Raw genomic sequence first — 60,948 nt, 5'->3', positions numbered from 1 at the left:
AATATCCAATAGAGAACATCAGCATCCATAGCGAACATCAATGTCCAATAGAGAATATCAGCGTCCACAGTGAATATCAATGTCCAATAGTGAACATCAATCTCCAATAGCAAACATCAATGTCCAATAGTGAACATCAATGTCCAATAGCAAACATCAATGTCCAATAGCGAACATCAATATCCAATAGAGAACATCAGCATTCATAGCGAACATCAATGTCCAATAGAGAACATCAGCGTCCACAGTGAATATCAATGTCCAATAGTGAACATCAATCTCCAATAGCGAACATTAATGTCCAATAGTGAACATCAATGTCCATAGCGAACATCAATGTCCAATAGAGAACATCCACCTCCAATAGCAAACAGTAATGTCCAATAGCGAACATCAATGTCCAATAGCGAACATTAATGTCCAATAGAGAACTTCAATGTCCAATAGCAAACATCAATGTGCAATAGCAAACATCAACGTCCAATAGTGAACATCAATGTCCAATCGTGAACATCAATTTCCACAGTGAACATCAATGTCCAATAGTGAAAATCAATGTCCAATAGTGAACATCAATGTCCATAGCAGCATCAATGTCCAATAGTGAGCATCAATGTCCCATAGAAGAACATCAATGCCCATAACAACATCAATGTCCAATAGAGAAGATCAATATCCATATCAACATCAATGTCCAATCGAGAACATCAATGTCGATTACCAACATCAATGTCCAATAGTGAACATCAATGTCGAATAGCAACATCAATATCCAATACAGGACATCAATGTCCAATAGCAAACATCAACGTCCAATTGCAAACATCAATGTCAAACAGCGAACACCAAGGTCTAAGAGAGAACATCAATGTCCATAGCAATATCAATCTCCAGTAGAGAACATCAATGTCCAATCGCAAACATCAATGTCCAATAGCGATCATCCAAGTCCAATAGCGAACATCAATGTCCAATAGAGAACATCAATCTCCATAGCAAACATCAATGTCCAATAGCGAATATCAATGTCCAATAGCGAATATCAATGTCCAATAGAGAACATCAATGTCCAATAGCAATATCAATCTCCATTAGAGAACATCAATGTCCGATAGCGAACATCAATGTCCAATAGTTAACATCAATGTCCAATAGCGAACATCAATGTCCAATAGCAAACATGAATGTCCAATAGTGAACATCAATGTCCAATAGCGAACATCAATGTCCAATACTGAACATCAATGTCCATAGCAACATCAATGTCCAATAGAGAACATCAATGTCCAATAGCAAACATCAATGTCCAATAGCAAACATCAATGTCCAATAGCGAACATCAATGTCCATAGCAACATCAATGTCCATTAAACATCAATGTCCAATAGAGAACATCAATATCCATAGCAACATCAATGTCCAATAGAGAACATCAATGTCCAATCGTGAACATCAATATCCGTAGCAACATCAATGTCCAATAGCAAACATCAACGTCCAATCGTGAATATCAATGTCCATAGCAACATCAATCTCCAATCGTGAACATCAATGTCCATATCAACATCAATGTCCAATCGAGAACATCAAGGTCAAATAGCAACATCTATGTCCAATAGAGAACATCAATGTCCAATAGCAACATCAATGTCCAATAGAGAACATCAATGTCCAATAGGGAACATCAATGTCCAATAGTGAACATCAATGTCCATAGCAACATCAATAACCAATAGAGAACATCAATGTCCAATAGGGAATATCAATGTCCAATAGCAAACATCAATGTCCAATCGCAAACATCAAAGTCCTTGGCAAACATTAACGTCAATAGCGAAAATCAATGTCCATAGTAAGATCAATGTCCAAAAGTTAACAACTATGTCCGTAGTGAACATCAATGTCAATATCGATCATCAATGTCCTATAAAGAACATCAATGTCCAATAGCGAACATCAATTTCCAATAGCGAGCATCAATATCCAATCCCGAACATCAATGTCCATAGCGAACATCAAGGTTCAATAGAGAACATCAAACTCCAATAGCAAACATCAATGTCCAATAGTGAACATCAATCTCCAATAGCGAACATCAATGTCCAATAGCAAACATCAATGTCCAATAGCGAACATCAATATCCAATAGAGAACATCAGCATCCATAGCGAACATCAATGTCCAATAGAGAATATCAGCGTCCACAGTGAATATCAATGTCCAATAGTGAACATCAATCTCCAATAGCAAACATCAATGTCCAATAGTGAACATCAATGTCCAATAGCAAACATCAATGTCCAATAGCGAACATCAATATCCAATAGAGAACATCAGCATTCATAGCGAACATCAATGTCCAATAGAGAACATCAATGTCCAATCGTGAACATCAATATCCGTAGCAACATCAATGTCCAATAGCAAACATCAACGTCCAATCGTGAATATCAATGTCCATAGCAACATCAATCTCCAATCGTGAACATCAATGTCCATATCAACATCAATGTCCAATCGAGAACATCAAGGTCAAATAGCAACATCTATGTCCAATAGAGAACATCAATGTCCAATAGCAACATCAATGTCCAATAGAGAACATCAATGTCCAATAGGGAACATCAATGTCCAATAGTGAACATCAATGTCCATAGCAACATCAATAACCAATAGAGAACATCAATGTCCAATAGGGAATATCAATGTCCAATAGCAAACATCAATGTCCAATCGCAAACATCAAAGTCCTTGGCAAACATTAACGTCAATAGCGAAAATCAATGTCCATAGCAAGATCAATGTCCAAAAGTTAACAACTATGTCCGTAGTGAACATCAATGTCAATATCGATCATCAATGTCCTATAAAGAACATCAATGTCCAATAGCGAACATCAATTTCCAATAGCGAGCATCAATATCCAATCCCGAACATCAATGTCCATAGCGAACATCAAGGTTCAATAGAGAACATCAAACTCCAATAGCAAACATCAATGTCCAATAGTGAACATCAATCTCCAATAGCGAACATCAATGTCCAATAGCAAACATCAATGTCCAATAGCGAACATCAATATCCAATAGAGAACATCAGCATCCATAGCGAACATCAATGTCCAATAGAGAATATCAGCGTCCACAGTGAATATCAATGTCCAATAGTGAACATCAATCTCCAATAGCAAACATCAATGTCCAATAGTGAACATCAATTTCCAATAGCGAGCATCAATATCCAATCCCGAACATCAATGTCCATAGCGAACATCAAGGTTCAATAGAGAACATCAAACTCCAATAGCAAACATCAATGTCCAATAGTGAACATCAATCTCCAATAGCGAACATCAATGTCCAATAGCAAACATCAATGTCCAATAGCGAACATCAATATCCAATAGAGAACATCAGCATCCATAGCGAACATCAATGTCCAATAGAGAATATCAGCGTCCACAGTGAATATCAATGTCCAATAGTGAACATCAATCTCCAATAGCAAACATCAATGTCCAATAGTGAACATCAATCTCCAATAGCGAACATCAATGTCCAATAGCAAACATCAATGTCCAATAGCGAACATCAATATCCAATAGAGAACATCAGCATCCATAGCGAACATCAATGTCCAATAGAGAATATCAGCGTCCACAGTGAATATCAATGTCCAATAGTGAACATCAATCTCCAATAGCGAACATCAATGTCCAATAGAGAACATCAACCTCCAATAGCAAACAGTAATGTCCAATAGCGAACATCAATGTCCAATAGCGAACATTAATGTCCAATAGTGAAAATCAATGTCCATAGCGAACATCAAGGTTCAATGGAGAACATCAACCTCCAATAGCAAACATCAATGTCCAATAGTGAACATCAATCTCCAATAGCGAACATCAATGTTCAATAGCGAACATCAATATTCAATAGAGAACATCAGCGTCCATAGCGAACATCAATGTCCAATAGCGAACATCAATGTCCAATAGCGAACATCAATGTCTAATAGTGAACGTCAATGTCAATAACGAACATCAATGTCCAATAGCAAACATCAGTGTCCAATAGCGGACATCAGTGTCCAACAAAGAACATCCGAGGAGCAGGAGAATCAACGTTTCGGGCATAAGCCCTTCTTCAGGCTTATGCCCGAAACATCGACTCTCCTGCTCCTCAGATGCTGCTTGGCCTGCTGTTTTTCCAGCACCACATTTTTCAACATTGGTCTCCAGCATCTGCAGTCCTCACTTTCTCCTAGTCCAACAGAGAACATCAATGTCCAATAGCAAACATCAACATCCAATAGTGAACATCAATGTCCAATAGTGAACATCAATGTCCAATAGAGTTTAGCCCACTCAAGGCAAACTTGACTAATCTAAACCAAACCAAACTAAATAATACCAAACTCTAAACAATATCATGAAATGACATCAAGGCAAATAACTGAGCTCACTACGTCAAACAACCTCACATCAAACACAAAGTCAAATCAAATGACTTTAAAACCACCAAACCCACATTCAAACACACCTCAACAATCCACCAGCTCTAACTGTAGATCAAACAAATGAATCAGAATCACATGGTGCCAAAGGATCAAGCGTGGAACGTACCCTGGAACGTGTAATTAGCTGGTGGTTTGTGTGATGAGAAATGAGAGTATAGCAAGAATCACAAAGACCATCAATAAACAAAATGACAGGAACACCACATCACAGAACTCACTACAGGTGAATTCATCTCCAGTTGAATTTTAAGTTTGTGGAGAAACAGAAGTTGATTCTCACCAGGGCAAGGGTGTCCACCACTTAGGGTTACGCTACAGTACAGAACTCCCTGCAACAAATGCAGGTTTGTCCACATGGCTGCTCTGGTCCCAGACCTTCCTCAGGAGCTGCCAGTACTGGATAACCTGGCCCCTAGGTTAGTAAACACTGACGTCTAAATAAACTAATGTTCCATTAAATGGTGGGAGCAAGCCTTCAGCTCCACTCTGCACAATGTGAATATGTGCCATTACCCTGACACTGTGTGCATTCTGCAATCCCTGCAGAAATTGCTCACACCTTATATCAATCACATGCTGCTTATTCCTTATGCTCTTGTATTCCTTTACAATTTGTTTGTCTTTCCCAAAGCAACAAAAAGACCTAATGTTGTACTACCCTTCCTAACCTTGTCTGATGCATTGGAAAGGATCATACGATCATTCATGCATCCTGAAGTGGATACACCAATAGACTGGTTTATCTCAGTAATAATTCCTCAAAATCAGTTGGGAAACAGAGGTTCCCAATTGTTTCTGCACTCCTATCAGCTATCACTGACCCTTTGTGTCACATTCATTTCCCCCTCACCTATCAAATATTTAACCTACACAGTTAGATCATCCCTTAATAATCTAGACTTCAGGGATTATAGGTCTAGTTGTGTTGATTGAGGACCAGAAATGATTGAGGTCCCACATGGTCAGACTCATGGTCCAGGCTGGTACGTGTATCTTGAGTGAGGTAAGGGAGGGTTATGATAGTAACTGTCTTTCGAACTGAGTCTGTGCATTCAGGAACTTGGAAAAAATGTGAGTAATAAGGTCCCAAAGTAAAGGAAATTAAAGTATCTAACAGGATCTAGAACACAAACACAAACTGGGCACCTGTGCATGATATGAGCTGTTCCTCAGCACATCCTCCAGTACACACAGAAATGAATGAGTTACTGTCAAAGAAATTTCAAACCAACAGTTCAAGGGTAGACGCTTGGTACAAAGGAGACGACAACAGTCCCAAAGTTGTACTAGAAATTTTAATGCATTTCTTTATTTATTTTCTGTTTCACAGCAGTGTATTGCCAGAACTTATAGTTTAAGTTGTACATTGGACTGGGTGAATACAATAGTGATATAGCCATTGGTCACACAATCATTATTTCTGTGCATTGAACAGAAGTTACATGTTAAACACTAACATGCAGTAAACAAGGCAGATCATAGATCTACTGACAGTGAATCTCAGACAGGGCTGAAAGGAACAAAAGCACTTGAACAACCTGGGTGCAGGAGAAAATGTGGAAATGCAAGTTTGAAGGAGAAGGGGAATGTCAGGAACAAGTAATTGGATAGAAAACGTTTTCTTCGCCTGTGATTCCCGCGCCGATAGCGATGGTCTGTGGGGCCGGAATACCAAATGGATTTTCTTAGCCTTGGGTACTTCAGTGTATCTGTTCCACATTTTCTTGCTGAATTGAATGACAAACCAAGCCTTACAGAAAAGCTCTGTGAATGACAGGGGATAGATCAATCGATTGACATATAGATGGAAACATGGCAATGACCTGCATGCCAACTGGGACCAACCAGTGGACATCCCACTACACGATGCAAACTGCACCAAGACAGCTAATGCACAGCCTGCAGAGAGCTTTAATCATCCACGGATTTAATACAGCCTGCACCTGATTTGCTTCAGGGAATGGAAGAAACATCTAGTTAGAATGTCGTGTTATTAGCACGAGGTGAAAACAGGGATTAGGTACCTAAGAAGGTGTAAACATGGGCTTCATTTGTCTGTTGTTTTAAAGTTAGTGCCACATTGGTACAGTCTGTCTTACACAGCTGTAAATGTTAGATTGCAGTGGTGGCCAGTACGGACTCTCACAATGTACTTAATGCTGGTTGTATCTGAGCAGCCAAGTTTGAAATGGAAGTATACATGAGAAATATTTACGAGGATAATTCCAAAACAGGCTAACTTCCAAAGGATCCATCTCCATCTCACAATAACCTCAGAATCATTCACAGTCAGAACTTCACGACGAGAGTCAATGACAGAATCCCCCATTCACAAAACATCAGAACATACAGCCATACAGTTCCTCACTCACAGGAACCCAACCACACAGTCCCTCACTCGCAGGAACCCAACCACACAGTCCCTCACTCACAGGAACCCAACCGCACAGTCCCTCACTCGCAGGAACCCAACCGCACAGTCCCTCACTCGCAGGAACCCAACTGCACAGGCCCTCACTCACAGGAACACAACCGCACAGACCCTCACTCACAGGAACACAACCGCACAGACCCTCACTCACAGGAATACAACCGCACAGCCCCTCACTCACAGGAATCCAACCGCACAGTGCCTCACTCACAGGAACACAACTGCACAGTCCTTCATTCACAGGAACACAACTGCACAGTCCCTCACTCACAAGAACCTAACCGCACAGTCGCTCACTCACAAGAACCCAACTGCACAGTCACGCACTCACAGGAAACTAACCGCACAGTCCCTCACTCACATGAACCCAACCGCACAGTCCCTCACTCATAGGAACCCAACATCACAACCCCGCATGCACAGGCACCCAGATGCACAGTCCCTCACTCACAGGAACTCAACTACACAGTTCCCCACTCACAGGAACCCAACCGCACAGTCCCTCACTCACAGGAACCCAACCGCACTGTCCCTCAGTCACAAAAAGCCAACCGCACAGCCCCGCACTCACAGGAACTCAACCGCACAGTCCCTCACAGGAATACAACATCACAACCCCTCACGCATAGGCACCCAGATACACAGTCCCTCACTCACAGGAACTCAACTACACAGTTCCCCACTCACAGGAACCCAACCGCACAGTCCCTCACTCACAGGAACCCAACCGCACAGTCCCTCAGTCACAAAAAGCCAACCGCACAGCCCCGCACTCACAGGAACCCAACTGCACAGTCCCTCACATCTCAATAACCCAATCGCACAGTCCCTCACATCTCAGTAACCCAACCACACAGTCCCTCACACAAAGAAAACAACTGCACAGTCCATCACTCACAGGAAGCTGAAAATGTGTTGCTGGTTAAAGCGCAGCAGGTCAGGCAGCATCCAAGGAGCAGGAAATTCGACGTTTCGGGCACATGCCCTTCATCAGGAAGCCATTCCTGATGAAGGGCTTGTGCCTGAAACGTCAAATTTCCTGTTCCTTGGATGCTGCCTGACCTGCTGCGCTTTAACCAGCAACACATTTTCAGCTCTGATCCCCAGCATCTGCAGACCTCACTTTTTACTCACTCACAGGAACCCAACCACACAGTCCCTCACTCACAGAAAGCCAACCGCAGTCGCTCACTCACAGGAAACCAACCGCACAGTCCCTCACTCACAGGAACCCAACTACACAGTTGCTCACTCACAAGAATACAACCACACAGCCCCTCACTCACAGGAACCCAACTGCACAGTCCCTCACTCACAGGAATACAACATCACAATCCCCCACTCACAGCACCCAGATGCACAGTCCCCCACTCACAGGAACCCAACCACACAGTCCCCCACTTACAGGAACCCAACCGCACAGTTTCCCACTCACAGGAACCCAACAGCACAGTCCCTCACTCACAGTAACCCAACCGCACAGTCCCTCACTCACAGGAACCCAACCGCACAGTCCCTCACACACAAGAACACAACTGCACAGCCCATCACTCATAGGAATACAACCGCACAACCCCTCCCTCACAGGAACCCAACCAGACAGTCCCTTCACTCACAGGAACCCAACTGCACAGCCCCTCACTCATAGGAATACAACCACACAACCCTTCACTCACAGGAACCCAACCACACAGTCCCTCACTCACAGGAACACAACCGCACAGCCCCTTCACTCACAGGAACACAACCACACAACTCCTCACTCACAGGAACACAACTGCACTGTCCCTCACACACAAGAACACAACCGCACAGCCCCTCACTCACAGGAACACAACTACACAGTCCCTCACTCACAGGAACCCAACCGCACAGTGCCTCAATCACAGGAACCCAACCACACAGCCCCTCACTCACAGGAACCCAACCGCACAGCCCCGCACTCACAGGAACCCAACTGCACAGTCCCTCACATCTCAGTAACCCAACCGCATAGTCCCTCACACACAAGAAAACAACTGCACAGTCCCTCACTCACAGGAACCCAACCGCACAGCCCCTCACACACAGAAACCCAACCGCACAGTCCCTCACTCACAGAAAGCCAACCACACAGTCCCTCACTCACAGGAACACAACCGCACAGTCCCTCACTCACAGGAACACAACCGCACAGTCCCTCACTCACAAGAACTCAACTGCATAGTCGCTCACTCACAGGAAACAACTGCACAGTCCCTCACTCACAGGAACCCAACTACACAGTCGCTCACTCACAAGAATACAACCACACAGCCATCTCACTCACAGGAATCCAACCGCATAATCGTTCACACACAAGAACACAACCGCACAGCCCCTCACTCACAGGAACCCAACCGCACAGTCCCTCACTCACAGGAATACATCACAATCCCTCACTCACAGGTACCCAGATGCACAGTTTCCCACTCACAGAAACCCAACCGTACAGTCCCTCACTCACAGGAACCAAACCGCACAGTCCCTCACTCACAGGAACACAACCACACAGTCCCTTCACTCACAGGAACCCAACCGCACAGCCCCTCACTCATAGGAACATAACCACATAGCCCCTCACTCACAGGAACACAACCGCACAGCCCCTTCACTCACAGGAACACAACCACACAACTCCTCACTCACAGGAACACAACTGCACAGTCCCTCACTCACAGGAACACAACCATACAGTCCCTCACTCACAAGAACACAATGGCACAGTCCCTCACTCACAGTAACCCAACTATACATCTTCATTCTACCTCAGACACTTAACTACATAACACATCTCTAGCTGGACTGTACCACAATAGTCCTTCTCGATCAGATTCACTAATACCTCAGATTAGTGCTAACTCAGAGTCCACCACAGGCAGAACAACTCACCCATCCAGCCCTCCAACATAACTGATTGATATGCAAAATTCATCCATGGGTTAACATAGTGTCAACAACGATGTCCACACCCATTACCAAAGAAACCAAACATAGGAGGAGTAGGCCATTCAGCCCTTCAAGCCAGTTCCACCAATCAATATAATCATGGCTAATTATCCAACTCCCTTTGATCTCTTTGGTCTGAACAACTATATCTACAACTTTCTCAAATATTTTCAATACTTTGGTGTCAGTGATTTCCTATCACAGAAAGTTTCACTGGCTAACCCAGCTTTGGCTGTGGAAATTCCTCTCTCTCTTTATCCTAAGAGGCCTTCCTGCATCTTTAAACTGTAAACCCCTGCTTCTTGCTCTGGGGTTCTCTGACCATTATGAAACTGCCCACACTTACTGACCATCACTGAGATACCCACACTTACTGACCATCACTGAGGTGCACACACTTACTGACCATCGCCTAGGTACCCATATTTACTGACCATCACAGAGGTACCCACACTTACTGACCATCACTGAGGTGCCCACACTTACCGTCACTGAGGTACCCACACTTACTGACCATCACAGAGGTATCCACACTTACTGACCATCACTGAGATACCCACACTTACTGACCATCACTGAGGTACCCATACTTACTGACCGTCACAGAGGTGCCCACACTTACTGACCGTCACTGAGGTACCCATACTTACTGACCATCACTGAGATACCCACACTTACTGACCGTCACAGAGGTGCCCACACTTACCATTACTGAGGTATCCACACTTACTGACCGTCACAGAGGTACCCACACTTACTGACCGTCACTGAGGTGCCCACACTTACTGACCATCACAGAGGTACCCATACTTACTGAACATCACTGAGGTATCCACACTTACTGACCATCACTGAGGTATCCACACTTACTGACCATCACTGAGATACCCATACTTATTGACCATGACTGAGGTGCCCACACTTACTGACCATCACTGAGGTACCCACATTTACTGACCATCACAGAGGTGCCCACACTTACTGACCGTCACTGAAGTGTCCACACTTACTGACCATCACTGAGGTACCCACACTTACTGACCGTCACTGAGGTACCCACACTTACTGACCATCACAGAGGTGCTCACACTTACTGACCGTCACAGAGGTACCCACACTTACTGACCATCACTGAGGTACCCACACTTACTGACCATCACTGAGGTACTCACACTTACTGACCGTCACTGAGGTACCCACACTTACTGACCGTCACTGAGATACCCACACTTACTGACCGTCATTGAGGTACCCATACTTACTGACCATCACTGAGGTACTCACACTTACTGACTGTCACTGAGGTACCTACACTTACTGACCATCACTGAGATACCCACACTTACTGACCATCACTGAGGTACCCACACTTACTGACCATCACAGAGGTGCCCACACTCACCGTCACTGAGATACCCACACTTACTGACCATCACTGAGGTACCCACACTTACTGACCATCACAGAGGTGCCCACACTCACCGTCACTGAGGTACCCACACTTACTGACCATCACTGAGGTACCCACAGTTACTGACCATCATAGAGGTGCCCACACTCACCGTCACTGAGGTACCCATACTTGCTGACCATCACTGAGGTGCCCACACTTACTGACCATCACAGAGGTGCTCACACTGACTGACCGTCACAGAGGTGCCCACACTTACTGGCCGTCACTGAGGTACCCACACTTACTGACCATCACAGAGGTTCTCACACTTACTGACCGTCACTGAGGTACCCACACTTACTGACCGTCACTGAGGTACCCACACTTACTTACCATGACTGAGGTACCCACACTTGCTGACCGTCACAGAGGTGCCAACTCCTACTGACCATCAGAGAGGTTCCATGCTTACTGACCATCACTGAGATACCCACACTTACTGACCATCACTGAGGTGACAACACCTACTGACCATCACTGAGATAGCCACACGTACTGACCATCACTGAGGTGCCCACACTTACTGACCATCAGAGTGGTGCCATGCTTACCATCACTGAGGTACCCACACTTACTGACCATAACTGGGGTGCCCACACTTCCTGACTATCACTGAGGTACCCATACTTACTGACCGTCACTGAGGTACCCACACTTACTGACCATCACTGAGGTACCCACACTTACTGACCATCACAGAGGTGCCCACACTCACCGTCACTGAGGTACCCACACTTACTGACCATCACTGAGGTACCCACACTTACTGACCATCACAGAGGTGCCCACACTCACCGTCACTGAGGTACCCATACTTACTGACCATCACAGAGGTGCTCACACTGACTGACCGTCACAGAGGTGCCCACACTTGTTGACCGTCACTGAGGTACCCACACTTACTCACCATCACAGAGGTTCTCACCCTTACTGACCGTCACTGAGGTACCCACACTTACTGACCGTCACTGAGGTACCCACACTTACTTACCATGACTGAGGTACCCACACTTACTGACCGTCACAGAGGTGCTAACTCCTACTGACCATCAGAGAGGTTCCATGCTTACTGACCATCACTGAGATACCCACACTTACTGACCATCACTGAGGTGACAACACCTACTGACCGTCACTGAGGTGCCCACACTTACTGACCGTCACTGAGGTACCCACACTTACTTACCATGACTGAGGTACCCACACTTACTGACCATCACTGAGGTGTCCACACTTACTGACCATCACTGAGGTACCCATATTTACTGACCATCACAGAGGTACCCACACTTACTGACCGTCACTGAGGTGCCCACACTTCCTGACTATCACTGAGGTACCCACACTTACTGACCATCTTGGAAGTGACCCTGATAAAGCCCATTATTTGCAGAGTGCATTCACAGAAAATTCCCACATCAGCTGTAAAATAATTAAAAGTTGTAATTTGAAATGTTTTGCCCTTGGGCTGAACATATGAGACAGGGAAAATATTATATGGTAAATATTAAGACATTTGTTTGACTTGCTCTTTGGAGACAAACTGAATTTGATAGACAATTATACAATATTCAAATGGAAATGCTTTTCAGATTTTATGAATAAAGTATTTTTAAATGTTGTTTTATTGCATTCACTGTGTAATATAGGCAGTTCATAAATTTTCATTGCAGCAAATCTGTGTTGAACAGATACAGTGAAGCTGGGCTGAATGGATCCCTTTACAGCTCCTGGGATCTCCCTATCCTGATCTCATACATTATTCGGTATTTCCTTCATTTTGCTAATGAACAAGTCTGGCTCACAAAGCAATGAACACAATTCGAATATCATTTGTTTAAAAACAGTATGGTCAGGTGGGGTGTGTACATGTACACAATCTTAAAAAGTATCATTAACGTAACTTGTAAACACACAGTGGTTGTTAGGTGTTTTAAAATTGCTTTTGCCTTATTACTTATTTTGACACTGTTGTGGGAACTCGATGAGGTGGGGGAGATTTCAGCAGCTTCATACACAAAGGCCTGTTTTGGTCCCCACGGTTACTGGTGATGGAGCAGCTGAGAGGGGGCTCAGGGTTTGGTTCTCTGAGGATCACCGGGAGGCAGTTTGTCTGGTGTATCTTGGAGTATGCTCTTGGAGCAAAACTTCCGGCTCAGGTGGAGGTCTCCAGCCGCTGGGAGTGGGATCCAATACAAAGAAATCCATAAAACCTTCAGACAGACAGACGGCCACACCAATCACGAAACAGCGAGGAAAAGATTTTCAACACAAACGGTGGGGGAATGGTCTTGATGATGCGGGGCTCGCCCTTCGCTTTCGGGTTGGAGAGCCCAGCTGGTATCGGTGCGGATCACTGAGAGGCGAACACAAGCAGGGCTGGGGGAGGGTGGGGGTGTCATTCTGGGGCTGGGAGCAGCGTCCCTGGGAGAGCTGGGGGCGGTGCCATGCACTGTTAGCAGATGCATCGTTTAAACTGGCGAAGGAAGAACAGATCTTGGAGCTGGGCGAGTGGTAACAAACCATCGGAACCACAAGCTCTCCCCATCCCCCCCACCCCGGCTGGCGGAGCAGGGAAAAAAAGGGGGCGGTTTGTATTTCCACACGAGCCGCATGCAGATCTCTTGCAAGGCCGTTTGGGGTTAGGGTTGGCTCAGGCCGTGATGATATTTGCAGAGAGACATTTGTGCTACTTTCATTGGTGTAGAAAACCATTATGGAACCACAGTAACACTGAGCTGACAAGTTAACGAGCATTTAAAGAGACAGCATCCCCCCCCCCCCACCATTTAAAGTAAATCAAGAGCCTCAATATGTGATGGTGAAGCAACTTCATCCTATTGTGTGCATCCAGGAATTAAAACGCCCCATTTCACATTGGTCATCGTTTATGGAATTATTTGCTATATTTATAATTATGTAAAGTAAGTTTAAGCCCCCAATATGTACTTGTGGCCCCCAGTGTTGTTCCTACAGATCTTTGTAACACTGGGGAGCATTCAGTTTCATTTGACCCTCTGTGTCCCTGCCTCCAGTTCCATTTCCTTGCTGGACTCTCCATTTTGAACTTTTGTTTATTGTGCTGGTTTTTTTTGTGTGTGCTGATTCATCCAGCTCCTGAATCACAAATCCTGCTGCCGGCCTGCTTAGGGACATCTGATCTCTTGCTGTTTTTTTTTAAGAGCAGGAGAAACCCAGACCCATCCTGCGGAAGTGAACTTCGGAAAAGTGAGCTTGGGAAAAGAATCCATGACAAGGTATGTCTGCAAAGTCCACATCATTCCACATGCGAACCAAAGGAATACACCGCAGACGTTGGAACATCTGAAATGGAAATGAAAACTTGGAAACACTCAGCAGGTTCAGCAGCATCCAGGAACTGATAGCTTTCCATCAGTTCTGAACAAAGGTTGGAACCACGAACTCAGTTTCTCTGCACAGACGCTGCCTGACCTATTGAGCAATGTTCCCTGTTCCATTTCTTCCACTGGGTGCAGCTCCAAGGCTAATATGCCAAATGTGCCAGTCAAACTGCACAGAACATCCTAAGGGCTACGGCCTTGAGGGAACGATGCTGCTGCTGAGAGTTTCTAGAATGTTTCATTTAAGATGGAACTAGGTACAAAAAGCTAGAGCAGTGTGCATCACTCTGATGTGGAACTGTCCAGTCAGTCTGTGTAGTCAGCCCTTTAAGATTCCAGAGCATTTGACGCTCCCTTACTTAGTCACAAGCAACACTGGAACTGAATGTTCTCAAAAGGAGAATAAATTCAGGTGTACCTTTCAACCAGAAAGATGAAGAATTAAACTGGTTCCACTGGTGAGAAATTATGTTACCACAGGACACCGGTTTAAAACATTTGTGTAGAGGAGGAGTTGAAGAGATGACAGAAGAATGAGAGTAGATGGAATTTTTTTTAAAAAGAGTTGTTCATTGCTGAAAAAAGCCTCTTTATGCAGATTTTCATCTCGCATTCATCAGGGATACATGCAAAAATAGCAATGTTACACTGTCACACTGTACGTGCAGTATCAATGTGGTTTTCCCACTACATTAGCATTTCTTGCAAATCGACCTGGTGAATGCAAGCTTTGATAAATGTTGTTATATTTCCAGAATACTCAGTTCTGTACATCCAAATAACCAGAGGAACACGGTGACATCTTGAGAGGGCAGTCCAAGTGATTGAAACTTCCCAAAGTGGCGTTCGATAAATACTTGAAAAGGACAAAACGACAAAGGAAGTTGTGGGCAAAAAGCAGGGGAGTGCACCTAACAGTGAGATCCCCAAAAAGGCCAGCACAGACATAATAAGCCAAAGGCCTCCTTTTAACTGTCTGATATGAAAGGTGCCCACTTAAGAATATGCAGCTGTGTCACAAGATGTCAAAATCTCAGCATATAACAATGCTGCAAGTTAAATTTACTAACATAAACAACATTGCTGCCTGAAGATAAAATAACAGTAACATCGGTTTTCATTGCAAAAAACTTCAGACTGGATATTGCATTTGGAATTTCAATTTGGAGGTTTTAACAATGTGACCTGGGGCTGCACTGACCAACTGGTCCGGAACACATTGTTTTTGATTTTCTTGCTCCATAGAACAGCAAGAATAAATGAGCAGTTCTTTCAATAATTTTTTAAAATGTTTTAATGATTTCTGTTATGCCTGCAAAGCAAAGCCCTGAATGTTACCTTGTATCTCAAAAGCAAGGCAGTAATTGGAAGAGAAAAGACAGGTTAACTCCACCTCCGAAAAAAGGGTCTGACCTCAAATGGTGATTGTTATTTACTTTTCAAACAATGTTTGCAAATCTTAAACTTTCTGCTTTTATATCAGACATTCAGCAGTTGCAACTTTAAAAAAAAGACTGTTAATGCACTAAACATGCACATAATCATAAATGCAGTTCCTAGTCTCTGAAAGGATAAAGGGTGAAGGCTGTCTCTTTACAATGAACAAGGCAAGCTCAGTTCTGTTCAAGACCCATTTGATCTCAGCTCTAAAACCCATTCCTCCATACGCTAACTCCGAGCATCAAGTTGATTTCCATACAGAATGAAGTAAAAGCTATTGGAGCATACTGAGCCAAGAATGAACAAGAGCAAATTCTCAGCTGCCCTGAGGGCGACAAGACAAAAGCTGGACGTTTCCACTCCTTGGCGCACACTGCTCTGTGGAAAGGACTCACAGCAAAGTTCCGCATCACCAATTGTGCTCTTTGTCAGTCCTTAGTCCTTCTCTTTATTTCTGGCGGCCTGTGTTCTCTGCCTCAGCCCCCAGTTTCAGAGGAGCTCTGTCCCTTTACTGCACTGGGATGATAATTTAAGGAGGGTCGAGGAATCTGCTGTACGTTTATCGGCATATTCAGCTGCACACACTGAGCTTGGTTCATGCTCACGTTGTCATGTGATTACAGAGAACAATTCATTCATAAAAAGAACCAATCAGCACAGAGATTAGAAACAAAACAATACACTTAGTTCACTTTGGGCAGGCAATTACACACGTTGACACTGAAATATACACCTTGCACAACTGGAAAAATCCGCAACACTGCGAAATTATAAAATAAATTTAAATGTACAGAATAATATTGAACCTTGTGGTTTCCTATCACAGCACAGGGGACTTGCCCCTCCAGGACCTTTCAGATGCTGCAGTGGAGAATGGGATGGGTGTCTCTGGCAGAAAGGTGGCTTCTTCTAGAGAAGCAGCTCACAGCATCTTGGTGGCGTGCTTATTGGCTTCATCAATGCGAGCTTTGTTCATATCCCCCTGGAAAGGAAAACAGACAAAACTGAAATGAGCAGAACAGCAATTGTTACTCTGAAAGAGCTGGTACGTGTGTGTGTGTGTGTGTGTGTGTGTGTGTGTGTGAGAAAAATCCTTAAATTATTTGAAAAAGATACATCTGTAGCAATGATGGCAGTACAGTTCTGTAAGGATGAATCAAGATAGACTGAATGGCCTTCCTCATCAGTAACATGTGGTGCAATCACTACATTTCTACCTGCTCCAGCGATCAAACAAGGATGATCACAATTTCCCACAATGGTGGCGATAGTGGCTCCATTGTTATGGACTAGGCCAGACCACACAAAACATTCTTAAGCAGGCAGCCCAGACCATAACTTTGTAACTTGTTTCTGTAAGTGTACAGTGAGAATTACCCGGGGTAAGTTGGCAAGGTTGACTAGCAGGTTTAAAACAGATAAAAAATTTAATCACAAAACTACACAACGAAAACTACACAGAACAAAATAAAGAACCCCTACAGAACTCAGTCTATCCAAACGAGACTTAATTATGCTGTTCTGAGTATACGCAACAGTCCCCAAGAAGCAAACTCGCTTCAAAAACCAGTATAAATGGAACACATGCTTACAGGTTGAAGTTAGAAGAGAGTTTCCACACAGCTCCCTGATGAACTCCCAACCAGTTCTGGACTGAACTAAATGGCTCGGCTCGGCTCAGCTCAGCTAGAGAGCTGACCATTCCACTTTCATTATACAGGTCACTTCTAAAACATGACCACTTTGGCCGGAAGTCTCATCTGTTTACATATAAACAATAAAGGCCTCTCAATACCTTTTATCTCTGTATGAAACCAGACTGATCGGTGCCCAGCCTGGTTTATTACCCCTCTGAAAAAATCAAGGACAGAGTCTTCTTGAGCCAAGGAATAGCTTTTAGAAAAATAGGGACTAGCTTTGTGACACCATTAACGGACATGGGCATTGCTGGCTGGGCTAACATCTAATGCCAAGTTCTGATTGCTTCCTGAGAATGTAGTGTTGAGATGCCTTCCAGCAAGTTGCAGTCCATTTGGTGTAAGTACACCCACAATGCTCTGGGGATGGGGCTGCTGGACATCAGCCTCTGGTTTCACCCTCATGGAACTCAAACGGAGGGAGAATGTTTCTTTACAAGGTACTAGTGCTAGTGAACAGTGGGAATGCTCACACCAGAATCTGCTGGATTACAATGAAAAGGCATGTGAGAATAATAAAGCCAAAAAGAAAATGATACTTGAGCAACTCAATGAGTGCTCCCTGGGAATTTGTTAAACTTGCCACCCCAGGGATGATATTGCTTGAAGCTGAGGTTTGTTGGCGTGCATCGCTGCACAGGCAGTTCACGGCAAGGTTCTGAATGCTCCATTTTATTTGTTGCTGAATGTTTGCTCATCAGGACGAGGGACCTCAATATGGGAGGAAGGTGCAGACATCTCCTTGGTTCAACCATCTGCTGCCAACACTGCCAGCTAGGTCATCGCCCTCATTTTGAGTTGCAGCCAACAATGACTCAGCATAAACCTCAAAGATCCCTCCCTTCCTGACTGTACTGATGAGACCCTGCTCCATATCCCACATCAATCTTCCTGTGGCATCGTGGGTTCTGAAGGATTAAATTTAATCCTGAGTCGTTCAAATGCATGAGAATTGCAGTTCTCAAGAGGTCATTTAGCATAAGGGGTATCAGATTTAAAATAGAGACGAGGAGAAATTATTTCTCTCAAAGTTTCATCAATCTGTGGAATTCATTACCCCAGAGTATGACGGATGCTGGGCATTGAATACGTTTGAGGAGGAAATGGACTGATTTTCGATTAGTAATGGGTTGAGGGGTTGTGGAGAGTAAGCCGGAAAGCAGAGTTGAGGCTGAGATGAGATCAACCATGATGGTATTAAATGGGGGAGCAGGGTGCAGGGGCGGACTTGCATATTCCTGCTCCCTATACTCATGTTTCCCACTCTTTCCTAGGTTTCTCTCCATGTCTCTCCCCCCATCAGCAGCCATCCATATTCCTCCAGCGCCTTTCAATATACTCCTGAATCTGACTGAAAGTGAGATTATAAACGCATAAAAATCCCATCAACTGGAGCCTGATCAAATAACAGTGCAGGCAAGATGAGATGTTTTAATGAACATTAATTGCCCTCTTAACAGCCTCAGTAGGGCAGCTCGACAGAGCTTCCAACACCAGCCTTAAGTAGGGTGAAGGTAAGTTGACAGAGACCCCGACCACTGCCTTCCAGCCTTGTCGATTCCTTCCCCAAACATGCACAGGTTCTCAAAATGCAAGAATACTGTTACTGAATGGTTTGTGCATTCCTCTATTATTCTTTTCCACCTTGGGTAGTGCCCTGGATTCCCGGAGTTTCACTTTTCACCCAGGATTGCCGGTGATTACATTTAAACTCTTACCTTGACCACAATCCGGTCAATCTGGGCATTCTGGGAGCCAATCTCATTGCTCATGTCAAGAGCCATGTGTCGCAGGTTGCCAATGATGCTTCCCACCTGGTCCAGGTTTTCCTCCATCTCATTTTCCCGAGCATCTTCCGTGACTCTGAAACCAGACCAAGCAGCATGTTACAATGTCCAGCTGTTTGTCAGGGTTCGCTCCAAGCTGAATCCAAACAATCGACTCAGTGTCAAATCACAATGTCTAAAATCACTGAGGTGAAGCCAACAGTGAAGGGGAGAGGTCAGCTCTACCTGTTGGCTTTCAGTGAGAGGGAGATCACGGAATAAGCAGAAAGAGGCCATTCAGTCCAACATGTCCTTACTGGCTCTTCAAATGAGCATTCTGACTTAGTGCCTTTTCCTTGCACATTGTGTCTCATTATAAAATCTTCCAAGAAAGAAATCCCTGACCAAGAAGCAGAAGCCTATTCACCACATGCTTCCCAACAAACTATTCAAGAGAGACTCCATGGTTAATTTGGCTTTGCTGCTTGCTTGTCCCCTGTGTTCCTCAAGAATTATAATGCCCCATCTTTTGGATTAACTATGACTCAGTGAGTCCTGCCATCACCTCAGAAGGCTCCAGTTTAAGCCCCTATTCCAGGATTTGACAACAGACTAAAGGGTGAATATCCTAGTGCGGTGCTGACAGGGTGCTTCACTGTTGGAGGTGCCTTCTTTGGATTGTATAGGTTGAAATGAGATTCTCAGGTGGTAATAAAAGATCTGATGATACCACTTTGAAAGGAACAGGGGACGTCTCCCCAATATCCTGACTAGTACCAGTAGAGTTTCTGGTCATTATCAGGTCAATGTTTGTGGGAGCTTAGTGTGCACCTATCAGCTGCTGTGCCTCTTACATCGTGACAGTGCTGCATTTCAAAAGATGGTGGTAAATGCTTTTAGCTGTTCCAGGGTATAAAGATGCTATTGAAATGGAAGCCTGTCTTGAATACATATCAGAAGATTATCAAATTCTGTTCCCCAGTCTGTGTTGAGTCAACAGTTCACAATTGTGAAGAATGTGGGCAGGGCAGGTGACACCCACCCTCCAGTCAGGCACACAGAAAATCAGGCTCATTCTGATTGTTTGGAGACAAAAATACTGCAGATGCTGCAATCCAAAATAGACAGGCAGGAGGCTGAGGGAACACAGCAAGGCCTCCTGATGCTGCCTGCCTTGCTGTGTTCCCCCAGCCTCCTGATGCTGCCTGCATTGCTGTGTTCCCCCAGCCTCCTGATGCTGCCTGCCTTGCTGTGTTCCCTCGGCCTCCTGATGCTGCCTGCCTTGCTGTGTTCCCCCAGCCTCCTGATGCTGCCTGTCTTGCTGTGTTCACCCAGCCTCCTGATGCTGCCTGCCTTGCTGTGTTCCTCCAGCCTCCTGATGCTGCCTGCCTTGCTGTGTTCTTCCAGCATCATTCTGATGGTTAGCAGTGTTCCTCGAATTCAATGTCTTTCGGGTGTGAAGACACCATCTGTGATGGATTTCTCTTCCAGACCAAAATAATCAGACAACTTTAAAAGTGTGGTGGCACCTAGAGGATCACATCTTCACAGTCTGGGGAGGACATTGCACGCTTTTAAATGGAGTGGGTGCAAAATCAAATTCCCATTTCTTACAGCTCCAATTTTAGTCACTGTGGGAAAAGGAGAGAAGTGTGATTCACATAAGAAGGAATGCCATGCTCATCAGGGTCATTTGAACTTTGTGCTGAGTTCAGGCAGACCCCAATTTGGTGTTTGCAAAGACTCTTAAAATGTGAGAGTCACAAATTTATAAAGCAGATGTGTACAATCATGAAGGGTGAATAAGGTGTTTTTAGGTGCATGGTCTGAGGATTGTAATGAAAGCTGTCAGTGAGAATTTAAAAACTTTTAATTTTTTTTAAATCAGTTACAGAACTGTTTAAATTAACAAAGCATTTGGTGTTGGTTGGTAAAAGATTATCACCTGAATACACAGTTTCAACAGAGGTCTCCACTCACATTTCCTAACGGCCACTGTTATGTCATTTTGAATGCTTGGCTGAGTTTAAAAAGCTACAACTATTTCAGCAAAGTGTTTGAATTCTCACTCCGACTGACAGTTCAAAGGGGCCATTAAAGGGTTAGGCACCTTCAATAAAGTAAAATATTATGATTATTGGAAATCTGAAGTAAAAACAGGTGTTAGGGAAACCCCTAAACGTTTCTGGCAATACTTGTGCAGAAAGAAATATTCTGTACATTTCATAAATGTGGCTCTTCACTAGACAATTAGGTCAACTACAGAAAAGTTAAAATGGTCTTTGTTCTTTAATCATGGGTTCATGAGTCTCCCTGACTTTCTGGAAGTCGTTAGTAATAGCTGGCGAGTAAACAATGTGAATGGAAAGCATTGAGGAAATGTCAGGGAAAGATACCAACGAATAATGACATATTGCAGTGGCTTTCTTACCTTCCTGCACCACAAGTTCCTTACGTATTAGTTTTACAGCTCTAGAGGTGTTTTCTACAATGTACATTCTGGAGCTCTGTCAGCATACCTTGGCTGTTGCTCATGCTACAATATGTTGGACCTCAGGTAAGATTCAGTAATAGAACAAGCTCAGGCTACAGAGTGCAGCTTACAGACCTGTAGCAGACGGGTTTAACACAATGGAGCACCCAGGTACAGGCAGATGAGAAGCTTCCTGTGCATGTCAAAGTCATAGGTTCTCAGCTGGACCAGTTTCAGACAGGTGCAGAGATTTGTTAAAGAGGTCAGATTAAGGATTTTGCACCCAGGGCTTTTTATTTTGGCTTTTCATGGGATGTGGGCATTTCTGGCACAGCCAGCATCTGTTGCCCATCCCTAATTGCCCTGGAGCTAAGCATTTTGCTACAGCCATTTCAGGCAGCAGAAAAGAGCCAACTACTAAATGAAAAAAAAACAAAGAATTGTGCATGCTGGAAATCTGAAAGAAAAACTGAAATTGCTGGAGAAACTTAGCAGGTCTACCAGCAACTGTGGAGAGAAGATAGGGTCAATTGTTTGGGTTCAGTATCACTTCTTCGGAACTCAACAGTTAACTTCATTGCTTTGCGTTTGGAGTCACATGTAGGCCAGACCAGGTAAGGACAGCAGATTTCCTTCCCTAACAAGCAGCACGGTGGCATGGTGGTTAGTACTACTGCCTCACAGCACCAGGGTCCCAGGTTCATTTCCAGCCTTGGACAACTGTCTGTGTGGAGTTTGTACATTCTCCCAGTGTCTGCGTGGATTTCCTCTGGGTGCTCCGGTTTCCTCCCACAATCCAAAGATGTGCAGGTCAGGTGAATTGGCCATGCTCAATTCCCCATAGCGTTAGGTGCATTAGTCAAAGGGAAAATGGGTCTGGGTGGTTTACTCTTTGGAGGGTCGGTGTGGATTGGTTGGGCCGAAGGGCCTGTTTCCACACTGTAGGGAATCTAATCTAATTAAGAACTACCTTAATAGAAAGGTTCTGCTTTTGAAACAATGCCACATAACAGACTTATGAAGGAGGTTATAGGTCATGCAATAAAAGAGTCAGTAGCAAACTGGATACAAAAATGGGCTGAGTGATAGGAAACAGACAGTAATGCTGAATGGATATTTTTCAGGCTGGAGGAAGATTTGTAGTGGAGTTCCTCAGGGCTCAGTATTGGGGCCTCTGCTTTTCCTGATATATATTAATGATCTAGATTTTTGTGTGCAGGGGCAATTTTCAAGTTTGCAGATGACACAAAACTTGGAAGATTTATTAACTGTGAAGAGGACAGTGTGGAACTCCAAAAGGACATGTTGGTGGAGTGGGCAGATAGGTGCAGATTAGGTTTAATGCAGAGAGGTATGAGGTGATAGATTTTGATTAAAAGAACATTGAAAGACAATACAAAATGGGGGTACAATTCTATAAGAATGCGGGAGCAGAGGGACCTGAGTGAAGGACCACAGACCATTTAAGGTGGCAGAACAGGTGGAGAGAAAACTTAATAAAGCATACAGTATCTTCAGCTTTATTAATAGGGGCATGGAGCGCAAAAGCAAGGTGGTGACATTGAACCTTTGTAAAACTCTTGTTAAAGAGCTGGAATATTGTGTATAGTTCTGGGCACCACATTTTGGGAAAGAAATGAATGCATTGGAGAGACAGCAGGAGTGCTTTACAAGAATGGTTCCAGAGATGAGAAACTTCAGTTATGTGGATAGACTGAAGAAGTTGGAAATGTTCTCCTTGGAAGAAGAAGGCTGAGAGGAAAGATTTTGAAAGTCATTTCTTGGTTGGACAGAGTATACTGTATATTGAGAAACTGTTCCCACTCTTAAAATGATCAAGGACAAGAAGGCATAGATTTAAAGTGATCTACAAAGGAAGCAAAGGTACCGTGAGGGAACACATTTTTACTCAGCAAGTCATCAGGGTATGGAAATGTGGTGCAGGCAGGTTCAATTGAGGCATTGGATGTTAAATTGGATAAAAATAATGTGCACGGATATGGGAAAAAAAGGAAATTGGCACCAGGTAATGATACTACTTTAATGATCAAAGTTTGGGAGAAGATTTGTAGCTCGGGTGCTCGTTGTTGTGGTTCTGTTCGCCGAGCTGGGAATTTGTGTTGCAGACGTTTCGTCCCCTGTCTAGGTGACATCCTCAGTGCTTGGGAGCCTCCTGTGAAGCGCTTCTGTGATCTTTCCTCTGGCATTTGCAGTGGTTTGAATCTGCCACTTCCGGTTGTCAGTTCCAGCTGTCCGTTGCAGTGGTCGGTATATTGGGTCCAGGTCGATGTGCTTATTGATTGAATCTGTGGATGAGTGCTATGCCTCTAGGAATTCCCTGGCTGTTCTCTGTTTGGCTTGTCCTATAATAGTAGTGTTGTCCTATAATAGTAGTGTCCTATAATAAGCCAAACAGAGAACAGCCAGGGAATTCCTAGAGGCTTGGCACTCATTCACAGATTCAATCAATAAGCACATCGACCTGGACCCAATATACCGGCCACTGCAGCGGACAGCTGGAACTGACAACCGGAAGCGGCAGATTCAAACCACTGCAAATGCCAGAGGAAAGATCACAGAATTGCTTCACAGGAGGCTCCTAAGCACTGAGGATGTCACCTAGACAGAGGACAAAACGTCTGCAACACAAATTCACAGCTTGGCGAACAGAACCACAACTACTTTAATGAGCCGATACCGGCATGATAGGTTGAATTATCTCCTTCTGTAACAATTCTATAGTGAACCAGTTGGGTTTGTATAGCAATAAATGAAGTTTTATAATCACCATCACTGAGATTAGCTTTCAAATCGAGAATTATTAATCAAGTTAAATTCCACCAGCTGTCATGGTGGGCTTTGAGGCAAAAATGTGTACTGTAGATGCTGGAGATCAGAGTCAAAGATTAGAGTGGTGCTGGAAAAGTACAGCAGGTCAGGCAGCATCCTAGGAGCAGGAAAATCGATGTTTGGGCAAAAGCCGTTCATCAGGAATGAGAATAAAGGGCTTTTGCCTGAACCGTCGATCTTCCTGCTCCTCAGATGCTGCCTGACCTGCTGTCCTTTTCCAGCACCACTCTAATTTTAACTCTGATGGTGGGGTTTGAACCCATGTTCCCAGAGCTTTACATTAGATTACTCATCCAGTGATATTACCACTGCAAAGCCACCACTATCTTCCACTTAGAAACTCTGATTCCTTTCAGGCAGCTATTGCAGACAGGGTTTGGAGGGATATGGGCCAGGTGCTGGCAAGTGGGACTAGACTGGGTTGGGATAACTGGTCGGCATGGATGAGTTGGATCGAAGGGTCTGTTTTCAAGCTGTACATCTCTATGACTCTATTTGCCAAATCTCAAAGCCAGTCACCCAGAAATGCTTAAGCTGTTGATCATTTGCTGTTGAATTCATGTTATGCTGGACATCAGAGTGCGTCTGGGAAAATTAACACAGTGAAATTCATAACTGATCTTGGAGAAACTGGGCGAAGTCACAGCACAGAAACAGATAAGTGAATTGTTTTAAGTGTGGCCTACAGAAAGTCTACAGTAGTGAGTAGAGTAGGTTCTTTCTTGATTATATGTTTTTTGAGATATGTCTCTTGATTAAACTTAAAATATAAGCCATAACTATTCATTTAACCTGAGGCAGTACTTTGTAGAGGAATAAGACGGTGTTATTTTCTGGGTCTGTAGATTGTGAAGGAGCAAAAATGGCCTTTAGTAGAGTAATATGCGCTTCTTGTCAGATGTGGGAGTTTAAGGAGAGTTACAGGTTACTGTAGATTACATCTGTAATAAATGCTGTTGGTTGCGAATCCTATCGGATCGCATGGATCAGTTGGAGAGACAGTTAGAGACAAAGAGGAATTTGCAACAGCAACGGTATGTGATAGACGGCAGTTATAGGAAGGGGTGGGGGGGGGGGAGGGGAGGTCTCAGATACAGTCATAGATGGTTAAATCCAGGAAAGGTAAGAGAGGTAGTCAGCTAGTGTAGTAGTCTTCTGTGATTTCTCCATTTCAAACAAGTATGCTGTTTTGGAAAATGTAGGGGGTGATCGATTCACAGGGGAACGTAGCACCAGCAGCCAAATTTCTGGTATTGAGACTAGCTCTAATGCAAGAGATCAATTGTGGTAGGGGATTCTCTAGTCCGAAGTACAGACAGACGTTTCTGTGGCCAGCAGCAAAAAATCAGAATGGTGTGTTGCTTCCCTGGTGCCACGATCAAGGATGTCTCAGAGAGGATGCAGAATGTTCTCAAGAGAGAGAGGGGCCAGCAAGATGTCATTGTACACATTGGAACCAATGACATAGGAAGGGAAGAGGTTGAGATTCTGAATGGGGGATTACAGAGAGTTCAGCAGGAATTTAAAAAGGAGGTCCTCAAGAGTAGTAATATCTGAATTACTCCCGGTGCTACGAGCTAGTGAGGGCAGGAATAGGAGGATAGAGCAGATGAATGCATGGCTGAGGTGCTAGTGTTTGGGAGAGGAATTCACATTCTTGGATCATTGGAATCTCTTTTGGGGTAGAAGTGACCTGTACAAGAAGGACGGATTGCACCTAAATTGGAAGGGGACTAATATACTGGCAGGGAGATTTGCTAGAGTTGCTCGGGAGGATTTAAACTAGTAAAGTGGGGGTGGGACCTAGGAAGATAGTGAGGAAAGAGATCAGTAGGAGTCTAGTTCAGCTGAGAACAAGTCAAACAGTCAGCGCAGGCTGGGACAAGGTAGGACTAATAAATTAAACAGCATTTATTTTAATGCAAGGGACCTTACAGGGAAGGCAGATGAACTCAGGGCATGTTTAGGAACATGGGACTGGGATATCATAGCAATTACAGAAACATGGCTCAGGGCTGGGCAGGACTGGCAGCTTAATGTTCCAGGATACAAATGCTACAGGAAGGATAGAAAGGGAGGCAAGAGAGGAAGGGGAGTGGCATTTTTGATTAGGGATAGCATTACAGCTGTACTGAGGGAGGATATTCTTGGAAATACATCCAGGAAAGTTATTTGGGTGTAACTGAGAAATAAGAATGGGATGATCACCTTATTAGGATGTATTATAGACCCCTAATAGTCAGAGGGAAATTGAGAAACAAACTTGTGAAGACATCTCAGTTATCTGTAAGAATAATAGATTTGTTATGGTAGGGGATTTTAACTTTCCACATATAGACTGGGACTGCCATAGTGTCAAAGGTTTAGATGGAGAGGAATTTGTTAAGAATCCAAAGGGTTTTTATAAATGCATTAAGGACAAAATGGTAACTAGGGAGAGAATAGGGCCCCTCAAAGATCACCAAGGCAGACTTTGTGTGGAGCCACAGAAAATGTGGAAGATACTAAATGAGTATTTTGCATCAGGTCGTGTTGCAGCTGTACAGGACATTGGTTAGGCCACTGTTAGAATATTGCATGCAATTCTGGTCTCCTTTCTATCGGAAAGATGTTGTGAAATTTGAAAGGGTTCAGAAAAGATTTACAAGGATTTTGCCAGGGTTAGAGGATTTCAGATGTAGGGAGAGACTGAACAGGCTGGGGTTTTTTTCCCTGGAGTGTCGTAGGCTGAGGGGGTGACCTTACAGAGGTTTACAAAATTATGAGGAGCATGGATAGGATAAATAGACAAAGTATTTTCCCTGTGGAGAAGTCCAGATCTAGAGGGCATAGGTTTAGGACGAGAGGGGAAAGTTATAAAAGAGACCTAAGGGGCAACTTTTTCACACAGAGGATGGTACGTTTATGGAATGAGCTGCCAGAGGAAGTGGTAGAGGCTGGAAAAATTGCAACATTTAAAAGGCATTTGGCTGGGTATATGAATAGGAAGGGTTTGGAGGGATATGGGCCGGGTGCCAGCAGGTGGGACTAGATTGGATTGGGATATCTGGTCAGAATGGGCAGGTTGGACAGAAGGGTCTGTTTCCATGCTGTACATCTCTATGACTCTATGTCAAAATTTCCTGTGATGATGCAAGTGAGAACAAGCAGGGACTCAGCTTTGTGGATTCTGATGGCTTCCCATAGTTAAAGGACATAATGGAGCACTAGGTACAGGGCAGAACAGACCCATAGGCTTCCCATAGGCACAGGGCAGAACAGACCCATAGGCTTCCCATAGGCACAGGGCAGAACAGGCCTATAGGCACACGGCCTCCACACAATGCATACAATCAACCAGGAGTGCTCATGAATCCTCAGGGTGGCCACTCCATCAATGTACAGCTTTATCCATCTCGTGGTGAGGAAGTATATCTCCCTGCAACCACCCCATCAGTGCAGGCAGAGAAGGGTCACAGAACTGAGAAACAGCTTTTGAACATTTGTTCTCTATCCTTTCAATTGCTTCTGTCAGTATTCCAGTTTCAGTAAATTCATGACTGTAGCGTTTCTTTAAATATTGGAATCTAACTCGACTCATATGGGTTATCAATGTGCCCACTCATATCAACTGGTCAGAAAACATGGAATTAATGCATTAAAACAATGACTGAGGTACAATATATCTAGACAGACTGTGGATCACACAAACTGCCAGCAGACTGCTCGCCCAGTTGCAAGGTTAAATCCTGCTCAGTCATGTTTAAAAAGAAAACTTTGATGAGATGACTGGGAACTAACTGGGAAGTGGGGCTGATTACAAAGCTCCACTAAAAGGGTAGCACAGGCACATTGTATTAATGAAACTCCCTCCCATCCTTGTTAGAAGACACAGTTTTATCTGCAAACTCATGTGAGTTTTAATCACTGAGGGGCTTGAAATGGCTGTAGACAACTGGGTTGTCACAGTTCTCATCAGATTTTTCTAATCAAACTGTTCAGAAACCTTATTCCAAACGTTTGGAGCAGGTGGGACTTGAACCTGGGCCTCATGGTCCATGGATAGGGAAACCTCCACTGTGCCACAAGAGAGGTGATTGATTTTTAAGCTAAAGGTCGATACAGTCTCTTTAGGGAATATAATCAGAGGTTATTGGGGAATGTGGAAGTCAACACACAAGTGATCAGCCATGGTCTTCTTGAGTAGGCTCGAGGGGTCTACTTCCGCTACTATTCCAGCTGCAACCTAAAGCATTTCTCTTAATTATTCATTCAAGGGAACATGGGTATCACTGGCTAGGCCACATTTAACATCCCTCTTAACTTTCAGCACACATTGATAATTAATGTATAGGTGCAGAAGGAGAACCTTACAGCAAAGACTGCCCATTGAACATCTTTCCAATGGGGATTTCTAACATCTGATCTCCACAAACCTAAACAGTTTACCTTCGGATGTATCCGCCACTCATAGCCATCTGTTCCCGATCGTCCATCACCCGGGCAGGCTGGCTGGCCACCACACCATCCTGGTTATTCCCCCACACCTTCTTGTAGGCTCCTCCTGCCTCAAAGTTCTTTAACCTTCAAAGCAGGAAATGTACAAGGAGTTTAGTTGTTTTGATTTATCATGGCTTGGAACCATCATCTGCCCATATTACACCCAAAGATCACTGGGCAATCTGTGGCATCCGATACAGACATAGTAAGTTACAAATCCTTCCCAGAGCCTTTTACACTGAAGTATGTTTCCCAACGGAGGCTTATCCAAAACACCTCCAAAGCTGAAACCAGGCAACAAACTTCTTTGAACTATTATCACTCCAGATCATGCACACATGCTAGCAATCCCAATGCCTCACTGGAATTCTATCACGAGCAACGTGCAATCAAAGTGTATCGTGGCTTCACCAAATATGCACACCCATAAAAAGGTATTTTTATTAGCACTCTTTTATGTAACTAAATGAGGGGTGTAGCTGTTTTTTCGTTCCCTGTCAATTTTCCCTTCTGTGTTCTGAAGGCAAGCTCAATGGACTTGGATGTGAGAGTCCAGAGACATGCGGCTTTAAAATAATTGTTCAAATCATGGGTCTTAATCCTTTCAGAAAAGCAAAGTTAATGCTTCTACATTAATTGTTCAGAACCTGTTTCATGATGTATACGTCCAGACCACAAACACTGCTCCTATTGTCAATTCTTTTCAGTCATGTTTGTGTCAACAGCTACCATTACAAACGGCAATTGTTTCTCCACATCACTATAGTGACCACACTTCAAAAATACTCCATTTTCTGTCAAGCGCTTTGAGACATCTTGAGGTCGTGACAGGTTCTATATAAATGTAAGTCACTTCTGAATTTATGTTCTCCCATGGCGCCTGTCATGATGCTGTAGCTGCAGATTCTTGCCACTAAATGACACTCTGGGGAAGAATCTGAAGTCCTTCTACTAGCACTTGCATATAAAGATAATTTAGATTAAATTCAATTTAGGCTCTTACCATGCTATTTAAAAAAAGATATGAAATTTGATTTCATATTTGTACAAGTTCCTTAGTTTTTTTTCTATAAAGGAAACAGGTGCATGGTTTAATTAAATGCATAGGCTGCAATTCTCTTAAATAAAGGCAGGAGTGTCCTCAGATGATGAGGAAAGTGAGTGGGAAAGTGCCCTAAACAGCAACATCACATCGAGATCTGTAACTTCTAAACAGTTTATCTAATTTCAGGTTCTGTACAAAGGTAACAAATGCTAAATACTTGTGGCCAAGCTTCATGTACTAAATACCATGCTTTGTGTGACTGTAGCCAAGGTCTTTGCATACTGATGGCCTAAACTTTGCATACCTATGGCCAGCTTTAGATACCTACAACTAAGTTCTGCAAACCCCATCAACAGATTCTGCATTTTTATTACTAAACTTTGCATCCCTGCCAGCAAGCTCTGTGGAGATATAACAAGGTTCTGCATTCCTAAAACCAAACTTTGCACATCTCTACAACCAGGTTCTGCATCTCTATGAACAAGCTATGTAGACCTGGGTTAAAGTTTTGCATTCCTATGCCCAGGATCTTCATCCCTATGACCAAACTCTGCATCTCTAAGCTCGACATACATATGGCCAAGTTTTGTCACCCTACAGCCAGTGATGTTTCTGAGATTTTTTTTGCCCCAAACTGATTTTGTGCCTTTTTTAGGTGGGCTGGGGAATCACAACTGCAAAAACAGCCTGGATGGAATACAGGGTCAATGTAAGAAAGGAACCCAATGCACTGTCAAGTACAGTAACATCCCCACCATCTACAAACTCAAGAGCTCTGAACTGCTTTGTATTGAGGGTATTGATTTCTAGGCAGTACTGGCGGAGTAACGTTGGGTATATCCAGGCAGATGGTGATAAATGTTGCCCCTTCAAATTCTGACTTAATTACTGGAAAATAATATGTTGTTATATCATGGGAACATCTATCGAAAAGGTGCCTAATATTGAGTACTGAAGTGGGAGTGGGAACAGGTTTCAGCTCATGCCTGCTAGTTACAGAGGGAAGTTGTAACTCCACAGTTTCAGAAATGCAGTGTGTTGCAGAAGTATATCTCAATGGGGTATTTTTTAACAGTGTCTGAGCCCAGAGGCTGGCTAACTGCTGTGGCAGTATCACAACAGGAAATAGGAAGTCAGATTCACAAACAAGGTAGCATAAGACATAGAGATGGAAATAGAAACATAGAGATTCTGATGGAGCCATGTGATTTGTGCACACAAATCTGAGCAATGTTTTATTCATTCCTGATAAGACCAACATTCACTTCCCATGGTTACATTTCCTTTCAGAAATCCCTTCAGGCAGATGATCTTCTTCTTAGTCCATGTCGTGAAGGTGCTCCCACAGTGCCATTAGTGAGAACCGGGAATGTGGACCCAGTGATTTTGAAGGAATGGTGATTTATGACCAATGCTGGATAGAGCAAAACTTGCAGATGCCAGTATTCCAATATGCTTCTTGATGGAGGTCGTGGCTTTGGATAACTTACTGCAATACATCTTTTGGTACACTCTGGTGCTACCATTCGTTGGCTGTGAAGTGGGGTAAATATTTAAGGTGATAGATGTGATACCAATCAGGCGGAATATTTTATATGAATGTTATGGAGTTTCTCGAATGTTGCTGAAGCTGCACTGATCCAGGCAAATGGAGAGTCTTCCACCACACTCCTGACAATGTGCCTTGTAGATGGCAGATGGACTCTAGGGAGTCAGGAGGAGAGTTTTGCTCTGCTGTTAGGAACCCGTTCTGGTCATTGTCACCAATGGGCAATTATAATCTGCACACTCATTGTGCGGACAGCCCCAGATCAGACCCTATGGAGTGGGCACACTCAGAAAGATTTACAAGTTAATAGTGTAACTTTATTTGGGGCTTCCTTGTGGACCAATGAAAAGAAGGAATACTCCGACCTCCTTTTCTTCAGACACACTATTCATTCTAATTCCCTACATATTTGGAGAGTGGTTTCTACATGTTCCTCACTGCAGCCTCCAAATTCCTGATCCACCCCACTCCCCCACCACCCACCCGAATGAGTGAGACACAAATAAAAATGAATTAAAGTCAAATCAGACACAGAAAAGTAAACATAATGGGAGCAAATTAATTAAGGGAAAGAGGAAAAGGAGAAGATAAAGGAAACATTTTTAAAAATTAACTTAAATGTAAATTTTGGGACAATGTACTACCTGCAGGAATGACCCCCCCAACCCCTTACATTACTCAACACTCTTCCTAACTTATTGCTATGAGTTTAATTTGTAGTTATGCCACAAATCCAGCAAACTCACTCATTCTTGCCACATCAGCCGGGTGGGAAGGTCAATTGGTCAGGCAATTAAGACCCTGAAGAGGTCAAATAATGGCACCTAAGCAAACCAACTGACCACCTCCCTGATCACCTCACTCCACAATGACGGGATTGAGCGGCTAGTTTCTGATATGGAAGACCCAAGTGAGCTGCCAGCTGGATTTTGGGTTGGGGAGGTCTGGGGGTATGGCCTCCACATGCCCCAGGCTAGACCGGTTGGAGGCACAAATGGGAGGGGAGTATGGCCAATGAAAACCACACATCTCTACAAAGCCCAATCCCTTTCTGCCCAAAGACCCTCAATCTGTGAGAAGAAAAATAAAAAATAATTCACCTTCTCATTGCAGGATCCTGAGGAGTGGACCTTGACTTTAAGACCTAGGAGCAAGGCCTGTGGTGGAGTAAGATACTTCCCCTCACTCTACATGGGACAGTAGGACAATCAGCAGCTTAGTGAACTGACTGGTGGATGATCTGGTTGGTTCCATTACTGATGGGGGAGCTGTATTAGTCCCACATAACATGTCTGTCCTGCTTTCTCCCCTACTGTTAGAAAAGCTATGAGACAATTCTGCTGTACATATGTGAGAAAAGTCCATCCTCAACAAATCACTAGTTACTTGCCATTTGGTCACTGTTCACTTGCTATGGATTGACGAGCAGCACTTTGGCCTCTGAAGTCAATGGTGCGGGTTGAAGTCCACACAAAAAATGTGTTGAACGATCCAATGATGTACAGAGGAAGTGTGGCACTGTCAGAGGTCTTCCATGTGAGACACTAAACAAGACCCTGACTGCCCCCTCAGGTGGATGTAAAACAGCCCGCAGCTCCATTGGGCAAACAGTTGGGTAGTTGCCTTGCTGTCTGACCAGTATTTATTCTACTGCCAACATCATTCTCTAGCCAGTCTCACAATGCTGGTTGTGTAACCAGGGACTGCAGTGTTTCCGAACATATGACCGTGCATACACTTTGAACATTCTTCTTTGGTTGAAAAGTACTTTGAGCTGGTCTGAGATTGTGAAAGGCACTATATAAATGCAAGTCGTCCTTTCTTGTTTTTATTGGGTGGGAATTTGCCTGCCAATGGTTAGAGATTGTGGTATAACACATGGAAAAGATTTCATTTAAATTATGTGATGCACTGTAACAGTATATTCACTGACCCTCTGCTCCCAACGAGAACTATGCTCACAAGCATTATGGCCACAGGTAAGATGTCAGCCACGTTGTGTTGATTCTGTGGGTTATATTCTCTTTGATGTTAACTCTCAGCTGCGAGCATATAATCCACCAATTATCATTGTCTGTCCATTTTCAAACTTGTCCAGGTGTATTACATTACTTTCCCTCCATCCTCGGGCTGTTTACCCACTTTTCAGCAATCCCGGACCTTTGCAGAGTTTGAGATAGCCTTGTCTGTTTAATATTTCACCAGCGTCTTTGCTGTCTTGTGCAAACAGCACAGGTCAACTTTGCACATGATGAACAGAAAGCCGTAGAAAGGTTATAGCAGAGAAAGAGGTCGCTTGGCCCATCACATCTGCACCAGCTGAATAAACGAGCGGCCCATTCCAATCCTGCTTACCAGCATCAGGTCCGTGCCCTGCAGGTTACAGTCTTTCGGGGTAGATTCAGGTTCCTTTAAATTAGTTGTGGGTTTCCAACTCAACCACCAAACTAGACTGTGAATTCCACACAGCCACCACTTCCTGGGTGAAAAAGAATCCTCTTGTCCCTTTAATCCTTCTACTGATCACATTAAATCTGTGTTCCAACAATTTGTATGATACTGAATGCCTGTTTTATAATGTTCTGTTTCCTCACCAGTTACTGTATTGCCACAACATTGGCCAGGGAAGTATTGCAAATACAATCAGCCAGGCCGGTATTGAATGTTATAACGTTTACGTGTTTACTGACATCTATCTTATTTCTGAGAGAGTAGAGTTCTGAACAGGTGAACATCCTCCTTAATTGACCTCCTTCCAAAACTCTGTCTCCTGCAGCCTAACTCATACCGAGTCAATCTCACTCCTCAGCACCCCACCCCAAACCCACTGAGACACATTGGCTCCTGTGGTGACAACATCTCGATTTTTAAATATGTCACTTTCATGGTCAAATCCCTTTCCCCATCCCTGCAACCCCTCGAGATATCTATCTTCCTTCAGTGTTGGCCAATTGCGACTTTCCCAATTGTAATCCCTCTACCATTGATGGCTCTACCATTAGAATTTGTGAGCCAAGCTCTGGAATTTCTACCATTACACCTCTCCAACTTTCTCTCTCTCTCTCTCCTCAAATGTTCCTTAAACCAAGTCTTTGTCATATGTTTTGGTCACCTGTCCTAATATCTCTTCATGTGACATCAAGTTTAATTCCTTGGAAAGTGCCTTGGAACAATTTACTCACATTGTTGTTGCTGTCATTTCCCCCGAGAGACAGGCTGGCTTGCTGTGTTTTTCCGGCCCCTCTCATTATGGTCTAACATGGGAAATAATTTCTAAGGGAATGAAAAAACTTGCATATTTGCAGATTGCTTCTCAAAGTACTACTTCATTCATGAGGCTGTCAGTGGCAGTATTGAACCGTGTTAGCTCCGAGCAAGCAGCTTTTCAGGCATGCAGGCAGGCAGGCAGGCAGAGTGGCCTCTGGGGCCAACAGTTGGCACCTACTTATTGCAAGGACAGGAACAAAGGCCACAGCATTTGCCCAGATCCGAGAGATTTTTTTCTGCTTCTTTCATGTCCTTATTGATTTGATCCATTCCCTCTTCAATCCTCTCCAGTTGCTCTGAATGAGGAAGACAGTTAGTTTCCACAGACACCGACAACAAACAAACAGGGGATCAGCCACGCTCCCAAACTGATCGGGGTTGGACCGAGGTAACGGCAAAGTGAGGTACAGGAGCTGTCGGGAAACCTCAGGCTGTTGGACATTGATGTCCCCCATTGGCAACCGGACCACACTTTACAGCAACCCCTTTCAGTGTGGGATTCCCTCATCCCTCTGAAGAATTACACACTCATCGAATGAAGGAAAAGATAGAAATGGACAGACACAAAAACAGTACCAAATGGACACAGGAATTTCTTGCATATATCTAACACATTACACCCGATGTTGGCCTTGGAAAGACATTGCTGCAAATGCATTCCTGATGAAGGGCTTATGCTCGAAACGTCGAATTCTCTATTCCTGAGATGCTGCCTGACCTGCTGTGCTTTGACCAGCAACACATTTGCAGCTGTGATCTCCAGCATCTGCAGACCTCATTTTTTACTTGGAAAGACATTGGCTCAGAATTGAAGGGAAAGTTCCTCAGCTAACACTAAACCCTTTCCCTTATGGTTATGAATGCTCTTTAGGGAAGGATGATAGTTCCGGAATTTCAGCATAATACAGATCATGTTTCAGAGAGTAGATCCTTTCACATGACTGCAAAGGTATGCTTTGATTCCATGATCATCTAAGGGCCTTCAACTGCCTTTTCCTTTTCTCTCCTTGTACTGTCCATCCTTACTAAGCAGCTTGCACCCTCTATATGTTTTATGAAGATTGTCTGACAATGATTAATGTGCTCACTTCAGTGTTTGTTTTAAATAGGGTAAATCAGGGAGAATAAGGCCAGTTCACTCAGCTGACCCAACTTATGGGTCAGATAAACAGGTTCAATTCGTGTTCTGATTGAGGTAGATTTGGGAGCTGCCTCCCTGCTGTGCAATACCAATCCACCACTTATAGAAACTGCCCAAGGAATCAGCCCATAGGCTCCAAGGAAATTTGGCAACTTGGTTACAGAATTGGCTGAAGGGCAGGAAACAGAGGAAGAGGGTTTTTGTGACTGGAAGCCTGTGTTGTTTGAGGTTTCACACGGATCTGTGTTGGGGTGCTTGCTGTTTGTGGTATAGATATATACAGCTTAGACTTTGATGTAGGAGGGTTGATCACCAAGTTCGCAGATGATACAACAATTGGTGGGGTGGCAAACAGTGAGGAGGATAGCCTTAGATTCCAGGAAGTTACAAATGGGCTGGTCAGATGGACTGATCAGTAGCAAATGGAATTCAGTTTGGACAAATGTTAGTGATACACTTGGGCAAGTTAAACAAGGCAAGGGAATGCATGGTGAATGGTAGGACCCTGGGAAGCACCAAGGATCAGAGGGACTTCAGTGTGCATGTCCACGGGTCCCTCAAGGTAGCGGGACAGGTAGATAAAGTGGTTAAGAAGGCATATGGGATACTTGCCTTTTTTTTAAAAGAAGATTGCTGTTTTTACTCTGTGTTATTCACCAGTAAATGAAAATGTTAAACACACTTTTTCTAAGTAGCAATGCCTCAATCACATCATATATATCCACGGAACTCAGACTCAATTCTGTCACAGCACTCCCCTGTGTGCTGTTCACTGAGGCAGGGAGTTTAGCAGCAGGGAGGTGATGCTGAAGCTATCTAAAAGGCCACAGCATATGTACCGTGTACAGTTCCAGAATCCACATTAGAGGAAGGGCGTGATAACACAGAATAGGTTACAGAGGAGATTTACCAGCATGCTGCCAAGGCTGGGCAATTTAAGTTATGAAGAGAGATTGCTTTCCTTGAAGCAGAGGAGACCGAGGTGGGTGGGGGGGGCATGATATAGATAAATAAAATTATGAGGGGCAATAGACAGGGTAGACCAGAATAAACCTTTCTCCTTGGTGGAGAGATCAATGACCCAGGGCACAGCTTTAACCTAAGGGGCAGGAGATTTGGGGAGAATGTGAGGAAAAATGTTTTCATCCAGAGGGTGATAGGAGTCTGGCGCTCACTGCCTGTAAGGGTGGTAGAGGCAAAAATGTTCATAACATTTAAGATCCAGGTGTACACTTGTGATGCCAAGGATATGGGCCACATGCTGGGAAATGTGATGAAAATAGTTAGGTGCATGATTCTGACTGGCACAGTCTTATGGGCCAAATAAAAACAATGCATTTGAGATCTGAAATAAGAACAGGGAAGGCAGGTGAATCTCAGTGATCTGGCAGTGCCTGTACAGACAGGAAAGGCAGGTGAATCTCAGTGATCTGGCAGTGCCTGTACAGACAGGAAAGGCAGGTGAATCTCAGTGGTCTGGCAGTGCCTGTACAGACAGGGAAGGCAGGTGAATCTCAGCGATCTGGCAGTGCCTGTACAGACAGGGAAGGCAGGTGAATCTCAGCGATCTGGCAGTGCCTGTACAGACAGGGAAGGCAGGTCAATCTCAGTGATCTGGCAATACCTGTACAGACAGGAAAGGCAGGTGAATCTCAGCGGTCTGGCAGTGCCTGTACAGATAGGGAAGGCAGGTGAATCTCAGCGGTCTGGCAGTGCCTGTACAGATAGGGAAGGCAGGTGAATCTCAGCGGTCTGGCAGTGCCTGTACAGATAGGGAAGGCAGGTGAATCTCAGTGGTCTGGAAGTGCCTGTACAGACAGGGAAAGCAGGTGAATCTTAGTGATCTGGCAGTGCCTGTACAGATAGGGAAGGCAGGTGAATCTCAGTGGTCTGGAAGTGCCTGTACAGACAGGGAAGGCAGGTGAATCTCAGTGGTCTGGAAGTGCCTGTACAGACAGGGAAGGCAGGTGAATCTCAGTGGTCTGGCAGTGCCTGTACAGACAGGGAAGGCAGGTGAATCTCAGTGGTCTGGCAGTGCCTGTACAGACAGGGAAGGCAGGTGAATCTCAGCGGTCTGGCAATGCCTGTACAGACAGGGAAGGCTGCATTGACTTATCTTCAGAATTTAGAACTCTAGTAACAGCCCTGAAGTAGTCATGTTGGACTCAAAATGTTAATTATGTTTCTCTATCTCACACAGATACTACCAGAAGTGCTGAATTTCTTCAGCATTTTGGCTCTTACTTTATTAATAGGAGATAGTGCTGTACTGAATGTGATCAAATATTTGCCAACTTCACTAATTCTCTGACTGAAAAGATTGACTTTAAATTTTGTTAAATCCCCAAACTATTTGAAGAATCATCAAGGGGTATATCACCCCTTGATAATCAAAGGGATTACTTTAATTTATTTAAGCCCACTTTCTGTACACCATTGTCAACTGATTAAGATGAACAGATACCCCAAATGAAGTCTTTGTGAATGTGCTATCTGGAGGGGATACAGCTAATGTCCCCGGATATAAGACACTATTGTTATTGTGTTATAATTGTTAAGACAGAGATCAACAGATTCTTGGTGACCGAGGGTATGAAAGATATCGGAGATATGCAAGAATGTAGAGTTGAGGTTAAGATTAAATTGGCTATGATCTTGTTGAATGGTGGAACTGGCTCAACAAGCTGACTGTCACTGGAGGATTGGAGGGGCGGGGCTCAAGGGCGGAGGAGCGGGAAGTAGAGGAGATGCGGTGGAGGGCATCGTCGATCACGTCTGGGGGGAAAGCTGACTGGCCTATTCTTGTTCCTTGATCATATGTCCGCATGTACAGGTGCTGACATTGACCAAGGTCAGTGAAGTATTTGGCAGCTGTGTGCCAATGGCATTTCTGGACTGGGATACTAAGAACAATCCTACATCTCGCTTTGCAAATATAATACTAGCTGGAACTATATTGCTGTTTGTTTTGCACTCACAAGAGTGTTTTATACCTTGGGTTAAATTAATGCAGTAATTGTTGCCTTGACATTGTCTGTAAACTTGACCCTGTATCACACTTTGAAAGATGGCTCCCTTCTGGTGGCTTAGCTAATAGAGGCACTGAGGCCCACAGACCATAGACTTGATTCAGGTTTTATGGATGTTAATGGGCTAAGCCCAAGTAGCAATGAAACAAAAGTGGCTTTAGCACCAACACATTGAAGCAGAAGGGAAGAAACAGCCAGAATTCCCTTGTTCCAGCTCTGGAGAGGACACATGTGTCCAATGAGGACCAGATAGGGACAACTCCTTGGTTGGCAACATTCCAATTGATTACTTTATGTTCAGTGGGCAGGTCAATATGTCTTCTTTAGACTTGGGTTAATGGAGTACAGTACAGTAGATAAAATGGTGTCTTTGCATAGTTTGTTCAGGCTAACAGAGAGAGAATAGGCTGGATGGGTGAAGTAGAGCATAATTGATACCTCACAGCACCTTCCCCTCCTCGCTCTGCAGTCAGTGCGGTATGAAAATATGCAAGGATTATATGGGATGGAATTTTCAAAGTGCATCAAGGAGAGCTTTTGTTGCCAGTGCATAGACAGTCCTACTAAAGATGGGCAGTGCTTGACCTAATCCGAGGGAACAAAGCTGGTCAAGTAGTTGAAAGGTCATGTGTGAGCATTTTGGGGATAGTGAGCACAACTTTGTAAGATTCAAACTATTTACAGAAAGGGACAAGGACAGAAGCTAAGTGTCTACTTAAGAACTAAGAGCGTGGTAGATAAATGGAAATTGTTGAGTGGTAAAGTTAAGTACTATCACAACATTTGAGAAACTTCTGGATGAGTACTTAAAATGCCATGGCATTGCAGGCTTTGGATGAAGTACAGGTACTAAAAATAGAATTAGTGTAGTTTGGTGTTTTCTGGCTGGCGTAGTCATGTTTCCAAGCTGTATGATTCAATGACTCTGGAGAGGAGTGGGCAAGAGAAATAAATAAAACCAACACAGTGAAATCTGCACTAATTAGACTCCCCCAGGCTACTAGCTGCCAGTCTGCAGTACACTTCCACAAGATAAAAAATAGCTGCAACATCTACTAATGAAACAGGCAGGAGGTGCCAACACATTGACTGGTGAATGATTTCCTTCCCTGACTTATTAACTGGGTAAAGAGCAATCAGCCACATCAACCAGGCAAGTAATTTTGTGGCTCACAGGTGAGGGGAAGGTGGAAAAGGGGGAAGAAAAAGCAGGAAATTAGTGATAAAAAGAGCAAATGCTGATCTTTCAACTCTGAGAAAGGGATGGCAGATTGTTTCATTGGAGGCAGTTCAGAGAAGGTTCACTAGGATGATCCCTAGTATGGACAGATTGTCTTATCAGCAAAGGCTGAGCAAGTTGGGACTCTACTCACTGGAGTTTAGAAAAATGAGAGATGATTTCATTGAAACATATTGCATTCTTAGGGGATTTGACAAGGCAAATGCTGAGGGGATGTTTCACTTTATAAGAGTGTGTAGGACTGAGGGCATAATCTCAGAATTAAGGGCAATGGCTTAAGAATGAGATGAGGAGGAATTTCTTCTCCCAGAGATTGAGTGTCTTTGGAACTCTTTGCTATAGAGAGCTATAGGGACAGAGTCCTTATGCGTATTTAAGGATGATGTTCAGAGATAATTGAGTAGTGAGGGGTATCAAGGACCAAGGAGAAATGGCAGGAAAGTGAAATGTCAAATTAGCCATGGTTCTAATGAAAGCTCGAGGGGCCAAGCAGCCTTCTCCTGTTCCTATCTTTTATGGCCTTTTGGTCACCATATTTCCATTGCCCAAATGCCCCTCTCCAGACCCATTATGTGGTGTGGGAAGCCTTGGCAAACACAGTCACCCCATGTTCCACCCTGATGAAGGCTTGGTGTTGGCAAAGTGAGTGGGGCATATCAGCTGCTTCTAATACCCTGCACCCTCCCCAAACTCATCCCTTGACATCACTATCATCCCTTATACCCCTTCTTCAGGCCATTATTTGCCTCCAAAAGGAAGGGCAAAAACTCTATGACCAATCACAGTATTCAGAGCTCAGCAGAATCGGCCAGACTTTAAGAACTGTTCACCAAAGAGAACAATCCAGGTAAGTGACACAGACACATTTATAGGGAATGTCAATGTTTTTTAAAGAAGTTGTCACCATTGCACCACTCTCTCATTACAGCGTGACAGCAGGTAATGAGTTTAACCTGAGGGTCACCACTGCTCAAGCAAGGGGTAAGGTTGAGACCTTCATGGTAACCCTAGCTGGTGTGGGAATTGAACCTGCACTGTTGGTATCATTCTGTACTGTAAACCAACTCTCCAGACAACTGAACTAAACAGGAACTATTGGATGAATTATACTTTAATATCCAGAGACATTTGGCATGTTATTGTGGAAAATATAAGTTCATGTTTAGGAGGTACCATATTGGCATGGATACAAGATTGGCTAACAGCGATTGGGTCAGTTTCTGGTTGGCAATATGTATAGGTAGTGTGCCAACTGCAGAGATCAGTACTGGGACCTCAATATTGTATAATTTAAACACGTAGCCAACCTGGATGAAGGGACCAAAGGCGTGACTGTTAAATGTACTTATGACATAAAGATAATTAGGAAAGTAAGTTCTAAAAAGGTCATAAGAAAACTAAAAAGGTGATCTTGATAGGTTAGGTGATTGGGCAAATGGAATATAATGTATGAAAATATGAAACTGTACATTTTATTTGAACAAATAAGAAAGTAATATATTATCCGAATGGTGAGAGTTTGCAAAGCTCTGAGATGCAGAGGGATCTGGATCATGAAACATTTATAAGCAGGTACAGTAAGTAATCAGAACAGTTAATCAAATGCCATTGCTTATTGCAAGGAAAATTAAGTACAAGAACAGCAAGGTTATGCTTCAATGATACAGGAGGCTAGTGAGATCATGTCTAGAGAGCAGTGTACAGTACTGGTCTCCTTATTTAAAGAAGGATGTAAATACATTATAAGCATTTCAGAAAAGGTTCACCAGTCTGATAGCTAAAATGGGCGTATTGGCTTGCGAGGAAAGGTTGAATAGGCTAGGCTTGTACTCAGTGGATTTTTGAGCAGAAAGTGGTGACTTGATCGAAAAAAAAGCCAGATCCTGAGTGGTCTTGTTTACGGTCAGCTCTCTGAAATGGATACATCTATTACTGGATAAGGATTTTTTAGATTACTTACAGTGTGGAAACAGGCCCTTCGGCCCAACAAGTCCACACCGACCCGCCGAAGCGCAACCCACCCATACATATACCCCTTACCTAACACTACGGGCAATTTAGCACAGCCAATTCACCTGACCCACACATCTTTGGACTGTGGGAGGAAACCGGAGCACCCGGAGGAAACCCACGCAGACACGGGGAGAACGTGCAAACTCCACACAGTCAGTCGCCTGAGGAGGGAATCGAACCCAGGTCCCTGGCGCTGTGAGGCAGCAGTGCTAACCACTGTGCCACCGTGCCGCCCCAAAAGTGGGTGGCACGAACAGAAAGGGAACTAGAAAGATATGAGAGGACTAGAAGGATATGGCGATGGGGAGAGGTGAAGGGTGGGAGAAGCCCCATAAACAGCAGCATAGAATTGCTGGGCAGAATGGTCTGTTTCTGGAATTTTCAGGATTTTAAAAATACTCTGCAACACTTAGTCAGATCGGATCTTGGGTCTGCGCTGAGTTAGTAACCATGTGTGCTTCCAATTAAACCTGTTGGACTATAACCTGGTGTTGTGTGATTTTTAATTGACTGTGTTAATATAAGCAATTGCCCAACACCCCATTCTCGAACTAGAAAGGATCCAGGCTTCTCGCTGTTATCCAGTGACCTCTGCTGGACATCAGGTGAGAACAGGGTTGGGGACAGCTATGATGCCCTATGCAGACAAACAGCTGGCAAATGTGGACTAACCTGCACAGTTAACCCACATGCAGCTAAGTGCTAGCTCCCACCAGTGGGGTAAATATTAGCTTGAGGCCCTGATTTCAGGTCCATCAGCACACAGCAGAAACTGGAAGATCCAAGTTGGCCTGACACTGGATCCCTGGCCAAGTTATCATTAACTTACTGACCCTGGCACACGCGCCCATTTTAGAAATGTGACCTTCACAACACTTGGCCCAAGGAGAGGTCCTGGGAAAGGGGATGGAATGTCAATGGAGGAAGTTGGCTGTTATTGTGGAGTCTGTTTCTTTCTACAGGGACTGGTACCACATCTGGCCCAGTTTCGCAGATCCCTAAACTGGTACTGCATAAATGCAGTGCCCAACACCCATTTCAGGTGGCTGACTGGGGACACACAACAGGTCGATGTCCTTCAGGAGTCATGGTGGTTCAATGCTTGGGTGTTGGAAATTTGCCTCTCATTGCATCTGTCCTGCACCAGTTTTGCCCTGGCACTCCCACTGTAGTGTCTTTAGGATGGGAGGAGAGAAAACTCAAGAAAAAAATTAATTCCCGACAGAAGGTGAACACTACAAACCTAGAGCTTGACAGCTCAGTCTGTTCTCTTCAGGTTGCTTTCTCTGCCATTACTACAAAAACACTCAACTAGGGTGCACTGCAATATTTATTCGTTTTACGTATAATCCCGCGGTGGATCATGACCCCCTGCAGCCCCACCCCAGCTCATATTCTCCATCTCTCTGACTCCAGTCTCTTGCACATCACTCCTCTCCATGACCTTGGTTGGTGGTCAGTTCTTGGGCGGTCTAGACCTAGATCTACTCTTTGCCCGTCCACTCACTTCTCCTTGTACCAAACTTTGGGTCATCCCTCCCAGTTCACAAAAGTCCAATCTTTTCGGCAGCACCTTGCTACAGTAAGGATGCTGTAACATTTAAAGCAGTGTGTAATTCTGTGGTTAGTGGCGCTTATAAAGACTGCTCCTCCTGATGTGTGTGGTCACTGCTTGAGATGAGCTCCCTGTGAGTGCCATTTGCTGGAATACAGAGTATTCCCTTTCATGTGCTTAAGGCTTTGTTAGCAGCCTTTAACCCCACTGGGTTCTCACATTTTTACCAATGGAAAGAATTACAAAAAGTATTTGTCAAATACTTTACAAAAGTAAAAGTGAACCAAAAGGAGCATCTGTTCAATAAAATCTGTTTCATTCAAGGTGCTGAATATTTTCCAGTGAGCACCTCACCTTGTGGGACATGGGGGGATAGTTCCCACTCATCCCTGTTGTCACAATGAGGTTGTAATATCCAAATGTTTGCCAGAAATTAGCTGGTGAAATAAACAGATTAATGGGTCTGGGAGAAACCACTATATCTAATGCAGGAGCCAACGTTAAAACGATCCCCATTTTCTATTTTTATGCAGTGGGTAGTTACAAAGCACTGCTTGAGAGCTGGCTGGAGGAAACAAAGTGAAAACTTCAGAAAGGAATTAGCTGAATATTTGAGAAGAAGACATTTGCGGTGCTTTGGGAAAAGGGTAGGGGTATGGGCTCATTTGCATATCTTTTTGAGAGAGCTAAACCAGGGAAAAGGAAAGCATGGCTTCCTTCGATACTTCAAGATGCTTCAGCCCTGATACTATCGGAGGATTGGGGAAGTCCGTGACAAAGTGAAGAACCTGGAGCCAGGGTTTCTTCAGAATGGTGATGGACAAATCCCTGGCCCAGACTGACACACTGAGAGGTGATGGAGAGGAAGAGCCAAATGTGGCAGCATCACCTTCAGGTCATGAGCTGGCCTGGGCTATCGGGAGAGGGTGGGTGAGTTGGAGGATCAGACAGACGAGAGGCTTGTCGATAGCAGAGGGAAGCAGTGTTTTTTTTCCCCTTTGTTCATGTGATGTGTCTGTCACTGGCTAGGCCAGCAATTGCCCATCTCTAATAACCCAGAGGGCAGTAAAGGGTCAGCAACATTATTGTGGCTCTCGACTCACATGTGGGCCAGACCAGGTAAGAATAGCAGATTTCCCTCCCTAAAGAATACTAGTGAACCAGATAGTTTTTTTTTAAACTGACAATTGATCGTGGTTAAATAGGCTTGCTTTTAAATTCCAAATCTTTATTGAATTCCAGCACCATCATCTGCCTTGCTGGGATTCAGACTCCCATCCCCACAGCATTACCAATCCAGTGATACTACCACCGGGTTCAGGAGAGGCTTGGGAGGGAGGGAGGGAGTATCCTGCTGAAAGCACAGGTCTATAGAGCTTGAGTCACTGGCTGCTCCCGCTTGGACCAGCTACTGGTCAGCTCACTGCTCTCTTCCAGTTAAATAGATCCTGACCCCCATGATACCGTCTGGCAGCCTCGCTCACTATCAGAACCTTGTCCTGTCTTTTGCAAAAGGCTCGAATGTCAATGACCCAATTTCTGTGTATTATGGTCTCAAAGAGTGGGAATGGAGTTGGCCTCCCCGAACATTTCCTGCATGCAGTGGAAGAAGAAAGGGAGCTGATCGCAAGGCCTTTCTTGTCTCAGCAAAGAATCAGCTATTGCAGCAACGTGCAATTCTCACCAAGTGATCCTCGGGTGCAGCACTTGCTGAAAAACTGGGCAGGACTCCAAGTGGTAGTGGAAGAAAGCTGATGTTATGGAGCACGTTGAACTCTGAGCTAACACCTGCTGCCAAGGAATGCCAGCCCCCTCTCTCCCTCCCCTGTTCTTCTTGGCTTTTGACCTAACACCACCCCCTCCCCATCTCCTCGCAGTTTTCAAACCTCAAAGTCTGAAGGCAAAAGAAAGAAGGCAAATGGTGTGTTGGCCTTCATAGCAAGAGAGTTCAAGTAGAGGAATATGGATGTCTTGCTGAATAGTGAAGACACATCTGGAGTACTGTGTGCAGTTTTGCTCTCCTTAACTTGGGAGGGATGTTCTAGCTATGGGGGGCATGCAATTAAGTTTACTAGACTGATTCCTGGGATGGCATAACTGACATATGAAGAAATACTAGATTCGGTAGGACGGTATTCATCAGGGATTAGAAGAATGGGGGTGGGGGAATCTCATAGAAACCAACAAAATTGCAACTGGACCAGAAAGTATGTTTCTGAGGACAAGGGAGTCCAGAACCAGGGGTCAGTTGAATGGGAGATAACCTGATTGAAACAAAACGATTCTGAAGGGGCTTGACAGGGTCAACTTTGAGAAGTTGTTTCCCCTGACTGGGGGGGGACTATAGAACAAGGGGTACAGTCTCAGGATAAGTGGAGAATCAATCAGTTAGGGCTGGGGGGGACAGGAAATTACTTCACTCAAAGGATTTTGAATTTTTGGAATTCTCTACCCCAAAGGGTTGCAGACACTCCCTCATTGAATATATTGAGGACGGAGTTTGACAGGTGTTCAGTCTCTCAGGAAATGGAGGGAACAGGCAGGAAAGTGAAGTTAAAACCCAAGGTCTAGCCATCATTGTGTTGAATGGGGAAGTAGTTGTGTTGGGCTGAATGGTCTTCACCTGCTCCTATTTCCTATGGCCTTGTCTTTCAAATTCCTTTGTGCACTGATTGTTAACAGAGTCACTAGAATAGGGAAATAGGAGTTAATTTAACTGTGGGGAGTCTCCAGGTGTCTGTCAAGTCACAACCAGTTAGGAAGCTGCAGGAAGCTCCCTGAAATAATATCCAGAAACAGATCAGAGGCTCTAGACATTTGAATCAGAGGATGTGGCGAAACACAAAAGGCAGTGTTTGGGGAGGGGTCCAGGTGCTGGGAGTGAGGAGTTGGGGTTGTAGCTGGAAAATAGTGTGGGTTCCACACCTCCTCACACCACATTTACTGCCAGTGGAGCTCTGAATAATCACAGAAAGCAGAAGTGTTTACTGCCTGCATATGTTTTGAGAATTGGCGATGATCAGAATAGTTTGTATTCTGATTATTTCAAACTAAATGATTTCAGACTGTGTTATCCAATCGGCTGGAATTAGATTCAGTTGACAGAAACATTTTGTAGTCTCTGACCTGAGAATTTTTACCACAGCAGACCCAGAAACCAGTACGGTTTTGGAAGCAAGGATTTGAGGAAAGCATGTCTGGGTGGGGACGGAGCAAGGCAGGATGATTACTTCAGTCCTGGCCTTACCTAGAGAACATATTTAATCGATTTGTGCTACAAACTCCAAAACGTAATGAATCCTGGATATGAATAATATGAGCAAACTCTGAAGATTTAATTGAAGATTAAAAGTGAGTTCACTGGGCAATGTTTCATGTTGGAAGAAGAATTCAGAATCTTTAGAATTATACAGCAATTCTTGCTCCTGAGTATTTCTCTGTTGAAGATCTAGTTCCCTCCATCCCACTGTCAGGGAATGATATAGTGTGTCTGAAACACAGGGACGACTTAAAAGCTTGAATCAGAGTGATCAACTGCACATCTGGTTCTCAGTCAATGTTACCTGTTAGAATTATTTACAAAAATAATTCACATTATTGGCTCCCACCTTTTTTCATTCACTCATGAGTCATGGGACACTACTGTCACTGACTGGATAAGCATTTCTTGCTGTTGGGTTTTGTGGAATGGGACATCTTTCCATGTTTTTAAAAACATAAACTGAACACAGAAGGATGGATCTTCTAGTCTGTTGAAAGGTGCAAAAGAGCTAGAGATGAGATGAAAAGGAATATTTTTCGAGTGTTGGGTGATAGTATGATTGAGGTGTTGTGATCACATGGTTCAGGTGTTGTGATCACATGGTTAGGGTGTTGGGATCACATAGTTAGGGTGTTGTGATCACATGGTTAGAATGTTGTGATCACATGGTTAGGGTGTTGGGATCACATGGTTCAGGTGTTGTGATCACATGGTTAGGGTGTTAGGATCACATGGTTCAGGTGTTGTGATCACATGGTTCGGGTGTTGGGATCACATGGTTCGGGTGTTGGGATCACATGGTTAGGGTGTTGGGATCACATGGTTCAGGTGTTGTGATCACATGGTTGTGTCATTTGGAGATCACACACTTCCTGGATTGGTGATTTTATCTGGGCATCAACAATCTCTTGTCTTTTCTCCACCTTCCTACATCACCATCCTAACTCACATTATTCTCTATGGTGGATTAAATAAGTTTGTCAACTTGTGAATAATTAATTGCATGCCTGTAATAAAAGTCCTCATATTGATAACCCAGTCTGCAACAGGCTCCTTAATTTGTTCATTTTGGTTTGTCTTCCAAAAAGGGAGTTGCCCTGTAAAATGCTGCTGACATGTCTAAACGACCTATGTCCATGTGCATACCAGGGCAGAGAGTGTAGTCCCTGCCTCAAGCTAAGACCATGAGGCTCAGAATCAGAAAGGTTCTGAATGAAGAAATCCGTGTTGTCGATCTGAGGTTTATGATTTGGAGTAATGTCAATTGGTAAAACTGAATTCAATATTGTTCAATGCTCATCATTTACACCACTGCCCTACCCCATCCCAGGCATGTACACGTATTTCCCCATCCCAGGCATGTACACACACTTCCCCATCCTAGGCACGTACGTGCCCTTCCCCATCCCAGGCATGTACAAGTACTTCCCCACCACAGGCACATATACGCACTTCCCCATCCCAGGCATGTACACGCATTTTGTCATCCCAGGCATGTACACGCACAGTACCCCATCCCAGGCATGTACACGCACAGTATCCCATCCCAGGCATGTACACGCACTTCCCCATCCCAGGCATGTACACGCACTTTCCCATCCCAGATATGTACACGCACTTCCCTATCCCAGGCATGTACATGCACTTTCCCATCCCAGATATGTATACTCACTTGCCCATCCCAGGCAGGTAAACACTCTCCCCCATCCCAGATATGTACACGCACTTCCCCATCCCAGATATGTACACGCACTTCCCCATCCCAGGCAGGTACACGCACTTTCCCATCCTGGACATGAACACGCACTTCCCTATCCCAGGCATGTACACACACTTCCCCATCCCAGGCATATACACACACTTCCCCATCTCAGGCACGTACACACACTTCCCCATCCCAGGCATGTACATGCACTTCCCCATCCCAGATATGTACACACACTTCCCCATCCAGGCATGTATACACTCCTCCCCATCCCAGGCATGTACATGCATTTCTCCATACCAGGCATGCATACACTCTTCCCCATCCCAGGTATGTACACACACATCCCCATCCCAGGCATGTACACTCACTTCCCCATCCCAGGCACATACACGCACTTCTCCATACCAGGCATGTACACGCACTTCCACATCCCAGGCGCATCTGCACAGTTTCTCTTCCCAGGCAAGTGTGCACAATTCCCCATCTCAGGCATACACATATGGTTCCCTTTCCTAGGCTTGTATGCACACTTCCCCAACCCAGGTGTGCACACACAATTCCCCATCCCAGGCACATATGCACAATTCCTCAATACAGGCATGTACACACACTTCCCCATCCCAAACGTATAACATAATTCCCCATCCCAAGCATGCATGCAAAATTCCCCATCCCACGCATGTACACATAATTCCCCATCCCAGGCATGTACACACAATTCCCCATCCCAGGCATGTACACACAATTCCCCAACCAAGAAATGTATGCACATCTTCAAGATCCACTTACCGCCTTGTTCATCCAACATAACCAGAGTCCTGATCCCGGCATCTTTGCTCTGTGTGAGTAGGTAATGAAAAGAGTTTTAGAGGGATAAAATGAGAATTATTCAGAGTGGAACAAGTACATTTGGCAGTCCTTGTCTACACATCAATGATCCAGTTGATGCCTGATTACTGCTGCATGCTGGATTATTGTAGATTAACATTTAAATTCAAATCCAATTACTCACAAATATTAACAACTGAGCATCTCAACTCTTGCTGAATTTTCATCAAACTGTTTTGTAGGATTTAGACTGCACGTAGATTAAACGAGGCAGCTCAAAGCCAATGGGGACTTCTTTGAAAACTAGCCACATTAATTCCAGTCCACATTTCACCAGAGCAGGAAGCTTCCTAACAGGTACTGCGTAAACAGAGGTGGACAGTGAAAATTCAGTTCAATCAACAAAGGCCTATTTCGGACACTAATTAGTGTAAACTGTTGAAAGGAATAGAACGTTTCAAAGGAATGACAGCAGAGGTGTGAAAGGATTAGGAGGGTTGGAGTTTTTAAAGTGCATCCAGCACATAGACAGCCCTAGTAAAGATGGGGCAATGCTCGACCAAATCCGAGAGAATCAAGCCGATTAAGTGGTTAAATTGTCAGTGTGTGAGCATTTTGGGGATAGTGACCATAATTCTAAGTTTCAAAGATGTGGAGTTAGAAAGATTATTTACAGTGTGGAAACAGACTCTTTGGCTCAGCAAATCCACACCAACCCTCCAAAGAGCAACTCACCCAGACCCATTACTCTACATTTACTCCTTCATCTCACACTGCGAGCAATTTAGCATGGCCAATTCACCTAATGCACGTTTTTGGACTGCGGGAGGAAACCAGAGCACCTGGAGGAAACCCACGCAGACACGGGGAGAATGTGCAAACTCCACACAGACAGTTGCCTGAGGCGGGAATTGAACCCGGGCCTCTGGCAGCAGTGCTAACCACTGTGCCACTGTGCCGCCCGAGTTGCTGATGTGGACTGGAAGTTACCTGTTGAAGGAGCAGCACTCTGAAAGCTCGTACTTCTAAATAAACCTGTTGGACTATAACCTGATGTTGTGTGATTTTTAACTAAATTTAAAAGTCATTATGGGAAGGGATAAGGAGAGTGCAGAAGCTGTGTCTAAATTTGGGAGAGGGTTAATTTCAATATAATTAGGCAGGATCTAGCAAACATAGACTGGGAGCAGCTCCTTGCAAGGTACGTCGACACTTGGAAAGCGTGAGCCTTTTAAATGTAACTTGGTAAGAATTCAGGGCCAGGACATGTTCCTCTAACAGTGACAGACAAGGACAAAAGATTCAGGGAACCTCAATGGGTATTAAGTGTTAGTAAAGAAAAAGAAAGAAGCACATATCAGGTCCAGGGCATTAAACCAGGGGAGGCTCTTCAATGAGGCTGCAACAGGAGACAAGGGAGGAGGTTGCTGGGCCCTACAGGAGATATTTAATAAGAAAAAGAGCCAGAAATTGCTGGAAAAGCTCAGCAGATCTGGCAGCATCTGTGAAGAGAAATCCGAGTTAACATTTCAGGTTGAGTGACCCTTCCTCAGAACTGGAAGTCAGAATTAGCCTTCTTTAAACTCAGGCCCCGGTCTCAGATTTAACTGCATCATTTTCCATCTTAATGAAGAACTCTACCATATTATAGTCACTACTCCCCAAAGGATCTCACACCACAAGGTTGCCAATTAATCCTCTCTCATCACAAACATTCTAAGAAAGGATTACTTGACCTGAAACATTAACTCTCATTTCTCTCCAAAGAGTCTGCCAGACCTGCTGAGATTTTCCAGCAATTTCTGTTTTTGTTTCTGATTTACAGCATCTGCAGTTCTTTCAGGAAATAGTTAATACTTCGCTGGCCAGATATGAAGTGCCAGATGACTGGAGGATAGCTGACATGGTTTCTTTGTTCAAGAGGGGCAGCCTGGATAGGCCAGGTAATTACAGACCAGTTAGTTTGAAATCAATTGGAGGGAAATTATTGGAAAAAAGTTCTGAAGGACAGGTTTACACAATATTTGGAAAAGCAGTGATTGATCAGGGATAGTCAGCATTTAAGTGTTGGAGGGACACCCTGCCTGACTACTTTAATTGAGTTTTTTTTTGAAAGATGACTAAATGCATTGATTAGGGTAGTGCAGTTGATGTGGTTTACATGGACTTCAGTGAGGACTTTAACAAGGTTCACGCAGAAGGCTGGTCCTTCCCAAATAAAACAAAGCAGACACGGCAGGGGAAGGTGGGGGGCTTTGTGGTGCAGTGGTAGTATCCTTACCTTTAAGCCAGAAAACTTGGGATCAAGTCCCACCTGCTTCCGAGGTGTTTCAAAACATTTCTGCACAGGTTGATTAGAAAAAAAAAGGCAGACCCAGTGCCCATAATAAGCTTTGCTTGTAAACAGAGTTAAGAATGTGGTGCTGGAAAACCACAGCAGGTCAGGCAGCATCCGAGGAGGAGGAAAATCATCATTTCGGGCAAAAGCCCTTCATCAGGAATTCATTTGCCCGAAACGTTGATTCTCCTGCTCTTCGGATGCTGCCTGACTTGCTGTGCTTTTCCAGCACCTCACTCTCGACTGTAATCTCCAGCATCTGCAGTTCTCATTTTCCCCTTTGCTTGTAAATACCTTTGGTGGTGGGAAAGTTACTGAGTTGTGTGCAATAGCACTTCTGGGTATAAAAGAATTTTTTTAAAAAGCAGATGTGGGAAGGTGTCGTGTGCTGGTAGTGTTCCTGCATCTGAGCCTGAATGCCTAGCTTCAAGTCCCAGAGGGTGTCACAATATTCATGAACAGGTTGATTAAAATATTTTTAAAAAATAATAAAAGCAATCCCAGAGCCCCATGTAGTGCGGAGGTAGTGCCCCTACCTCTGGCCAGGTCCCACCTGGTCCAGAGGTGGCACCTCTTAACAGGGCTGTTTAGGAAATGAACGATGAGCCGCTGACTTGGCCCCTGACGTTACCCAGTGAATGCATTAAAATTAATCAAAAAGCAATGTCGAGTTTCTAAACCAAAACAGACCACACTCAGAAAATCTCATGGTGATGGCCCCATCTCTGCACTCGGAGGCCTTGGTACAAATCCCACCTGCTTCAGAAGTGAGTCATAACTCTGCTGAACAAGCTGATTAGAAAATACTATCAAGCAGACCCAGAGGGGCTCTTGTGACACAGTGGTAGTGTCCAAAAGTCTGAGCCAGAGACCCAGATTCAAATCCCACCTGTTCCAGAGGTGTGTCACAGTATCTGAACAGGTTAATTAAAATATCTATAAAGCAAACCCAGGGTTGGATCTTCAGAACGGTCTATCCCAGGCTGGGACTAGCATATGTATACCATGAGTAGTGGGTCCTATTTTGGTCGGAGGAGAGTTTGGTGTTCAACAATAATAATGTTCTTTCCAGTCAGTCTTCCTGAACTATTACAGCAGCATACAACAAAGTATAGAGTACACTGTTTTGTTTGCAGGAGTCTGACTGATCGATTAAATAGCTCTGTTGCTGTACTTCACATTCTCCAGGAATACAGGAATAGCATGGACTACAGACACCAGTGAACACAGACCAAATAAATATGGAGTACATAGAGCAGTGAACACAGATGAGAACGTATATGGACCAAAGTACTACCAGAGTCACGTGAATATCCACCTTTTCATGACTATGTAATTGCACTATCATATATTTTGTAAAGAATAATAATCAGACTTTTAAGATGGATGCAGAATCTTACAAAATAGTTCCTGGATGTCACATGACTGCTCTATTGATTCACTACAGCCAAAAAGCAGACAGACTGATGTGTTATCACAGCATCAATTACAAAGGGAGACATTTAAAATTTGACACAAATATAACAGACAAAGTCAATTCTGGATTGCCACATTCTGCCTGAATTTGCCTTGCATTATTGTGCACTCCCAAATAATTTCCCAAACCATCCTGTTAGTGACTCGCTCATTTGCACTTCCCAGATTATCATTCTTAGCCTGAGCAAAGCTTTATCTGATACAACATGTGTGGGATATTTTAGCAGGTTTAAGATGTTATATAACAACCTAAGTTGTTGCTGTTGAAACATGTCACAGAGTGCCATCAGCAACCTCTTTCGAATATCTTCCAGTATTGGTGAAACAAAAGAAATGTAATTTGTACTGGCCACCAGAGCCAGAAGCTATAAGCTTATTCATAAAATCTGTTTGAGCTCACAGAGCGTCTTTGAACATTTATTGCTAAATTGCCATGTAGGTACACCGAAAATGGCTTCCCAATATGCAGCCTTGCTCTTAATGAGTTTAAAGCACAAATTTCTTAGCAGGCCTGCTAGTTGCGCAGTAATTTTCAGATGATTTATCCAGGTAATTACATGTCCTCCAGGTGCTGGCTGAAGCACCTGCCTTAGACATCCAGGCGAGTGGAGCAGATGCCAAATAATTCAGCACATCTACAGCCCCATCTGCTGTGCGATGGGAAGCCATCAGTATATGGCAGCTTGAAAAGGGAGAATTCATTTTTCAGTAAAATCGCTGGATGTCTCTTTACTCACTCAATGAACATTTAAGGAGATATTTAATTCCTCTCAATAAAATATTCCACAGAGGAAGATTGTCAGAGGGGGAAAATGCAACCATAGCCAACCAAGAAAATTCAAGGAAACAAAGGCAAACGTAGTGGCAGGCTGGAGGATTGAGAAACTTTTAAAGGTCAGCAAAGGGTCACTAAAAGAGTAATAAAAAGATCAAATCGGACTTATGAAAAATACTAACACAGTATATGAAGACAGACAGCAAACACTTCTTTCAGTATAAAACAAGTGAGAAAGTAGCTAAGATGAATGTTGGTCTCTGAGAGGACAAGGGAGTTGGTAATGGGAAACATTAAAATGGTGGAGACTAAATCAATATTTTTCCTCAGTTTCCAGGTAAAAGATACTTCAACCATCCCAATAGTAACAGGTTATAGAAAAGGAGGAGCTTAAAACTGTCATCACTAGGAAAAAAGTACTGAGCAAATGTTTGGAATTAAAGGCAGACCAGTCCCCAGGTACTGAAGATCTTCAGCCTAAAGTTTTAAACCAAGATGTGGAGGTGCCGATATTGGACTGGGGTAGACAAAATCAGAAGTCACACGACACCAGGTTATAGTCCAACAGGTTTATTTGAAACAGGTGAAGGAGCAGCGCTCTGAAAACTTGTGATTTCAATTAAACCCGTTGGACTATAACCTGGTGTCTTGTGACTTCTGACTTATAGGATGTGGCAGCAGAGCTAATAATGAAAATTCCTGGGATTCTGGAAAGTTTTCAGTTTGATTGGAAAAATGCTAACGTAATGCCTTTCTTTAAAAAAAGGAGGGAGGCAGAAAGTTGGAAACCACAAATCCATTAATTTAACATCTGTCACTGGAAAGATGTTAATCTTTTATTAAGGAAGTAGTAATGGGGAATCTGGAAAGTGAAAACACAATCCATTATGGCTTTATGGACGATAATTCAGGTTTAACTAATTTGCTTGAGTTCTTTAAAGATGTTTAACAACTAAAATGGATATGGGGTGGGAGGTCCTGCAGCATATCTGAAATTCCAGAAGGAATCTGTAAGGTGGCTTCAAAAAGTTAATATACAAGGGAAGATCACACAAGGTTGGGGCAATATATTAGCTTAGACAGCAGATTGGCTAACCAACAGAAAGCAGAGTTTTGGCATAAATGGGTCTTTCTGGTTTTTGAGCTAACAGAGTTTGGTCAATGAGCTCCAACTATTTATAATCTATATTAATGACTTGGACAGAGCAACAGACTGTGCTCAATCAAATTTGCAGGTGATACTCAACACCAAAGCCTATGAATGAACAAAAAGAGGCTAATTCAGAACCAACACAACTCAGTGAATAAATTGTAACAGCAGATGTGAATTCGACTTCAGATGATAAAACCGCACAAGTTCAAGACGGAATATTTCAATTCTTTGTCTCCCAAGGGAGAATTATCGATATGAGTTTCAGAACTTTGTCAGTAGCACCCTCCAACAGCATGACTAAGGAGATAAACATGTTGGGTTCACCAGTAAGACATCAACAGAGGGCGAATGAAGACGTTCAACTGAACCTACAAGTCATAGAGTCATACAGCACAGGTACAGACCCTTTGGGCCAAACTGTCCATGCTGAATATAATTCCAAACTAAACTAGTCCCACCTGCCTGCTCCTGGCCCATATCCCTCCAAATCTTTCCTATTCATGTATCTGTACAACATTTTAAATGTTGTAATTGCACCCTCCTTCACCACTTTCTCGGGAAGTTCATTCCACACGCGAACCATGCTCAGTGTAAAAGATTTGCCTTGCATATGTTTTTTAAATCTCTCTCCTCTCACCTTAACAACATGGCCCCTCGTCTTGAAATCCTCCATCCTACAGAAAAGACAACTCCCGTTAACTCTACCTCTCATTATTTTACAAACTTCTATCAGATCGCCTCTCAAACTCCTACAGTGAAATGAAGTCCCAGCCTATCCAGCCTTTCTTTATAAGACAAACCTTCCATACCCAGCAACATCCTCTTCTGAAACTTCTCCAGCATGATAATATTCTTCCAGTAACTGGTGAGGCCAAGAGTTTGCATACTTCAGATGTATCACTAGATTGAGAATGAAGTTTGCTTACACAGCTTGAAGATCAGCTGCAAGCAACTCTACAGGAGCCAATTTTGGGACGACCAAAAATGCACAGATCCAGCACCCAGGCAAGAAGAAACTATCTGCAAGAGAACTAGGACATTGTCAAGATGAAACTGCTCGGCTTAGAAATGCAGGAGATGGCAAAAAAAAATTTGTTTCAACAGAGCAGTGTTCTCACATGAAATGCATTCATGAAATTTAACACCCCCACCCCCAACTCCCCACCATGATGTGATGGAGCAACAGCCTGATTCAGGAGGGAAGACTGTGAAAGAATTTCAGAAAATGAAGAGTACAATGGAGAGGGATTGACTTCATGATTTCGCAGGAATGACATCCCCAGGAAAAGAAACTGAAGATGTAAGAGGTCTTCCCAGTGGAGAGACATTAAACTCAGAGGCAAGAACTGAATCAAGGTCAACCATCTTCAAACCAAATCCCTACTAATCATCAAAGTCCAGATGGAAAGTGCTCTGGAAGATTGTGAAAACTCTAGACTGCGTGAATTTGTGAAATCAGGGCTTGGAGGAGAGTGGTTAGTGGTAAATTTAATTATATACATGAATGTTCGAATGATAATTTTTGGGAGAAAAGCTGGGGCAGGGGAGGAATATGTTCTATAATAGATTCACAGATAGCCTCAAAGATTCATACAAGACAGAAAAGATCCTTCAGCCCATCAAGTCTGGCATAACTACCACTAAAGGCGTGCTAATCATAATTTTCTGCACTTGTCCCATGTCCTTGAATGTTAGATATTTAAAGTGCTCATACAAGTATTTTTTAACGGTTTTAAGATTTCTGGCCTCCAGTACCTTCCCAGATTCCCACCACCCGCTGAGTGAAAACGTTTTTCCCAAATCCTCTCTGGATTGCCTGCCCCTTCCCCTAAAACTATCTCTTGACTGACCCCTCAACCAAGGGCAACAGCTACTCTCTATTCACCCTGTCTATACCCCTCATGTCTTACACACCTCAATCATATACCACCCCCCACCCCATCCCTCTCTGCTCTACAGCAAACAATTTAAGCCCATCTAGCCTCTCCTTATAGTGGTTTTTGAAAGGGTTAATTTTGGAGATTGCATTAACCTCCACCAAGCTGATGATATCATACTGGTTTGAGTGGGGACAAGGCAGAACATCTGAGGATCTCATGGAGTGAAGGCAGACCACCCACAGGCCTCCTCCTAGTCTGAGTAACAATGTTAATCTTACTCATAGAACATAGAACATAGAAAAATACAGCGCAGTACAGGCCCTTTGGCCCTCGATGTTGCGCCGACCCAAGCCCACCTAACCTACACTAGCCCACTATCCTCTATATGCTTATCCAATGCCCGTTTAAATGCCCATAAAGAGGGAGAGTCCACCACTGCTACTGGCAGGGCATTCCATGAACTCACGACTCGCTGAGTAAAGAATCTACCCCTAACGTCTGTCCTATACCTACCTCCCCTTAATTTAAAGCTATGCCCCCTCGTAATAGCTGACTCCATACGTGGAAAAAGGTTCTCATGGTCAACCCTATCTAAACCCTTAATCATCTTGTACACCTCTATCAAGTCACCCCTAAACCTTCCTTTCTCCAATGAAAACAGTCCCAAGTGCCTCAGCCTTTTCTCATACGATCTTCCTACCATACCAGGCAACATCCTGGTAAACCTCCTTTGCACCCGTTCCAGTGCCTCCACATTCTTCCTATAGTATGGCGACCAAAACTGCACACAATACTCCAGATGCAGCCGCACCAGAATCTTATACAACTGCAACATGACCTCAGGACTCCGAAACTCAATTCCTCTACCAATAAAAGCCAGTACGCCATATGCCTTCATCACAGCACGATTTACCTGGGTGGCAACGTTCAGAGATCTGTGTACATGGACACCAAGATCCCTCTGCTCATCCACACTACCAAGTATCCGACCATTAGCCCATTACCCCATCTTCTTGTTACCCTTACCAAAGTGAATCACTTCACACTTACCTACATTGAACTCCATTTGTCACCTTTCTGCCCAGCTCTGCAGCTTATCTATATCCCGCTGTAATCTGCCACATCCTTCCTCACTGTCAACAACTCCATCGACTTTCGTATCATCCGCAAACTTGCTCACCCAACCTTCTAGCTCCTCCTCCAGGTCATTTATAAAAATGACAAACAGCAATGGTCCCAAAACAGATCCTTGCGGAACACCGTTAGTAACTGCATTCCAAGATGAACCTTTACCATCAACTACTACCCTCTGTCTTCTTCCAGCCAGCCAATTCCTAATCCAAACCTCTAATGCACCCTCAATGCCATACCTCGTGGGCGGCACGGTGGCACAGTGGTTAGCACTGCTGCCTCACAGCGTCTGAGACCCGGGTTCAATTCCCGACTCAGGCGACTGACTGTGTGGAGTTTGCACGTTCTCCCCATGTCTGCTTGGGTTTCCTCCGGGTGCTCCGGTTTCCTCCCACAGTCCAAAGATGTGCGGGTCAGGTGAATTGGCCATGCTAAAATTGCCCGTAGTGTTAGGTAAGGGGTAAATGTAGGGTTATGGGTGGGTTGCGCTTCAGCGGGTCGGTGTGGACTTGTTGGGCCGAAGGGCCTGTTTCCACACTGTAAGTAATCTAATCTAATCTAATCTACACCTCCCTATCTTTTGCAGTAAAAAGTAAGGTCTGCAGATGCTGGAGATCAGAGCTGAAAATGTGTTGCTGGTTAAAGCGCAGCAGGTCAGGCAGCATCCAAGGAACAGGAAACTCGACATTTCGGGCAAATTCCTGATGAAGGGCTTTTGCCCGAAATGTCGAGTTTCCTGTTCCTTGGATGCTGCTGATCTGCTGCGCTTTAACCAGCAACACATTTTCGTATCTTTTGCAGTAGCCTACCATGGGGAACCTTATCAAATGCCTTACTAAAATCCATATACACCACATCTATTGCTTTACCCTCATCCACCTCCTTAGTCACCTTCTCAAAGAATTCAATAAGGTTTGTGAGGCACAACCTGCCCTTCACAAAACCATGCTGACTATCCTTGATCACATTATTCCTATCCAAATGTTCATAAATCCTATCCCTTACAATTCTCTCTAAGATTTTGCCCACAACAGAAGTGAGACTCATGTTACTTGAACCAGTTTGCTTTCCTGTGATAAACCACATCTTGTTTAAGACAAGAGCCTCTCTCATTAAGGCCCACAACAAACTACACAAACCTTCTGCTGGCAGTGGTTATTATTCAAATCATTCTCTGGGATCTGACATTTACCCAGGCAGATGTGAGCAGGCATCCCTCTCTGAAACAATTCAGGCTGCACCAGCGTAACATCATTGGGCAGAAGCTGGGTTAGAAGGTGGGCAGGCTGGTCACATACTTCCCTCTCAATGGGGTAGGGTGGGGAATATGAGCCTGTTTCTTAAATTCCAGCCCAGACTTTCCTCAGAGTCAATTGAAAAAGCTGCTGAAAGTGCACCAAATTATTCCAGAATTCGCTATATTTGATAAAACATCAATCTCTCCATTTGTGGTGTCTTTCATCTTGAAGAGCCCGTTGGGTTTCAAATTCTGTTTGAGTCCAGTATGATCGGTTTAAACCAGGGAGAGGAGAGTCAACAGCAGAGAACACAGATTTCACTGGAGCTTTCAAAGGAGAACCAGGTGTGAACTTGCAGAGGACCAATTTGCAGAGTTATGGGGAGAAAGCTGGTCATGCATCAAATTGGAGTATTTGATGTGAATGCCAGCAGAGCCCTTGGGCTGAGTGGTCTCAGTCTGAGCTGCAAGATCCAATGATTCAAGTCTGGATCTCAATAGGATGAGCTACATCTGAAAAGGACATCTAAAATGGTGCGGAGCTCCATTATTTCAGCAGAAAAAAAACAGCTGCTCTGATCATTCTGTACAGAAGTTGATGTTAATAATGCTACTATTCTCATTTACATCTCCTTTACCAACTAATGCTTCGTTACTCGGTCCATTCTATTTTGCCTTGCACCAATTATTCCTTTTGTCATTTTTCTCATGGTATTGCTGACCTTCCCTTCCGTTTCCTGCTTCTCTACTTGCTTCAAACCTGCGACATTGCTAAGCTGACTGAAATGGCAGTATGCTGCCTGACCTGCTGAGGATCTCCAGCATTTCCTGCCTTCCAGCAGCTGCAGTATTATCCTTCCGTCAGCATTCTTTCACTCCAGC

The 60,948-nt window shown here is 44.0% G+C and overlaps 1 protein-coding gene across 1 annotated transcript; it reads right to left on the bottom strand.

The window, feature by feature from the left end:
- Positions 1 to 16,999: 16,999 nt before the first annotated feature.
- LOC132836708 (synaptosomal-associated protein 25) lies at positions 17,000 to 35,591 on the bottom strand. Its single transcript, XM_060856112.1, has 4 exons — positions 35,479 to 35,591; positions 29,389 to 29,523; positions 19,590 to 19,734; positions 17,000 to 17,156 (listed from the first exon to the last, which is right to left on the bottom strand). Exons 1-4 carry the CDS (start codon positions 35,568 to 35,570, stop codon positions 17,097 to 17,099), a joined length of 432 nt encoding a protein of 143 aa, XP_060712095.1. The 5' UTR covers positions 35,571 to 35,591; the 3' UTR covers positions 17,000 to 17,096.
- Positions 35,592 to 60,948: the final 25,357 nt, after the last annotated feature.

This window comes from Hemiscyllium ocellatum, chromosome 47 (genome assembly GCF_020745735.1).
Source record: "Hemiscyllium ocellatum isolate sHemOce1 chromosome 47, sHemOce1.pat.X.cur, whole genome shotgun sequence".
Classification (NCBI taxonomy): domain Eukaryota; kingdom Metazoa; phylum Chordata; class Chondrichthyes; order Orectolobiformes; family Hemiscylliidae; genus Hemiscyllium; species Hemiscyllium ocellatum.
This window is presented reverse-complemented; position numbering and strand designations above follow the sequence as displayed.

Coding starts and splice junctions, on each gene's coding strand:
- LOC132836708 (XM_060856112.1), bottom strand. CDS start 35,570: ATGGATCAAATCAATAAGGACATGAAAGAAGCAGAAAAAAATCTCTCG. Junction 29,524..35,478: donor TGTTCCTGTCCTTGCAATAA/GTAGGTGCCAAC, acceptor CCTGCTTTGAAG/GTTAAAGAACTTTGAGGCAG. Junction 19,735..29,388: donor AGTGGCGGATACATCCGAAG/GTAAACTGTTTA, acceptor GTCTGGTTTCAG/AGTCACGGAAGATGCTCGGG.